Source organism: Maniola jurtina, chromosome 5 (assembly GCF_905333055.1).
Source record: "Maniola jurtina chromosome 5, ilManJurt1.1, whole genome shotgun sequence".
Classification (NCBI taxonomy): domain Eukaryota; kingdom Metazoa; phylum Arthropoda; class Insecta; order Lepidoptera; family Nymphalidae; genus Maniola; species Maniola jurtina.
The window spans coordinates 9431349-9492296 of record NC_060033.1 but is presented as its reverse complement, the minus strand read 5'-3'; the positions used below and the strand labels follow the sequence as shown (position 1 = coordinate 9492296).

The window sequence follows — 60948 nt, the reverse complement described above, 5'->3', positions numbered from 1 at the left end:
AGGCTTTAATGTTTCCACTTTCTACGTATCGGGATGAAAATTCGAGCTAGGTAGGTATAGTACCTATCCCTTCCTAGGATTGGGTGTGTTATGTTTGGGATCTGCATAAGTTGAGAATTCATTTACATAATAACACAGCGCCAGATGCCCATCAAGCTGTGATAGCCTTAAAGGTTAGGACGTCCGCCTCCTAATCGGAGGTCAGGGGTTCGATCTCGGGTACGCACCTCTAACTTTTCGGAGTTATGTGCGTTTTAAGTAAGTAATTAGGTAATTATCACTTGTTAAGTAAAATATTGTGAGGTAACTTGCATGCCTAAGAGTTCTCTATAATGTTCTCAAAGGTATGTGAAGTCTGCCAATCCACACTTGGTCAGCGTTGTAGCCTATGGCCAAACATCTTTGTCCTTGAGAGGAGAACCGTCCTCTGTAATGAGCCGGCGAAAGGTTGATCATGATGATGTAGGTACTTAATAAAGTTATTGTTGATGTTCAACAAACTCTGCATTGGAATATTTAATAGTAATTTTGAAAACAATCTGAGTATAAACTAACAAACTATTAAAGACAGACTTTGGAGTATTGCAACGGTATTAGATTTGCAGTATTGGATTTGCAGATACACAGATACACTCTATTGAAACATTCTAAAATACTTACGTACTCAGGTTTCATTTTCTTTTAAATCGAATAGTTTAAAAAAAATTATCACATAGGTAAAATGTCTAAAGATCCCGCCCTCTTTTCCTAAGTTCTTCTCCTCATCCTAAAATCTAAAAAATCTAGATCGCAAACAAAAGGGATTTGTTTTGAGACGTGACTACCGATCTAAGCTTTCTTTCAAGATACGGAACTTTCAGTGCGCGAGTCTGGCTCGCATTTGGCCTGTTTTTTATCCATGATATTCTTAATCTTACCTTTGAAACTTACTTATTGTTTCGTGTAACTTTATACTTGTTTTGAACTATTTTTGGCGAAGTATTTTAAAATTTTTTATATTCCTTAAAGAACAAACAAGTCATTCTTTGTTATACTGTCTCACTGCCTGCCTTTAGCTGGGGTAGAATTCCTGAAAATTCTTTAAAAGCTTAATAAGTTTATATGAAAAACTAGATGATCTAGCTCGTCTTAGACGTCATCATGACTTACCACCAGGTGAGATTGCAATCAAGGGCTAACCTGTAATGGAATTTAAAAAAAAGTTTGTCGACGCAATTTGAGCTGGGTCTAGAAACGCGTTGATAATAAATAATTAAGTAATTTTCCTTTAATTCTTTGGTAATTAGATTTACTCTTATTTTTATTTTCAAATACCCTGTTTAGCCTTAAGCTGTAGCAGGTGCCTGAACCAATGTTTGTTCATCGTCCACCCAATTTAAATTCCTTTATCTAACGAATTATCTATTTTGGTTTACTGAGTACGTACCTAGATTGATAAGGGTGAAAGTTAAAAGTAGCAAGTGGCCAGAAACTTTAAAACATTTTTGAATTTTGGTAGACATGGTTTACCTAAGTACACTACCTACAAATATGAACCTTCTTAATAGTTTCCTACTCAGTGCCTACTTAACTTGATGGTGATAGGTACCTACCAATATAAATATAGTAATTATATTTTGATCTTTCATAATATGATAATCATCATCATCATCATCAACAGCAAGCACGCAGGTTCACTGCTGTGCTATTTGCTAAGCACTGGTCTCCTTTCTGATGTACCTATCTCTAACACATTATGATAAAAATCTCTTTGAAATAAGATACGGACCTATTCACTTGAAGCAAAGTTTTATTGACTCGTGGACGACACGTTTTCCCGTAGGCGCCGCGATCTAGTCCTCCAAATACCCTCGTATTTGGAGGACTAGATCGAGGAAACCTGCATGTCTGAAAGTTCTCCATAATGTTCTCAAAGGTGTGTGAAGTCTGCCAATCGGCACTGGGCTGTCGTGGCATACTTACTATGGCCTAAATCCGTCTCATTTTTAGAGGAGCCTCAGTATTACATACAGCCCGTGGCCCAGCCACCAGACGATGCGTGGAACACCGTGGGGTTTAAGTCGGTAAGAGTCCGATATAACCTCCGTGCCTACCCGGGCGCGAAGAAAATCCATGAGGATTTCCCCATGGCAAAAAAAAAACAAAAAAAAAAAGGTACGATACAGTACCTAGATGCCTATTTACGGTGATTCTGTCAGTGTGCACGATCTTAAGTTGTTAAGTTAAACAAGTCGCATTAAACAAAGCAGTATTACACATTAAGGTAGTAAGTAAGTGTAGGTAAGAACTAATTCTATATATTCTATGGTTATTGGTTACATTGTGTAATATCACAATATTGAGCACCATTATAAACTATCTGTATCTTTTCAGAGCTTTGGCATCCCCTTGTAGAGCTCCTTATCTACATACCATAAAATATCTACTAAGTACTACAACAGTTCGTCACCCCAATTTCATTTTTTATACATATTGGGTATATTAGGCATATTTTTATTTTTAGTTCCAGACAAACATTGGATTCCTAATCGTCTAATGTTCTAATTTTATTTTGAAATCTGTTAAGACTAAAAAAGCTTAATTTATTTGGGTGTACGAATTTGCGCTCTTTACTTTAGGCAGATTGTATGAAAATTCGCAGTTCGTTCGACATCCTTCGCCGTGTGGTCGTGTACGACGATCGACATATTGGCACAGTGCCGGCATAGTTTGAAAAGTTTAAGAAAATCTGTTGGCGTTGAAAAGTAATATTTTATATGTAATAAAACTAAAGCTGTTATGATTCGTTAATCTCTTTTTAAAAATTAATTTGATGTTTTACTGTTGATTTCTGGACTTTAACATTTTCATCAGTATTTCGGTAAGTTATTGGCAATATCATAATTGATTTGTACCTAGTTCAATTATATAATATTATATTGTTGTAATTCTATAAAGACGAAAGGTTTGTTGGTTTGTTTGTTTGTTGTAATCAATAAAGTCTGAAACTACTGAACCGCTTTTAATAATTCTTTCACCATTGGAAAGTTACTTTATTTAGAAGTGACATAGGCTATGAATTTAATTACAATATACCACGGATTAGGTCGCGGGCATATGCTAGTTAGATAAGTATACATACGTATAATGATTTGGTGTTTAATGTTTTCAATGAAAGAGGAAGAAATTTAGAATGTAGGTCGTTAAGTTGATTTGACGAACTGATGAAGCTATGTGTGCCTTTGATATAGACCTTAGTTAATAATTAAGTAATATGAAATTGTTAAAAAAGAAAACAAATTATTATATTCTACAGAGAGCACGCTTAACTGAATTATTATAATCCACACTAATATTACATATGCGAAAGTGTGTCTGTCTGTCTGCTAGTTTTTCACGGCCTAATAATTTAACCGATTTTGGTGAAATTACATCCCGGGGACGGACATAAGCTAAGCACTTTGTATCCCGTAAAATCAAAAGTTCCACCGGGATTCTTAGAGGCCCGTCCGTTCAACCGATTTAGATGAAATTTGGCACAGAGGTAGCTTGCGTCCCGTAGATTGACCTAGGCAATTCCCACGAGATTTTTAATCGACGAAGTCACGAGCATCACCTAGTTTATTTCAAATATAGTAAAGGACTTCCTTGGTGTACTTAGTGAGCGCGGGGATCTTATGAGTGAGAGGTTACATCTGTTTAGATTTCCAAATCTACAGCCCAAATGCAAGCAAGAGTGTTGGGACTTGTAATCTCTTTGTTGCCTTAGATCTGGTCTGGTGGAGACTTCAGACGAAGTCAGTTGCCGTCCTACCAACACTGATGTGTCTTCATCGCTTTCCCAATGGTAGAACCATTTATCTAAGTTTAGGTACTTACAATCTACTTGTGTTTGGCACAATAATGTGACGGGTTCCCAGATCCTTCTCCATACGACTCAACTAAGAGAAAGAGATTTCGACAAGCAAACAAATAGGTATGATAATTTCAAAACTAAAATAAACTATACATAAATTGTGTTAAATCGGTCTTTATCCAGTTTTACGCTCGTTACTTCCTGAGTAAATCGGTTCGGGATGAACTGTATCGCTTTGACGTCAAAAATAATAGGTATCTATGAGATTTATTAATATCAGTTATAGGAAATACTTATCACCAAACTCTAATAACAAAATATTGTTTGGATTGTAGATAGGTATTAGGTAGATATTACCTATATATTATAAAGAGAAAGAAAAAATAATGAGTTACTGTTTACATAGAGTTATAACATTATTATCGTCTATACCTTCTTCTAAATATATTTATAAAAAAGGAAAAGGTGACTGACTGACTGACTGACTGACTGACCGACCGACTCACTGACTGCTGGCTACGGCATACAGATACTCGGAGCTATTATGACATAGACATCTTAAGAAAGGATTTCTGAAAATTCATACCCTAAGTATTTGTTGTAGTCCACGCAGATGAAGTCGCGGGCATAAGTTAGTTATTTATATGTGGATAAAAGAAATTGAAGTGATCTGTGATTGGAATTACCGTTTATTAGGCTTTTAATCAATTTTTATACTTACGCCCCTTTATACCATTCGAAATGGATGAACCGATTTCGACGTGACTTTCGCATATTGTAGACCGTAGAGGATACTATACGTACTTATGTAAGGAAATATAGGGCTACCCCAGGATTTTGAGAGAACCAATCGTAGGCCAAACAACTCAACGAATTGAATTAATAAAATACTACGGAAACTTCAAGTTGAAACACTGCGTCGCGTGTAGCAGCTACGCCCAGCCGCTACAATCAGCTACGAATTATGATTCAGCTTCACAGGATTTTATTTAGTTAAACCGATTTAATGGCACAGCAGTTTCTAACATATAACACTTTGAAAAATTAAATCCTTGCCTTATTGCGTATCCCAAATTAGTTACTATCTGCCGAATCAAAATATGAACCTTCAAAGACTGTAGATTTTTTTTTAATCTGTATCTTAATTTAATATTCTCTTACGTATCTTAATTTTTATATGGGACTTTACCAACTTTACTAGACATACAAGTAGGTATGTTTCTGTGGGTGCGACTATGTGTCTACCTTGGTATATTGTTAGCATTCAAATTGACTCGAGTGATAATCATTTATTAGAGTTCCGTACCTCAAAAGGAAAAACGGAACCTTTATAGGATCACTTGTCTGTTTCTCTGTCCGTCTGTCGTGTCTGTCAAGAAAACCTATAGGGTAGGTTTTCCCGTTGAAATAGAATCATGAAATTTGACAGGTAGGTAGGTCTTATAGCACAAGTAAAGGAAAAAATTCAAAAACAGTGAACTTGTGGTTACATCAAAAAAAAAAAAAATAAATTGTTCATGAACAAACAATTAGTATTTTCATTGTAAGATAACTATACCAAGTGGGGTATTATTATATTAAAGGGCTTAACAGATTTTTATTTATTTTTATGCATGACAGTTTTTGATTTATCGTGCTAAATGTCGAAAAAATATCCGAGTACGGAACCCTCGGTGCGCGAGTCTGACTCGCACTTGGCCGGTTTTTATCATTCTTTTTCAAAATATAAAACGGCTCTACTCACGTCCATCGTGCTTTTTTTATGACATACCCACCTACTCGTATATCAGAGTTACCATACAATTGTACCAAACGTCTTTTCACCTGCCTAGGTACACTTTCAATAAAACTATTCTTCGGGTATCGGAAAGAACATCAATCATCATTAATCGATAGTCTAATTCAAACGATAGAGCGTAGGATCGGTACACAATCATACCTACCTATAATAATAACTATACAGATCACTATGCAGAATTAAAGCCTTTTCAAACAAATAAGTAAATTGATTTTGATTTTTTGTATTCACGAACCCTGAAAAAGAAAAACCAGGCAGTGAATAAAAAAAATAGAGGTCTGAATGGTTGTTACTGCTAAAATCTATCTAAAAATATCGACATTGGATATAAAATAAGGTAATATATGTACGTTATCATGGAAATGCATGTAATGAAGCGGTCTACTTTCGGCTTACTTTGAGTAAAATTAATGCGATAAGATTGTAGCCTGGCGGAACTAATTCTGTTTACAAAATAAAAGTTCTGAAGTATAATATGTTCCAATTATAGTCCTTTGCATTTTAGATTAATAGGTACGTCTATTTGCACCTAAATTATAATAAAGGCCTTCTTTGTGAAATAGGTACTTCAAATTATGGTGAACAAGCATTGAAATCATCTAAGAAGTTACAGATATGATACTCTTACATAATGATTACTAACTTGCGCAAAGAAAAATGTTTTTTCGTGGGATTATAATATTTTTTTTTTTTGTGGGAATTTCAGACAGACATTTTAATATAATTAATATTAGGTAGGTATAGCTCAGATAGTGGACGTCCACAGGCTGAAATTGTAACGATGATGATAATAAATAAAGAAAGCCCAAGCAATATATGTATTTGTAAAGTTTTTTATACCAATATTGTAGAGAGACGCGTTTTAATCACACTCGGAAGAATGTTTCATAAATCCAAAGAGACGGGATTTTGGCATTTTGTGTTTCTGGCATCCCTATTCCCTATTGCGATCGGATCTAATCTCTTGTATTATTTAACTGTCAGACCCTAGTTAAGGTCAACGCAGAAAACAAGAATATTGGGTATTTAAAGTATTTCTAACTGAACAATTATTTTCAAATTGAAAAAGCAAATCCATTGTATTGTATTGTAGAGTCTTGTGCGTCACAACTTAAGAGGCTGTAAGCTCGATTTTCGATTTTTTAGGAAAGACCGATTGGCTAAGGCCGATTTTAGAAATTTAAATTTCGAGAAAGATACCTCGTATATTTTGGATACTCTATAAGTTTTTACAAAGGATGGTTTTACGACAGAACATATCATAACTCAATCAAAATAATAGGGGATTAAATTAAAATCATAGAAATGGGGATTCTTACTGTACATATTGTTTACTTTATATCTAAAAGCCGAAGTGCAGCCGCTAACATTTGACTGCTACTTGGCAAATTGTAGATTGGACCCAGAAATAAAACTAATCACCTCGATTCCAGGCTGCCTTGTCTTGTTTTGTATATCGTGAAGCCAGAAGCTCGCGAAGGAGGTCCTGAATCAAGCGAGCATAAAGATGGGCATAAAGGGGAAGATGGCAAGCGAAGCGAGCCGTTGATTTTCGTAGTGAAATGAAGGTAAAATGAAGGTGAAATGAGTAGGTGCAACCACACTTTGGTTTTCAGCCGTAAGATAATATCTAGGTACAGAATTTAGAATGTATTGAAGTGAAAAAGAGTGTGAGCTTGTCGCCGCGCAGCTGTCTACTGAAACATTAATAATATAATACGCGTCATTAAAATAGTCGTTACAGTTTTATTTTTGTTGTACCTATAATTACTTTGGATACTAGAGATATTATTTGCTTCAAATTATTTCTGTATGAATGAATTGTAATCTGTTGCACTCTATCAGATCGGTATTATTAAAAACAGCAGATACCATTTCTATTAACTTGTTATGTTTCTGTGGTTAGGTATGTCTTTATTATAGAAACTTTTATTTAGCTCCAAATGTCTGGAGATCGAAGTGAAGTGAAAGAATAATTGAATGCTATAAATATATTGAAATAAGAATATTTTTATAATTCATATTCAATTAATTTTCCCATATTTTATGAAAAAGACTTGTAGGTATTATCTATTGTACTTAATATTTTTTCAGGACAATAATAAAATTTTGGTGGAGTGATAACTAAATTATATATTGTGCACTAATTGTGCATTTATCTATAATATTTTCTATTTCAAGAAATTAATAATTACAATCCTAAAAGGTTTACAAATACAGCCAAAGGACTGGTAAGGCGACTAGGGGATATTTTGCAAGTACATTTATGTAACTAAGTTATGTGCATATGATTATGTTCATCGATTCTCCCATATTTGCCAAACTATTCATGAGATATTGATATATGACATCATAGCGAATACAATATGGTTGAAATGACAAACAAAAGTAGGTACAACAAGAAAAAAACCGGTCAAGCGCGAGTCGGTTTCGCACACCATGGGTTCCGTATTACAATGTATACCTAACACTTTTATGTAGAAAAATACTGCAAGATAATGACGGACTGCGGTATGACGTATATATTATGTGGTTTAGTAAATTATTTTTTCGAGAACACGTTTTAATTTTTTTTAATGATGTAACCACAAATTCACGGTTTAAGGATTTTGTCCTTTATTTGTGTTATAAGACTTACCTACTTGCCATATTTCATGGTCAACGAGAAGTACCCTACAGATTAATTCTTGACAGACAGAGACCGACAGACGGACAGACAACAAAGTTGAAATTTGTTTTGTTGCTGTTTTATTGTCTAAAAATTTGTCTAAAAACGACATCATGGTAACGTCTATCTCTAAAACATTCATCTTGAACTAACCTTTCACAATATAACATCCGTATTGTGTAAAGTATTTATTTTGTATGCAAATGTAAACAATATTCCTGTGAGGGTCCGCACACATTTTTCACGCCGCTTTTTTATTTGCTAGCGGAATTGAATACTTTAAAATATAATATCTTCCCGGCATTTTATGTTCTTGCAACCATTAGTTATTTTTGCACGCATTACTTATTGTTAAAAAATGTTTATTGTAACACATTCGTTATTCTAGCAAATATTTATTGTAGTGCGAACAAAATAATATATTTGGAGACTTTGGAGATTGATTTACAAAAGATCATGCAATTTTGGTCTGGGTTTTTAAAATATCCTTGTAGAGAGTCAGAGTTAGGGAGAGAATCAGCATTATTGTAATAAATATTGTACTATCCTCAGTTTTCAGGAAATACAAATTACTAAATAATTTTGTTATTGTAACCACAGATTATCGGAATAAAAAATCCTACGTTAAAAAGTATTTCATTTACTCAAAAATTAGATCATCCAAGAGGCACTCGTCGCTAAATATCTACTGCAACCGACGAGTGTAAATTAAGGTCAAGGGTATGGTCCCGTCAAGTGAAAGTTACAGTAACTAGAGCTGATAACTTTCAAACGGCTGTACCAATTTTCTTGAATTATAGCTAAGAACACTCTTCGCTCAAACCACCTTTCAAACAAAAGAAACTAAATTAAAATCGGACAGATACACAGATACATACGCCTAACTTATAACACCCCTCTTTGTGGGTCGGGGGTTAAAAAATAATGTCATTTTTACTAATTAGATGTATTATCTACGATAAAATCTAGCTACTAGAATATAAATAGCTATAAGATAGACATAGATAGCATCATCAGTTGCCATGCATGTTTGTAGTTAAAAAAATTGGAGACTAGTTTACTCTATTCATAGAAAAGGGTAATGAACCCCGAAACTGTATAATTTCAAAAACTACAAAATAAGTAAACTAGGCTGGCGGCAACATAAAACATGATCTTATATTAATTAGGTAGGTACAAAAGAGCGGCTTAAATGCGTTTAATGGTAACGGTGGAAGTTTATTTGTTTAAGCTACGAAATGGTATGAGCATGGTCTGTTTTAAACATTTAACATTCCGCCGTGATCACACAAGACGAATCCCATGCGACCAAAGAGATGACCCATCACTATCTTTTATGTCGATACAATCGAATCGATGTAACATGCATTTTGTACCCAATGAAAAATGCAACTCTTCCTTGCAGCTCTGAAAAAAATTAAGTACTTATAAAAAGTTTTTTAAATAACTATCTATTTTATCTGCTTGAACCCATGTGCTAAAATATTTACTTACCTAATAGTAATAATGTAAAAAATCTAGGAGCCTTAAGTGCAGTCAAATTATATACTTGATTTTTGGGTTTCAAGATAAACTATTTAATTTTTTGGTGTACTAGATGTTGATTGTTTCCTGTAAGAAGCCTGGCCATGGCAATATTTATCAACGTTAGTCTTGTTAGTGTTCACAAATCATAGTAAGTATTATTAACAATTTTCATGGCTAATAAATTAATTTTCCTCTTAGAACTGTTGACATTTCCGCTTAAATTCTGTTGTTTTTATTAGCACTTAAAGAGCAACACTATTGTAGAGATTTGATATTTTCTAATTTCGAATCTGAATTACAAAAAATTAATCACCCTGCTGAGCTGAGTGAGGTACCTAGTACCTACTATTTGTATTTAGGTATTATTTTTAACCCCTGACCCAAAAAGAGGGGTGTTATAAGTTTCACATGTGTGTCTGTGGCATCGTAGCTCCTAAACTAATGAACCGATTTTTATTTAGTTTTTTTTTTTTATTTGAAAGGTGGCTTGATCGAGAGTGTTTGTAGCTATAATCCAAGAAAATCGGTTCTGCCGTTTGAAAGTTATCAGCTCTATTCTAGTTACTGTAACCTTCACTTATCGGGGGTGCTATAAATTTTTAATTTACACTAATTGTATAGTTAAAAATATGATAAAGAAAACCCACGAAAGAAAAATAAAACGTAACAAAACACATTTTCTTTCACCAGCTTCGCATTTTTGATTGAACGGTATAAACATTGTAGGTATACATTAGAGGAATTTTGTAATATCGTTTGAAATATCTCATTGTAAAACGATTTTTGTTAATATCCATGATCAAAGAGATGAGATGATTGGAATCCAATACAGTGTAAATTTTTTATGTTTTTTTTAGCTGTTTTGATCTTTACTATATTATAATGTTCGTCTACCTAAAATAAATGTTTGTATAAAAATAATTATGAGATTCAATTCAACAATCAGATAAAGTTGCAGTTAATTATTTCAGCAAGTGGTCTTTTGATTTTGAAATCAATATTTTTTACTTTTAATTCGCTATATAAAATAACATATTTTATTGTAGTAAGTACCTAGGTATCCGTAGCTATTTTACGTAGCAGGTGTTACTTACTTTTAAGAATCTTGTTTGAACATTTTTTTGGAAATGCTTTTGTGCTCTTGTAGGTATGCAGTAAGGATGTGAAATATAAATTCCTAGATAGGTTTTAAAAATTACAAGTTGTTAATTTTCAAATGAAAAGCCGCCTTCTCTACGGAAAATACCGTGTTGCTATGCTGTAGGTAATAGAGGCATGCAAATACCGTGAGTCATAAAGAATTATATTCGTTATTGATTTGTTGAATTTCGGCTAATAAATTCCTACCGACACCAAAAGCAATTCATAATTTCTGAACAAATACTGCCAACCAAACCTGAAAGAAACACGTATTTCTGTCAAACAAGACTGATTTAAAACGCCCTGAGTCATGATGGGATTGTAAATAGGATTTGGTTATTTTTAAAATAACAGCATGGGCTGAGACGTATACGTAGGGTGTTTTGTACTGAGTAAATTTTTACTGTTACATTTCCTACAGAAATTATGAGACAAGTGATCCATTGAGCAGAGTATCTCTTGTAGTATATAATACGTCTTGAATTTAGACCCCGTATAAAAACTTTTCCTTATTTATTTTCTACTAGCGACACGCCCAAAGTTTGCATGGGTACAAAATTATTTCCTAAGAATTTTCCAAAAAATCTTTTATATAAACCTTGTCCTGACAACGAACACAACAAAAATGTACTAACCGTGCGATGCTTGATGTTAAAAACGAGTAGATAGGTACCTACAAAGGTGTTGAAAACGGGTATAGAAAACGCAGAAAACGGTGGATTTAAAATAGGTTTTAATGAATAATTGTAATTGATATACATAAATTACTCTACGAATCATGTACATCAAACATTTCATTACGAAATTCAAAATATAAACAAATCTCAAAGAAAAAATACGCACCAAAGAATCCACCGTATAATGTAAACACGTTTGTATGCTCAAATTAGTTTGACTTTTATCTTGAATTTGGTAATTCGTCTTTTGCGGTTGAGTTCGGTAAATACCAGAATTAGGTAGAATTTCTTTGCATATAATATTTTTAAATCTAGACGTAGGGTTTTCTACGTAGGTAAGTACTCATCAGAATTCCGGTGTCCATGAACAATGTCAGGATTTCCATTCAGTGCAAAATAGAATGGTTATACGTTATTTATATATTATATTTGAAAATATCGTATTTACATCACATTTTTTAAATATAACAAAACTTCAAGCCAAGTCAACGGACTGAATTCTGAAAGCCTATCCGTTGCACTATAATTGTATAATTATTGTCGTACCTGCTTATACATAGTAGGTAGGTACAAGCTGTACGCTTAGTTGGAGGTATAGGAGAATATTATATTAGTCATGATCACAGAAATCCAAATAAATACAATATCTATGGTCATGATTAACATGGCTAATATTCTTCAAAAAAAATCCGTTTATGCTTTTCGCTCGCAGATGTTGAAATAGGAATTTTCAGCCGGAAAAATCATTCTTTATGTCAGGACTTTTCAATTTCACTTCTGGTTAATCAAAACGGAGTGTTATGTTCTATTGTATTTGTATTTTTTTTTTGTATTCAATTTACGATTTAATTGAACCTAATTTATTTTTTTCTTAGCAAGTTAAAGCATAGTTAGACATATCTACCTACTTTAATCCGTGAAGTGGTGATAATTCGCAACAGGAACATTAAAGCGGCGACCTTTTTCAGGCAATGACAAATACATTATTTCATAAAGCCATTACGTTTTATGGGATACTTTCGCAATTTACGCTATGATTATATTTCGCTGAGACGTGTTCATACTGAACTATAGATAAATAACTGAAGATTTTTATTTGATAGATTATCTGCACACAAATATTTTGCGCTACTCATCTTTCGCCCTCCTTACAGTACCTATAAGCAAATATCGAATCACAACACAATACAATTCTGTATCGAAGCACAATATCTGAGATTCGGGGTTTGTGTAATTTTGCATTATTTTTCTTTAGGGACGGAAGATACTTTCTTCTCTGGTGTTAAAAAGTCATAGGGTCTGCGTTTTTACACGATTTCGCCAAACTAACAATTAAAAAAAAAACAATATGGCAGGGCATTGGTGTTTTTAACTTTTTAATTATTCTTCGTAGGTACCACTAAACTTCTTAGTGGGTTTCAATGTGGTTTTCAGCATAATCATTGCTTGAAACATTTCACGATAAATGTAAAGTAAAAGTAAAATATTCTTTATTTCTCTGTGGTAGAGATACAATTATAACAAAATAAATGTTTGCACAATTATAGGCGGCCTATCGCTAAAATAGCGATCTCTTCCAATGATATAATAAAAAGGTTTATTTATATTATGTTAAAGGCGTTAAAGGTTAGAATACATTCAACACATAAAATTGGTAAAAGTTTAAAAGTCATGCCTTACGAATATGTAGATATAGGTAGATATCATACGAAAGCCTTCAACGAAGTTGATAATGTGTTCGTATTACTTAGGAATGCGGTGTGAGCAAAAATGTTTTATGCAATCACATCCCATTGTTTTCGAAACGAATTTCCATCACGAATAACCCTCGTCCTCGTCATACGCAAATATCTACAGAGTTTGTACTTTGTAGGTATTTGGGTATGAGTAGAGATCAGAAACAGTTAAGTATACTTTTTGTGACTTTTTGACACCTATAAATAAGTACAATGTAAATAATAAGTAAATAGTTAGCACGTTTCTTGTCTCTCATTAAAGCTCAAGTGTAACAGCGTGCGATGAAGAGAAGCTATGCTTGGAGTTTCTCTACGTGATCAAATCAGAAATGAGGAGATCCGTAGGAGAACCAGAGTAACTGACATAGCTCATCGAGTTGAAAGCTGAACTGGCAATGGGCAGGGTATATAATTCGAAAACACGATATACATTGGAGTCCCTGGAATGGTGACGTCGCGTGGGAATTTGAAGATCTCCACTAAGGTGGACAGACGAACTAAAAGAGTCGTAGGAAAGAGCCGCTGGATTCAGGCAGCGCAAGGCCGTGGCGTGTGGAAGACTCTACAAGAGACCTATGTCCAGCGGGTTTCTTGTAAAGACGTCTTCCAGTTGACGATGATTAATTACGGCCGTATTCACAATCTACGAGTATCTATCTAATTACACTATGAGTATGAGTTCTATGAGTAGTGTAGGAGGTTCCACCAATCAGATCATTGTAAATTGACGTGACACAGTAATCTGATCGGTGGAACCTCATAGTAATGATTGTGAATACGGCCGTAAGATATTGATGATGTTTCTTGTCCGTTTTTTACGTAGACCGGTGAGATTGTTCTTATATTTATTTATATTTAAAGATCTAGTTTTTCATCGTTGTAAGTCAGAGTCTCAAGAACCAGTGATGTCTAATAATGTCTACCTTTATCTACTCAAGGATCTCTATTTATTAATAACATCTAGACGGTCAAAAAAATTTTGCAGGCTGCTCATTTTCGCTTACAACTTGATGTCCAGTGTTAAGTATACTAATTTTGTCAAAAAACACGATTTTTAAAATATCCCTTCTATACGAATTTAGTTCAATGGCTTTTGTTTTTCAAGTCAAAGAAAACCTCTACTTTTTCAATTTATTTTAGAAGTTTGGGTTTGATTCAATTTATTTCAAAAGTTACTTTGAAACAACTTGAATCGCTTGTGACTCAAGCTTTAGGTAGTAAATCTCGCTATCTTTACAAACCAGATTGGATTTAGCAATAGGAAGCAAGGTCTGTCACTGTAGTTAACGATAATTTTATAATAACATCTTCACTTTGAAGTAGGTAGGTATTAAACATTAAAATGTAACCCACAGCAATTCAACTAACAATAATAACATCAACTATTTCTAATAATGATAACACCTAATTACTTTCGCTTGATATTACGCCAGAGGAATTTGTGCTGATCTTTGATGAAGAACTCAGGTAAATTATCTTTAGTATTGGAATTTACTTAGAAGTAGCTGTTTGTTTAATAATGCTCTGTTAGTATTAATTTTATAAAACCATGTTAATTTAGTTGAGACTAGATTTGCCTACGAATTCAATTGCTTGAATTTAAGTTATTTTTTTAGGATAGTTAAAATATAGCCTAGATCTTTGCATAATCTTCTATAGCTGCCTCCAGAAATCCCGTGCAAATCAGTTCAAAGATTAGTCTGGACGAAAAATATGTTTGGGCTAGGTATAGTAAATAACATAACGGTAATTATCCATGTGAGCTTTATAAAAGGCAGTTACTTCACTGTAACAGTTTTTGTTGGTTTTACTGTGGCAATCCATTTTATTGTAAAAACTAAACAGTATTGTATACTTACCTAATAAAATGTTCTTCAAATTCACAAAAGCAACGTTGCTGTCATGTCGTACGTAACATAAAATGCTGCATCAAAAAGTACTCATGTAAGCTTTCAAAAGAATGCTGAACGAAGAATATGATCATTTCATTCTCACGCTTTTAATGTGCGATACTAACTTTCACGCAAAGGCCAGTAGTTTACTTTCAGAGTATAATAAATCGACATCGTTGCGTCATTTTTTGTCACGAACACGCTCAAAGTGCTCTTCGTAATCCTACAATCTTGAAATTGATTACAGCATTTTGGTTTTATTGCTCCTGTTCTACGGGAAATTCTACCGCAATATACTTGAGGTCCTATGAATAATGGGCAATTGGAGAATTTATGTAATTTATCGGAGGAATCGTAGCTAGATTCACCTCCTTGGAAGCAAATCACTTCGTAATTTTTTGCTGAATTTATTACCTTATATAATTGGTTGGGAATTGAGATTTGTGTATTTTCTCTGGAGGATTTGGCAATAATTCATATGAGATTTTGTTGATTGCGCATCTGTAGGAGAATCGGCTATAATGTGGCTTGTTACTACTTCCTAGTTCAGATAAAACACAATATTTTTTTTCAAAAAAAAAAAATATAAACTGACTTCAATAACCACAAACACTAAACTATACATAATATAGTAGTAAATAAATTATTTTTACTTTTTGTGGTTATTGAAATCGGTTTAAATAAAAAAAAAATTTCACAATTTTTCAAATATGCCATACCTGGTTAAAAACCTACTATTTACTTTACACCGATCGCGAGTAATTTACCATAATTTAGTCCGATCTATTTCCGAAGATATTCATCAGATCTTTACCAAACTAAAAAGGGACCACCTCGGAAGTATGAATTACCAAATTAAAAAAAATCAAAGTCGGTTCATATTTGGCGGAGTGATCGCGTAACAAACATACAAAAAAAAAAAAAACAAAAATATAGTCGAATAGGGAACCTCCTCCTTTTTTTGAAGTCGGTTAAAAAATAAAAGATTATTATCTAACCCAAGCCAATTCATAATCCCGAGCGATCTAGTGTCACGTGGAAGTTAATTAACAGGACTCTCTCCGTCACACGTTTCATACAATCGTAGTTCCAATTTCATTTGAATATTAAGCAACCAAAGTCCATGAAATTTTGCAGACATATTCTAGAAACTAATATCTGTGTCTGTGGTGTTTTAGATTTTTCTAAAAATATGTAGTTTAAAAATTACAGGGGCTCAAAGATTTGTAAGAAAATTTTTAAGACCGCGTAACTTTGAAACCGAATATTTTAACAGAAATCTGGAAAACCACAGACATAGATATTAGTTTCTAGAATATGTCTGCAAAATTTCATGGACTTTGGTTGCTTAATATTCAAATGAAATTGGAACTACGATTGTATGAAACGACTGACGGAGAGAGCCCTCTTAAATATATTAGTTTTAGTTAATGGCGTTATGATGATTCTTTCACATTTTATTCCCGTGGGGGCAGGGCTCAACAACTGACTTCTATCGTTTTCTGTGAGTGGATTTTTCTTCTGTACTTTTCCATGTCAGAAAAATTCCGATAAAAAGAGCCTCTCCAATTTCGAAAGGGATAATCGTAACGAAGAAAATCCCTTCATAATTTTTTGCTGAATTTATGAGGTATCTTAATTGGTTGAGAATTGAGGTCTGTAGTTTTTCTCTGGAGGTTTTAGGCTATGAATCGGATACAAGTTTACACTCTATAGGATTTACTTAATTGGCTATCTGCAGGAGAATCGATTTGTTACTACTCCATCGTGTAGAAAAAGCAAAAGAATAATTTTATTTTTTCTTTATTATCCAACTTTTTATTTTTATTATTATCTTACCCAAGCCGATTCTTGGTCCCAAGTGATCCAGTGTCACGTGGAGGTAAATTTAAAAGAACGTGTTTTAGTTATTGCGGTCTCATATTTCACACACTTTTATGAGGACACCTTAGCTCAAGAACTGACTTCTATCGTTTTTTACATAGATATGTATTTTTGTGACTGGATTTTTCTTCTGTACTTTTCCATGTCAAAAAAGTTCCGATAGATCGAGTCTATCCAATTTAAAAAAGGCTAATCTTAAAAAATATGCTTGGGAGCTTTCTTCGTCATTCTTTGCTGAATTTATTATCTTAAATTATTATTGCTGGAGCATTGAGATCTGTCTATTTTTTTAAAGTATTTGGCAATAATTTGGATGTCTATAGGGTTTAGCTCATCTACAATCTACAGGAGATATAATCTTGATAGTCCAGATATAACGTGCCTTTGTGAGTACCCCTCGCTGGACCACAAAGAGTAATTAATGGGTAACTTACATCCTTTTAACAAATCGATTGTTACGTTAGTAGTCAGTTCAATGTCTCCTCGTTCGCCATTAGGGTGGAATCTTTTGTAATCCTATCCTCCAATTAGCGGGATTGCTTGGATTTTGTTTAAATAGTAGGTAGATACCTATAATGTGTTACGCAGGAACCGCTTATGAGATCGGTATTTGTGGCCTTTTCAGGAATTATTCGTTTCGAGTGTAGGGAACCGTGAACTCACGAATTTCATTCAAATAGAGAAACTGTGAGCTCCCTCCCGAGTTTATTTTTCAATCGCTCCGACAGGATCACGTAGGTACTTACAAAAGATGAGGGACTTTTGTTTTCGGCGGACAGTTTCATATAAGGTTCTGGGCAGGACCTTAAATATTATCTCTGTAAACTACCTAAAATCTCTTTAAAGGCCGGCAGCGCATCGGCGGCGGTTCCTCTGGTGCTACAAATGTTCATGGGCCATCATGTAATCAACCTGCTCGTTTGCTCGCTACTTTTATTGAAAAAAAAAAAACTGTAAAAAAGATTCCGACGAATTAAGAACCTCCTTTTTTTTCGAAGTCGGTTAAAAATGCAATGTGTGAAGGCAATGCGACACCATGCAACTATAATAAAGGTGCCCATGCACTCGAAGCCGCGACGCGCGTACCGCTTAGCGCGTCACTGCCACGCGTCGCGGCTGGAGAGAATATCGTGCGGGGCGCTGCCGCGACGCGCAGTTCCGCTGCAGTTCAGTTCGAGTATGTGGGCACCTTAACGCTGTCAGCGCTTGAAAATCACAGTGTGAACGTTTTCTTTCAGTTTTCTTTTAACTTAATACTTCCTTGCCATTATTCCAATATTGCCATCAAACTCAAATTCAAAATCATTTATGTATCTACTCCTTTTGATGGTCAGAATTTTTAGATTTGTAAGATGATATTATAGTGGTGATAACTAATTACGTAAACTTAAAATTAAAGCTATGAGGGTTCCAAATGCGCCCAGGTCTGAGATACGGGATTGATCTGAGATGATAAGGTCTTCTCTCAAAATGAGAAGGGTTTGGCCATAGTTGACCAGACCATGCTAGCCAAGTGCGTATAAGCAGAGTTCACACAACTTTGAGAGGAACTCTCAGGCATGCAGGTTTTATCACATTTTCCTTCACTGTTCTAATATAAATAAAATTTCGAACATAAATCGGTAAAAAAATATGTGAATGATTGGAAGCCGGGAGGAAAAATATAATACTCGTAATGATAATTTGATCAATCGAATAGGTACTCGGGATTATTACCGTCTCTTTGGAATTGGCACAAGATTATTATTAAAGATAATGATATTATCTAATCGTAATCACCGAGATGATTGAAGTGGTGTAACAACCGATACTGGATTACCTGTAATAAAAGAAATCTTTTGCATCGATACACAAATTGAACGCGGGACGAGGAAATTAGAGTTTGTATTATACACAACTCGCAACTTCGTCCCCAATTTCTGTTTTTTAAAAATATCGTGGGATTCGTCTTTGATTTTACGGGATAAAAAGTATCCCCTCTATCCGCTTCTGGGATACAAGATATCTCTGTAGAAACAGCAATAAAGCTAGGATTGCCTCCGTCCATAGTCGCTTACACTGGCAGATGCAAACCTTTAACCTAACGTGGCTTTTTAACCCCCGACCCAAAAAGAGGGGTGTTATAAGTTTGACATAATATGTATCTGTGTATCTGTCTGTGGCATTGTAGCTCCTAAACGAATGAACCAATTTAAATTTAGTTTTTTTTTGTTTGAAAGGTGGCTTGATCGAGAGTGTTCTTAGCTATAATCCAAAAAAATCGGTTCGGCCGTTTTAAAGTTATCAGCTCTTTTCCTAGTTTTCTTATAAATGTTTTTTTATCGGGGGTTTTTAAATTTTGAGTTATTCGGTAAGGATATAGTTTTTTTAATCCCATGAGTAGGTACTCTTTAATTTTCCGTCTCTAAAAAGTCCGGCAAAATACCACGGACATAGTCGCGAGCATAAGTTAGTGTAATATAAAATTAGAGAAGTAATGTTCAACAGTGCATACCTAGGTCCATTTTGACTTATTAGTGGAAACCATATTTTACGCCTTTACACTTGTTTGTAAAGGGTTTCGCGGAAATGGATAGGCTTAATGAGATTTCAGAATGAATGATGATCATTTACTCAGATCAACGCTTTCAAGATTCAAGGTCCCACAAATAGCTTTGTATTTGTGTAAATATTTAGACATGTACACTCACGAAGACCAGTAATTATTTATTTATCAGTATTATTAGTTGAGACAAAACAATAGTTTTTGTTGTCGGCCTGGTTTATAGTCGCCAATAAATTATTTTGGTGCCGTGATACCTTTTAGCAAATAATTTTAGTATCAACTAGATGATGTCCGCAACTCCGTCCGCGAGGAATTTAGGTTTTCGAAAAATACCGTTAGAACTCTTTGATTTTCCGGGATAAAAGTAGCCCATGTGCGTCCCCAGAATGTAAGCTAACTCTGTACTAAATTTTATTAAAATCGATTAAACATTGGGACGTGAAAAGCTAATAGACAGACAGACAGCCATATAGACAGATAGGCAGACAGACACACTTTTGCATTTATAATGTTATAGTATGGATTTTTATTTTGTACTAGCTGACGTAGCGCAATTGAATATATTTTTAGGAGGTCTTCTTTAATGAGAAATCCACCCTATCCCTATGAAAAATCTCGTATTTCTAGACCCAGGGGGCAGCGGTTTAAAGTGATAGGTAGATATATTTGTTCAGTTAGTGATTTTTGTTAATATTTGACAACGCCCTTTCGTAAGTGGTATGAACAGACGGTTTCATATTTTCTTATCGTATTAATAAAACAGAATACACGTGTAGAATAATAAATTAGGAGAAACAAGGTCGATCTCTTAAGTTTTCCTAAATTATTTATCTAATGTTATAGGTAGATAACTTGATGATGCTCGCATCTTCTTCCATCCGGTTACTGACTATGATCAACATTGCTTAACGAGCACATTCAACAGATAATAGAAAGAAGATATAGAAATTCAAAATATCTATTTCGACTAAGGAGGAATTATTTACTTTATGACAAAAGCTTCAAGAAGTTATCAATTTATATGTTAAAATCATAATAAATGTAGGAAATCATTTAGTTGGAGACAGGTCATATCAGTGACAAAAGCCATGAAAACCAATATTCGGCATTAAAATGTTTAGCCCTCTGAGTCTAACCCTCTGGGGAAAACTCGCATAGCGCCTTTGAAGCCATCAATGTTCTTTAGATATTTTGTTAATAAAATTTTACGTTATTAATTTTTATTATTATTAAAGTTTTACCACACATTTTCGGAAGAAGGGAATTTTTGGGAAACACATAGGTACTAAAAAAGATCTTTTGTTGTTTCTCTTTATCGGGAAGTTCGAAGTGTTTTTTTTAATGTACCTGCTATTCCTATGTTATTGAGTGCGTGCCTAATATCTCAATTTGTTTTATTCTTTTGCTCTGAATTATTAAATGTGGCCTTCGATCTTAAAGAAGTCTTCTTTTGTCACTGCTACGTTTTATCTATATTTTATCAGAGGACGTTGTTAACAGGGCTCTCTCCGTCACTCGTTTCATACAATTGTAGTTCCAATTTCATTTGAATATTAAGCAACCAAAGTCCATGAAATTTTGCACACATATTCTAGAAACTAATATCTGTGTCTGTGGTGTTTTAGATTTTTCTAAAAAAATGTAGTTTTAAAATTACAGGGGCTCAAAGATTTGTATTAAATTTTTTAAGACCGCGTAACTTTGAAACCGAATATTTTAACAGAAATCTGGAAAACCACAGACATAGATATTAGTTTCTAGAATATGTCTGCAAAATTTCATGGACTTTGGTTGCTTAATATTCAAATGAAATTGGAACTACGATTGTATGAAGCGAGTAGAAACGAGTGACGGAGTGAGCCCTCTTAAGCTTCGATGTTTTGTTACAAGTTCCTCACTAAATTGTCTGTCGTAAAGTTACTCTTGTAAACTGAGTCTGCACTTTCCATACATATTTTTGCTTACTTAGCATAAACCATGCATCGGTCGCGATAGTTCTGTACCTTGGAAGGATACTTGTAATAAAGGTGTAATAAAGTGTAAACGTGTTTCAAAAGGGCCTTGACAGACAGACAGACCTACTACGAAGTGATCCTACACGCGATCTGTTTTTTTTTTGTGGTAAAAATCAAAATAAGTATTAAAATAAAAAAGTTTCTTGTTCAGTTTATTTGAGCGATTGTATCGGATTGTGGAAAAATGTGTGGGATGTAATGTACGCTACAGTATGCTTATTTAATAAATTGAATGATGATTTTACCTGGATTGTTTCTGTTTGCTCCAATGCGTCAGTTCTAAATCACTCCACTTATGTATGGGGGTGTATTGGATATATTCGTTTCGACTAAAATAATATTACAAAGACTGCTGTTTACAAGTTTTCTGGAAAAACAAATAGTTCCCACGGGATTTTTTAAAAATCTAAAGCCACGCGGACGAAGTCACGGGCATCATCTAGTAATACCTACTACCTATATCAGGGTAGTGTGGTCTAGTCGCGGTAAAGCTTTAGTTGATTATGCTGTTTAACTAGCGTTGAATCAAGTCGATATCAGGATGGATAACCGATTCAGAAGATCAGAATTTAGCATAGCTTTTTTCTTGCCTCGGTGCAAGTAGTCATTTTTTGGCCTCAACAGAGAGATTTGATTGACTTTGAGCCTTGAGATTGGAAAATTGTAAATATTTTTTGTAGACTTGCAAACGGGAGGATTTGGGAGCCCACCGCATCGTTATAGAAAACCCCCACGGTATTCTTGGAACCCCTAGATTGATTGATCATGATGGGGTCACGACCGATACTGATAATAATACTCTTAACCAAAATATATTCATATTGATCGTCTCAATTTCTATATACTCCCAAAATGGTCTTTGATCTACTTATAATATTTTTCTTTTGAAGAGTCGATCACCTTTGGTAACACATTCCATTCTTCTAACAGGAAATATTTACCTGGCGTGTTATGAAAGGTTAACGTGTCGTAAAAGTACATTAACATTAAGGCTGGCGTTCCATTGAGAGTAGCAATACGATCTGATGCTATACATTTAGCATGATAGCGCATTCCAAGTTCGTAACTACATTAGTTCTGTAAATAAAGAAAAAAAATCGGAAAGAGCGACTTGGGCTCGCGTGGAAAGGGTTTCTCATGATCAATATGTAAGTTTGTATGCACAATGTTCACAGATTACCATGTTATTTTAAGACCATAGACTTCTTACAGGGTTTACCATCGAATTGACACAGTTTTAATAATAAATATCGATTTATTTATATTGCCAGATTACACAATTTTCAACAATAAAACAAAGGGGACAATTATCCAGAAAAATGTGTTCAAAACAAACAAAACCTTTAAGCATTTTTAACCCCCGACCCAAAAAGAGGGGTGTTATAAGTTTGACGTGTGTATCTGTGTATCTGTGTATCTGTCTGTGGCCTCGTAGCGCCTAAACGAATGAACCGATTTTAATTTAGTTTTTTTTGTTTGAAAGGTGGCTTGATCGAGAGTGTTCTTAGCTATAATCCAAAAAAATTGGTTCAGCCGTTTGGAAGTTATCAGCTCTTTTCTGGTTTTCTTATTACTTTTATCCCAGGACCACCAGAGGTTACGTATTTTCTGACACAGGAAATATGTACGATTGAGTAGTGTTAGTAAGTACTAAGAAAGCATGCCTAGCCTACGTGCTAGCTTGCTTAGACGGCCAATTTTCAGGTATCTGATAATCAAGGTACATAAAAACATTACTTACCTCACGTAAATTCTCCAATTTTTTTAATTTTTAGCAGATTTTTTTTAATATTAATAATTAATTGACATAAGTAAACTATAAGAGAGTGAGAGAGAAGTCAATATATCCTAATACATGTCTTACTCAGTCTCATGCGCGTAGATAATGATGCCCTCGCGCTCAAACCCACAGAGGCATTAAAATTGAATTTAGGGGATGATTGGCCCTCTGGATCGGTCTGTCTTCTTGTAAAAGGTTTTAAAATAGTTGTCTGATGGACATATATAAAAATGGAGCATCAGAATTTACGTGCAGTTAAGTAATTACTTATTTTGGGAGCTTTAAAGCGTCTGCAAAGCAATACAGCCGACGCGGGAAGTGTCTGGGAGTATTGGCGACATATTTTTAAGGATATTGCCTAAAATATACGTAAAAATCAGTTTGGCGAATTTACGTGAGGTAAGTAATGTTTTTATGTACCTTGATTATCAGATACCTGAAAATTGGCCGTCTAAGCAAGCTAGCACGTAGGCTAGGCATGCTTTCTTAGTACTTACTAACACTACTCAATCGTACATATTTCCTGTGTCAGAAAATACGTAACCTCTGGTGGTCCTGGGATAAAAGTAATAAGAAAACCAGAAAAGAGCTGATAACTTCCAAACGGCTGAACCAATTTTTTTGGATTATAGCTAAGAACACTCTCGATCAAGCCACCTTTCAAACAAAAAAAACTAAATTAAAATCGGTTCATTCGTTTAGGCGCTACGAGGCCACAGACAGATACACAGATACACAGATACACACGTCAAACTTATAACACCCCTCTTTTTGGGTCGGGGGTTAAAATGCTTAAAGGTTTTGTTTGTTTTGAACACATTTTTCTGGATAATTGTCCCCTTTGTTTTATTGTTGAAAATTGTGTAATCTGGCAATATAAATAAATCGATATTTATTATTAAAACTGTGTCAATTCGATGGTAAACCCTGTAAGAAGTCTATGGTCTTAAAATAACATGGTAATCTGTGAACATTGTGCATACAAACTTACATATTGATCATGAGAAACCCTTTCCACGCGAGCCCAAGTCGCTCTTTCCGATTTTTTTTCTTTATTTACAGAACTAATGTAGTTACGAACTTGGAATGCGCTATCATGCTAAATGTATAGCATCAGATCGTATTGCTACTCTCAATGGAACGCCAGCCTTAATGTTAATGTACTTTTACGACACGTTAACCTTTCATAACACGCCAGGTAAATATTTCCTGTTAGAAGAATGGAATGTGTTACCAAAGGTGATCGACTCTTCAAAAGAAAAATATTATAAGTAGATCAAAGACCATTTTGGGAGTATATAGAAATTGAGACGATCAATATGAATATATTTTGGTTAAGAGTATTATTATCAGTATCGGTCGTGACCCCATCATGATCAATCAATCTAGGGGTTCCAAGAATACCGTGGGGGTTTTCTATAACGATGCGGTGGGCTCCCAAATCCTCCCGTTTGCAAGTCTACAAAAAATAAGGTAAGAGGTAAGTAATGTTTTTATGTACCTTGATTACCTGATACCTGAAAATTGGCCGTCTAAGCAAGCTAGCAGGTCTGTAGGCATGCGTTCTTAGTACATACTAACACTACTCAATCGTCCACATTTCGTTCGTCAGAAAATACGTGACCTCTGGTGGCCCTGGGATCTTTCACTATTGTAACAGAGGTTCATAATATTATGTCAATTTACAAATGTCAAGCTATCAAGATGGACGTTGCCTAGATACATAATTATTTATTTGAAAATGATGTTTTGGAAAACTCAGATACTTAGGATCGTAGGCGCGGAATTTCTAATTTATAAAATATTATAATCACAGTTAAACGAGAAAACATTAATTCAATTATAATATCCAACAGTCAACCAAAGGCCACGAACAATCAACCCAAACCCAAACCATAGTCAAACTATTTTTAGGGTTCAGTAGGTATCTGTAGAAAAAAAAGATGTTGTAGGTAGCCTCGACTGTTGTAGTCGCGTAGGTGTGCATGGCACCATTAAATATCGTAGGAGGCGATGACCCTCCGCGCGGCTGAGGTTCCCGCATCGTAGTCGCTTTGTCGCGCAGGTTTGGATGATGCATTAGGCGCACCTTCTTTTTATTTTATCTGCTTGAACTCAGCTTATTTACTTTGACAAAATACGTTTAAAATTCATCATCATCAGGATCGACCCATCGCCGGCTCACTACTGAGCACAAGTCTCCTCTCAGAATGAGAAGCTACCACACTGGCCAAGCACGTATTGGCACACCTCACGCACCATTGAGGGAGCATTATGGCCAACTCTCAAGCATGCAGGTTTCCTGACGATGTTTTCCTTCACCACTTCGTTGTCTGTCTGTGTGTCATCTTTCAAGAGAATCAAAACTTATAAATTGAGTACTTCCCGTTTACGTAGAATCATGAAAGGCAGGTAGCAATATCTTATAGCCCAAGCACTCTACTCCTGTGGCCCAAGTAAAGAGAAAAATCCGACAACTGAATTGTCATTACATAAAAAAAAACTTGTACGGAACTCTTCATGTGTGAGGCAGACTCGCACTTGACCGGTTTTTGAAAGTTATGTCAAATAAAAATTTGACATGCAATAACAAACAAAATGAAATACAAGCCACTTTATTCCTTATTTCATCGGGTGAAAGTCGATTTCAATTTAATCGTAGGTATATCTTGAAAAGCGAACTATTATACGACTACGTAAAATGGGTACATTTTTAAAGCAACGACATGTTAGAAACAGATATTTCGTTTTGGTCGTTTTAAACTATGTGAGTCATTCAGATAATTCTTGATTTAGTGATGTTCGGTCAAAAATATTTCATGGAACGTATAATTAACATAACATTGATGTTACTATTGAAGAGATATTAGCTGCCTTATTGGATTTATATTATTATAGAAATTGGGTTTTAGAATGGCACAAATAAACGGTAATTTATGAATAAAGTTTAAAAAGCGTGAAATAAAAATTAAATTAAAAATTTAAAAAACCCCCGACACATAAACCTCTAAAAAGTAAAAAAATAATAGGTAAATATGTATGGGCCCTTTAAGAATAGTATAAATAGTAAAGTTTTATCCAAGCGCTCGTTGCGTCGGGGGACCGCTAAAGACTCTTTCTACAACAGATGACTTTCATAGTTTATCATAGGTAGCGGTCCCCTGGCGCAACGAGCGCTTGGATAAAACTTTACTATTTATACTATTCTTAAAGGGCCCATACATATTTACCTATTATTTTTTTACTTTTTAGAGGTTTATGTGTCGGGGGTTTTTAAAATTTTTAATTTAATTTTTATTAAAGATAATAACACGGTATCATTCCGCATAAGTGCAATTCCGATTCGACACATCATATCGCAGTGTTGCCAGGTCACGCGTTTACAATCCGGGCTTGTAAGAAATGACGCAAACAGGTAGATATTTTTCATATAAGAATACAGGTATATTCTAGGCAATCGAATCCCACCTACCCTACATCATGCTTGATTATGGTCAAGCGTGATGTATCGCATAGTGTTCCAAGTGTGTTACAGCACTTACCTTATAACCGATAAGATTTTTCGCTCATATCAGTTCACATCTATGAACAAGATTTGGCACACTACATAGAAATCACAATAGCCATAGCTACGATTTTCAGCGTGATTGGGTAATCTCATTGTCTTATCTAGGAGTCTACCGCCTTATTGTACCAAGAACTTCTACCACTGTGATTGAAAGAAAAGAGTCAGAACCTATAAGCACCGGGGTTTACGATGCAGCGATGTATTTGGATTACTCCAAAATCTTGTTCCTCCTTCACCGTTCTACCACAGAACAGCGAGAAATCGTGAGGGCTGGCATCCTTATGTGGTCGACATCCAATTTACTCGCACGAAACATTTTTGATCAATGTTTCTGATACGAGCCGCTAAAGTTTGGAACACCCTACCAGCATCCGTCTCCTGCTACGTATAACTTTTAAGTACCTTCAAAACAAGAGAGAATAGACATATCCTAAGCAAGCGTGTTCCAAATTTGACCTTATTTCTTTCCTACAGGCATGATTATCGCCCAGCGCAAGCCTATCCAGCAAAAAAAAAGCTCTGGCTTGGCTCTGGGCATAAGCTCTTAATATATTTTTTTAATGTACCAAAATTAGTAAAAGTAAAAAGAAAAAAGATGAGAAGTGGACAGGGAAGCACTTTTCTCTACAAGAGATCTCTATCAGTGACTTTACACTTGACAGCGGAGGAGATTGTAAAGGAAGTATTTTCACAGTGAAATTAATAAATGGCTGTTTTTAGGGTTCCGTACCTCAAAAGGAAAAATGGAACTCTTATTGGATCACTTTGTTGTGTCTGTCTGTCTGTCTGTCAAGAAACCTATAGGGTACTTTCCGTTGACCTAGAATCATGAAATTTGGCAGGTAGGTAGGTCTGATAGCACAAGTACAGGAATAAATCTGAAAACCCCGAATTTGTGGTTACATCATTTAAAAAAATTAAAATATATTTTAATTTTCAAAGTAAGATAACTATACCAAGTGGGGTTTCATCTAAAAGGGCTTTACCTGTAAATTCTAAAACAGATTTTTTATTTATTTTTATGTATAATAAGTAGTTATTGATTTATGGTGCAAAACATTGGAAAAAATACCCGAGTACGGAACCCTCAGTGCGCGAGTCTGACTCGCATTTGGCCGGTTTTTTCCATAGACTTGAATATGTTATAATTAGGTATTTTTTCTTTTTACAAAATATTCATAAATTGTTTCTAGCCGAATATAGATAATGTTATTCCAGACAGTTTCTGGTAAATTATAAAACATTATGGTGTTTACGGCTCAATCTAAACAGAGTGTCACTCATCTATTATCGCATGAAATAAACAATCATTTTTCGAAAACAAATGTTCACGACCTCGTTCTCTGATTCATTGCTGAGAAAGAAACTACTTACATCTTTTTCTCTGATTTTGATCTCGTCTTGTTGTTATCTTTTTTTGACGTGACAACGTCTTATAATTCGATAGAGCCGGCTGCACGCACGAAAAAACATGACTCATGCGGCGTTACCTCGCTCTGAGGCGTTCCATGTAAGGCTTGAAGTGCAAGCGAGAGCGCGGAACGAGCGACAAAGAAGCACAATCGGCCTTTGTTGTCACGTTCAACTATCGTCAGTAAACCGACTTTACAGACAACCAATTTTTTATTTTTTTTCCGCCCTTTAAAATGTTCATAAACTAAGTCAATTTGGACTCTATATTAAACTTAGTTTTTTTAAATAATGCCCACTTTCTGCGCGTAATATACTAAGCTCTCTTAACTGCTTAGTTTGTCTAGTGGTTAGCATGTTCAACTAGGGATGATGAGGTCCTGGGTTCAATTCCCGGGTCAGGCCAAAAAGTATTTGGGTATTGGGTTTTTCGTCCTGCGTCTGATCTCTCTCAGGTCGTGTCGGATTTCCGTCCCTTCGATCTTTGAGAATAAGAGACTAGCGAGTGAAACTGTGTTTGCGCATACACTTATAACAGCTCTCGCGAAGATGGCTAATCTCTGAAATTCAGCCGGAAGGAATTTATAAGATTATTTATTATAACTCGTATTTACCGTAGTTCCATAAATATGAGTTTTTTAGGCTGAAACTGAAATAAGTTACTACTCTACTATTTACTCTAAGAACACTAAGTTTTACAACGCGAAAGTTCCAAAATGTTTTCTAAAGTCAGTGCCAATAAAGCAAATTCTATAGCACGTTTATTTTCAAAACCCCCTTGAAATATTTACTAAACGTTTACGCTTTAAAAACTTGTTATTGTTTTTGCAGATGATGATTTGAGTATCAATGAAGACATACTTGAAATAATATAAAAAATGTATAAAACATTATCATTATGTACTTTTATAGTTTTCATTGTGAATATAATTGAAGCTGCCAATTATGGAGAAACTAATGTTATAAAGAATTATGTGGTTATAAATAGTATTCAAGATGAAATATTCATAAGATACAGGAGAGATTTAAAACAGGGTACTGAAGGAATAGATAATATTATTGAAATACATAATCATAGCAAAGAAGTAGACACCATGGTCAAATATAATAGCACAGAAGATTGTGTAGGAGACAAACAATTCTGTAATTTGACAAAAGAAGACTACGTAGCCATGCTGAATGAGTATATCTATCCTCAAACTTATGAATGGGTACTTATAGGTGTTCATACAGCAGTATTCACTATCGGGTTGGTTGGAAACACTTTAGTATGTGTAGCTGTCTATAAGAATCACACCATGAGAACTGTGACGAACTACTTCTTAGTTAATTTGGCGGTCGCTGACTTTATGGTGCTGCTGTTTTGTCTACCTGCTACGGTTTTATGGGATGTAACAGAAACGTGGTTTTTAGGAGATGCTCTGTGCAAAATACTACTCTACTTTCAGGTACGTGTAAATTTTATTTATATTTATAGATACCTGATGTCAAAAGCAAACAGTGGAAGGGTAAAGGAATGGTTTTAAAAATATCTAACGAAAAAGCTTTTCGTTGGAGTAAACAGTGATTTATTAAATCCACAAATTATCCTACCTTAAAATTAATTGACTAGCAACGAAATTAGAATATAAAGTTTTATCGAAGATAAAATTTATTCTGCTTAGAAGATAAAACTGGTAATATCAATATTTTGTATTTTAATGTTTTGGCCTAATGTCTGTTCAGTTGTGATGATGTGTTTGATTATAGTAGAAAGGGAAAATAAACGCAATTTTCCGTTACGTCAAGCTAAATCAATTTTCTCATTCTACGATGAAACAATTCATGACTTAATATAGAAGTATATATGTACTATAATGTTTCGTATAGCTCATCGAAAATACCTCGACGCCTCGAAAGAATACGCTTCTTGCGTCTCGCGTCGCACTTTACCCCGTTTGTTTTACTACCTCAACCACTGAAGCGAAACAGGGTGAAGTGTGACGCAGGGTAGAAATAAGAGCGTTCTTTCGAGATGCCGCTTATGGTGTATCTAATAGCACCATCGCTTCCTAGACGGTCCGGTATATATCTAATAGCACCTTTTTCTTGCAGTCAGTATCAGTGACGGTGTCAGTGCTGACACTGACCTTCATCTCCGTGGACCGCTGGTACGCCATCTGCTTCCCGCTCAAGTTCAAGTCCACGATCAGCCGGGCTAAGACCGCTATTTTTGTCATATGGGCTTTTTCACTGCTGTTCAGTGAGTAATCACCTTTATTTAGCACTAAAAGTGCTGGTTGCTGGTTTAATAATTAATCTATTTATTTTTTACTCTTCATAGGGTGTAATGTCTCTCCAGAAAAAAACATTCCCCGAGGGACATTACACTTACCCCATTCGTCTCCCCTGACTATAGTAACGCAATCCGTACTAATCGATACTATCCATATCATTATTATAAATTAGGTTTAGATTTTAAGACGTTTAATTCTCATAAAGACAAAGAAAAGTCATTTACATGAGAACTTAATTCTAAGAATAAAGTTTACAATCCTGACAACCGATGTCAACCGAGATGACATTTTTTTCTAACAACAAATAAATTATTTCACAAAATATTATTAAACATCCAAATATGAAGCCAAAAAGAACTAAAAGTTGTATATATAAACAGTAAACATGAAGAACAATAATAAAATAATAACATGGACTCCATAGTAATTTGTTAAATGGAAACTCGACGACATGCGCCGTCGTGTGCTGGATGAATCTACACTTGATCGGTTGCGCTTAAATTTACCACAAGTTATTACTACCGGTAACTCAACTCATAAATCTCCACAAATTCTGAGTGTTATAGAGATTTTAAACACCCAAGAGGAGTTACAAGGTGGTTTAGATTTGGCGGTAAGTAACCAGAATGATGAGCAAATGAGGAGGACTTTGGAGGATGCGATTTTAGAGTTTAGATCTGTGCCTAACAACCTTAGACCGAAACTACCTCGTTTGCCTGTCCATAGACGAAATATGGCGTTGATGGCAGTTCTAGACAAAATATTAGGTACATATTTAGAAAGTTCATATGACCTAAATGATACGCATTCGATCCTATACTGTGGAGCTGTTGCAGCATGTCGGATAGCTTCTATCAAATTTCCAGAGCTGCATAGAGCTGTAAAAAGACCAAATACAGCTCCAGCTTGGCAGGCTGGGATCGAAAGGCGTATCTCTTTGACTAGAACTCTCATTGCAAAGCTGATCTGTTTTAGGGCGGGCAATAGTCGCCCGAGGATAATGCGATTTGTACACCAAGCATTTGCTGGGACTAATATTAGTCCCTCTCAGTATTTGTCTTTGGTTACGGATCGTATTGACTTCTTGAAACAGAAAGTCTATGCATGGGCACAACGCATTAGGCGCTTTAGAAAACGCATTGATCGAGCTTCTCAGAATCGTATGTTCCAAAGTGACCAACGGAAGATGTACAGGAATTGGGAACGACCTAGAGGTTGTATGGTCGATGGAGAGCTTCCTACACCTGATTCTACGTCAGATTTCTGGCGTAGCATTTGGTCGGCTCCCATAGATCATACCGAAGGTGAGTGGATGAATGTTGTGAGGGATCAGTGCGCTACGGTGGTAGAGATGAATCCTGTAACCATTAGTGCTGAGGATGTAGGATGTGCAATTCGTTCGGCATCGAACTGGAAATGCCCGGGGCCGGATGGACTGCACAACTTCTGGCTAAAATGGTTCCGTAGTGCACATCCTGTCTTAGCAACACAATTCCAGAACTCCATTGACTCTGGATCGTTACCGACACTCATGACAACTGGTGTCACGTTCTTGGTACATAAGTCCGGAAGTACCGCAGACCCAAAAAACTATCGCCCTATAACCTGCTTACCGACCATCTATAAGCTACTTACATCTATTCTAACCACAAAAATAACTATGCATATTAATGCAAATAATATTTTGGCCCAGGTTCAGAATGGATGTAAGGCTAGGGCACGCGGTACAAAGGAACTACTCCTCATTGACACTGCTATTTGCCAACAGGTTCGGCGAAATAGAAAAAATCTAGTGGCTGCTTGGATTGACTACAAGAAGGCCTATGATTCAGTGCCTCACACGTGGCTCATGGAGATCATGAGGTTGTATAAGGTCGATGCAACTCTATGTTCTTTCCTTGACTCATGTATGAGTCAGTGGATGACAGTCCTTCGTCAACCAGGTGGTGATGAGTTTTTTGAATCAGCTGAACCGATAAGGATTAAGCGGGGAATTTTCCAGGGGGACAGTTTGAGTCCTTTATGGTTTTGCTTGGCACTGAATCCTCTCAGTACACTACTGAAGGACTCAGGGTTAGGCTATCGTCTTCGCAAGGGGGGTGAGGTCATATCTCACTTACTTTATATGGATGATCTCAAACTGTATGCATCTAAACGAACAGACCTTGTGAAATTGCTAAAGATTACTCAGAACTTTAGCAATAACATAGGGATGGAATTTGGTGTTGACAAGTGTGCGATTATCAATATAGAGCGAAGTAGGGTTGTGAACTCTGAGAATTTAGTTCTTTCAGAAACTTTGATTCTTAGATCTCTCTGTGAAGGTGAAACATATAAATATCTTGGAATGTCAGAAGCACTTGGTATAGAAGTGAGGACTATGAAACAGGCAGTGGAGGAGCGTTTCTTTGGCCGCCTAAAAAAAGTTCTTAATAGTCTTTTATCTGGTGGCAACAAAGTACGTGCCTTTAATGGCTGGGTTATGCCTTTACTTATATACACTTTTGGCATTCTAAAATGGACTCAAACCGAACTGGATGCCTTGGATCGAAGGATCCGAAAATTGTTGACTACATATCGTATGCATCATCCACGTTCATCTGTTATGAGATTGTATATCCCACGCAAGTGTGGAGGGCGTGGTTTTTTAAATGCCAAGAACCTTCATAATCGTGAGGTATGCAATCTCAGAGATTATTTTCTCAAAGTAAATGTGGGAATACATAGGGATGTAGTTGCAGTTGATAAAGGTCTTACTCCGCTTTCCTTAGGCAAAAATAACTGGCGTAAGCCCATAGTGCTTAGCACTTCGGATCGCATAGCTGTATGGAGGAGTAAGGAGTTGCATGGAAGATTCTACAAGGCCTTAACTAGGCCGGATGTAGATTCCATAGCCTCTGTATCCTGGCTACAGTTTGGGGACCTCTTTGGGGAAACCGAAGGTTTTATCTGTGCAATTATGGACGAAGTTATTAAGACTAATAATTACCGGAAACATATAATGAAAGATGGAACGCTTGACATTTGTCGTGCGTGCCATCTTCCTGGGGAATCCCTCAGACATATTGTTTCCGGTTGTTCTTATCTTGCTAACGGCGAATACTTGCACAGACATAATCAAGTAGCCAAGATAATCCATCAACAACTTGCTCTTCAGTATGGCCTTGTAGATACTGAGGTGCCGTACTATAGGTACGACCCAATGTCAGTTCTTGAAAATAGCAGTGCCCTGCTTTACTGGGATCGGTCGGTTATCACTGACAGGTATATTGTAGCCAATAGACCTGATATAGTGCTAGTTGACCGATCAGCGCGTCGAGCAATGATTGTTGATGTCACTATTCCACATGATGATAATCTAGTGAAAGCAGAAAAGGAAAAAGTATCGAAATACTTGGACCTGGCCCACGAGATTACCGCCATGTGGAGTGTTGACTCAGCGATTATTGTACCGATAGTTGTATCAGTCCACGGTCTTATTGCGAACAGTTTCGACCAACATCTTAAGAAACTGTCGCTTAACTGTTGGATCAAGGGTAAGATACAGAAGGCAGTGGTTCTTGAGACGGCACGCATTGTGAGGAGGTTCCTCACTCTGGAGCCCTGACCACTGACGGCTTGGGTCCAACCCACCCTGTTGCCAGTGGGGTACATTTTATCATATTTTTATTCAATGTTTTTTTTTTTTTTTTCCGTTACTTTAGGTTTTTGTTGTTTATGTTATTTTATTTCTCTTTTGTTTCTGTTATTTATTGATTTTGTTGTTGATGTTATTTTATTTTTTGTTCTTTCTGTGTTTCTGTTATTTTTTCTGTTGTTTTTGTTATTTTATTGTTTAAAAATAGGATAAAATGTAAAAAATAAATAAATGAGAGTATAAAAAGTTTACAATATTCGCCATTTCATTAAGCACCTACTCATTCAATGCATTTGTCGAAGTAATTAGTAATTCGAAAGTGTGTCTGTTTGTTGCTACCATTAAGTACATTGCCCATCCATTTAGCCGACTTTGATATTTAGTAGATATAGACTTCAGAAATATATAGCTTGCAAGCCCGGGAACTAGGCTACTTTTTATCCCGTATAAATCGTCAATTTCCCACGGGATTAAAAAATACCTACCTATCCACGTGGTTGCAGTCGCGGGTATCATCTATCTAGTTTTCAATAAAAAGGTAGGTATAATATTTTGTTTTGGCCTGTTTGTTAATTTATCCGGAAATGTGATAGGTTCCTAAATGCGTATGTTTACACAAGAAATGAATAGAAAATGTTGTAAAAGAATGCAACCCTATGTCTGTATTTTATTATCTGTATGAAATGTCAAACGTCAATGTCTATTATAGCATCTATGTTTCCGCCCTCTTGGTTAAAAAATTACGTGTCCAATTAATTTGTCTCCGAAACAATCTTTGTACTAAATTAGTAAAATTAGTCTCAATAATATAGTTCAGTTTGTGAAGTTAATGTGTTTTATTACTACAACCACGACCACGTTAAAATCTTTCATGGTAGCAGAGCGTGGTTGGTTGAGTTACGGAAAAGTAATAGACACATCGGAACTTTGAGGTTACATGTACTTACAACGTGGCCGGCACGACACCAAAAATGAATAGTTACAGCAATAATAATATGTTCAACATACAGAAATTGACGGGGCGCGACAATTTTGCCACGTGGAAGTTTAGTGTCCGCACATATCTCGAGCACGAAGACTTATGGCACTGTATTGACGCGACGAAACCGTTCGATGCCGACAAAGATATCAAAGCCAGAGCAAAATTGATATTGCTACTAGATCCTCAGAACTATATACATGTGCAAGATTGTAAGACAGCGAGGGAAGTGTGGCTAAGCTTAGAAAAGGCCTTTGATGACAATGGTTTGACACGAAGAGTGGGCCTCTTAAGGGATTTAATTAATACAAATCTGGAATCAAGCAGTAGTGTAGAAGATTATGTAAGTAAAATAATGACTACAGCGCATAAGCTCAGAAACATTGGATTTGAAGTCAACGATGAATGGCTGGGTACCTTAATGTTAGCCGGCCTGCCTGAAATGTATAAACCAATGATTATGGGACTGGAAAATTCAGGTGCTATCATTAGTGCTGACCTTGTTAAAACCAAGCTTATGCAAGAGATAAAGTCATCCGAGCCCAACGGCAACACTAATGCTTTTTATTCAAATTCAAAGACTTACAAGCCTCCGTTGAAGACAAAGGGACCGAGGTGCTATAATTGTAATAAACAGGGCCATCTAGCCAGATTTTGTACAGCCCCTAAGAAGCAGCATAAACAGCAGAAGAAAGAAGATAATTCAGGTTTTATTGCAGCCTTTTCAGCAACCATCGGTGAGAATAGCAGCAAGTGGTACATAGACTCTGGTGCATCCATGCATATGACGAACAGGAAGGATTGGTTGTACAACGTCACCGAACCACCTATGGACAGCATAACAGCAGCCAACAAGAAGCCGATGGCAGTCAAAGCTATGGGAGATGTAAACATTAGTTTACCCGGTAATAAAAACATTCAGGTGAGAAATGTTCTGTATGTACCTGGTCTGGCAGCTAATTTACTCTCAGTGAGCACTATTGTTAACAATGGGTTTAAAATAACCTTTAATAAAAAAGGCTGTGAAATATATGACTGCAGCGGGAAGTATATATGTTCAGCGACACTTTCAAACAATTTATACAGTCTAAATGTAGAAGAACTCTCTGTCCACCTAACCTCCACAGATGAAGCCGCTAATAATAATTGTATTCTATGGCATACTCGAATGGGTCATCTTAATTTTCCAGATGTAAATAAGTTGCCCGATTGCACCGAAGGTGTGACTCTGGCTCAGAAGAAAAGCAATGTCACCACCATCTGCCCCAGTTGCCTGGAAGGAAAACAGACAAGACAGCCCTTTAGCAATGTTGGTACTAGAGCATCGAAGCCATTAGAACTGATACATTCTGATCTGTGCGGCCCAATGGAGAATCTCTCTTATGGAGGTATGAAATACTTTATAACTTTTATTGATGACTTCACACGAAAGGTGTATGTATACTTCATGAAGGATAAGATGAGTGTGCTTGAGATTTTTAAAGATTTTAAAATGAAGGTGGAAAATGAGATAAACTATAAGATAAAAATAATTCGGACCGATAATGGCAAAGAATACTGTAACAGTTCATTACAAAAGTATTTGTCCAACTGTGGGATAACTCATCAAACGAGTACTCCTTACACTCCTCAGCAAAACGGCCTGGCTGAAAGGATGAACCGTACATTGGTAGAAAGAGCGAGAAGTATGCTCTTCTATGCAAATTTGAATAAACGGTATTGGGCCGAGAGTGTTGCCACAGCTGCATATATTGTGAACCGTTCACCAACACGGTCATTGGGTGATAAAACACCATATGAAATGTGGAGTGGTAAAAAGCTGAACCTGTCTCATGTAAGAATATTTGGTTGTGAGGCCATGGTCCATGTCCCTAAGGAAAGGCGCCTCAAGTGGGACAGTAAGTCACATAAAATGATATTTGTAGGCTATTGTGAGAATTCGAAGGGTTACCGCTTAATGGACCCTAAGACACATAAAGTAATTAAAAGTAGAGATGTTGTATTTTTAGAAAAATTAAATGGATGTCACACTATGCCTCTGTGTGAAAGGGTTAAGTCTGGGAATAATGAGAATAAAGGATGGTCCAGACTCGAGTGAGTATGAAACAGATACAGGTGACCACGATGAAACGTTTTACCCTTCATCTTCTGTTGGATCAGAGTCCTACAGAAATATCACTTTAAGGCCAAGAAATAGGCCTAACAATGAAAAAGATAAAACTAGCCTTTTGTGTCTTATGACAAACCTGACTGATCCGCAGACTGTCGAAGAGGCCTTATCTTCAGTGAATGCGTCCAAGTGGAAAAAGGCTATGGATGAAGAGTATTAATCGTTGATAGAGAATAATACATGGAGCTTGGCAGATCTTCCAGACAATAAGAAAGCCTTACCATGTAAGTGGGTGTTTAAATCAAAAACTGATCAACAAGGCAATATTATAAAATTTAAAGCTAGACTTGTAATTAAAGGCTATGCTCAAAAATCAGGAATAGATTATGGAGAAATATATTCTCCAGTTGTGAAATATTCTTCAGTACGTTACCTATTCGCTTTAGCAGTTAAACTCAATCTTCATATTGATCAAATGGATGCCGTCTCAGCATTTTTGCAGGGAGAGATTGATGCTGAGATCTACATGACACAGCCACAGCTGTATGAAGAGGGCTCACAGGTATGCCTCTTACATAAGTCGCTATATGGGCTCAAACAGGCCAGCAGGCTGTGGAACATTAAATTGGATAAATCTCTAAAGGATATAGGATTGCAACGTTCACAGACTGATCCCTGCATTTACTATGATTGTGTTAAAAGGATATACATTGCTGTTTATGTGGACGATTTGATTTTGTTCACATCTCAAAAAGAAGACAAAGACATGATAAAGGAAAAATTAAAATTACATTTCAAAATGAAAGATCTCGGTGAAGTGAGTCAATGTATTGGGCTTAATGTTACTAGAGCTGATGGCAAAATAATGTTAGACCAACAAAAATATATAAAAGAAACATTAAATAAGTTTGGGATGTTAGAGTGTAAACCTGTCAGAACACCTATAGAAGTGTCTGCAAAATTTGAAACAATTTCTGAAGGTGAAACCGAAACAGATTTTCCCTATCAGCAAGCTATTGGCTGTCTACTTTACATTGCTCAAGGAACTCGTCCAGATATATCATATGCAGTGAATACACTGAGTAGATTTAATAAAAATCCCAAATTAGAGCACTGGGTGGCAGTAAAAAGGGTGCTAAGATACTTACAAGGTACCAAGGATTTAAAGCTGACATATTCTAGAGATTGCGAAAACAGAATCTCCGGCTACTGTGATGCTGACTGGGCCAGCGACATCCATGACAGGAAGTCGTGCACTGGCTATGTGTTTATGTTACAGGGAGGTGCTATTTCATGGTGCTCACGGAAACAGCAAACTGTAGCCTTGTCCACTGCCGAGGCTGAATATATGGCCATGGCTTCGGCTGCACAGGAGGCCCTATGGCTGAGGCAGCTACAGAAAGAACTGGGCCAGGCGCAAGAAGGTGCTCTACCAATCTACAGTGATAACCAGAGTGCTATAAGACTAACTACCAGTGATTGTTATTTGCCTCGGACAAAACATATAGATATAAGATTTCATTTTTTGAAGAACCATGTTAATGATAATGCTATAACGTTTTGCTATGTTAAAGGAACCCTAATGATTGCTGATATACTAACAAAAGGGACTTTATGTAATAAACATTTGTTTTGTACTGAAGGTATGGGCTTGCATTCAGGGCGGGTGTTGTAAAAGAATGCAACCCTATGTCTGTATTTTATTATCTGTATGATATGTCAAACGTCAATGTCTATTATAGCATCTATGTTTCCGCCCTCTTGGTTAAAAAATTACGTGTCCAATTAATTTGTCTCCGAAACAATCTTTGTACTAAATTAGTAAAATTAGTCTCAATAATATAGTTCAGTTTGTGAAGTTAATGTGTTTTATTACTACAACCACGACCACGTTAAAATCTTTCAGAAAAGAGGCAAACGATTCTTTCTCACGCTACGTCCTTGACACAAAATTAAAGCTTGTCTTTGAAATGAAATACACTTCAATAATCCGTACGTAAACATTGGACAGATCCAAGGTTAAACAAATTTTATTTTTCATTCCCGCTCTAAGTGATTGAACAATTTCCTAAAATTGTTTTTTTTTTTGCAAGTATTATGATTTTCAATCTTTGAATGTTTAGCGACTCCATTTACTAATTTAAAAAAAATATCAAATCTTTTTATTTCCCAAGATTTGCTTTAATTTAGCTTCCATTTTAATACAGAAACAATACTTTATTGACTTTCAATATTGATGGATATTAAACAAGAAATTGTTAACAGATGTTCGAAGTTATCTAAACAAATATTAGATATTATTGTTTGTTCAAGAAGTCACCTCTATGGTAAAGATCAATATTACCAAACAATAGTACCAAACAAGTATCGTATCTTAAATACAATTACAATTAATACTTTACTTTTATCTATCTTCTATATATGTATCCATACTATAGTATGCCTGTCACCTTTTTATGGCCCATCCTTTAAACTGATTTTAACAAAAGTGTAAATTTAAAATTTATAACACCCCCGACGTGAAGTGAAGGTTACAGTAACTAAAAAAGGGCTGATAACTTTCAAACGGCTGAACCGATTTTCTTGGATTATAGCTAAGACCACTTTCGATCAAGCCACCTTTCAAACGAAAAAAACTAAATTAAAATCGATTCATTACTTTAGGAACTACGATGCCATAGACAGATACACAGATACACACGTCAAACTTATAATACCTCTCTTTTTGGGTCCGGGTTTGTTTGCTTCCCGGAGACATACATAGGCTACTTTTTACTCCGGAATACATAAGTACAAGAGTTCTCGCGGGATTTTCGCAAAACCTAAATCGACGCGGACAAAGTCGCGGGCATCATCTAGTCTGTAGAAATAAAAATCAATTGTTGCATGCATGAAAGATCATCACTTGGGAACTGCTCGACGGAATTGGCTGTTTCTTTGTTGTGATCGTTAATTTATAAGTACCGAATTTGTTATACCTAGATTTAAGTATTATAACTAAATTAAATTATTGTGTTATGTGTATCAGGTGTGCGGAAAAACTCGTGAATGAGTTTATGAATACACCTGCTTTTTAAACTCTGTGAAAATTTCTTCTTAAATAAAAAAAATATTAAATATTTAATATGTGATAATCCAGGGTATAATCTATCTCCCTATCAGTTAAATCGATCCAGTAGTTTTTGCGTGAAATAGTATCAAACATACACACAAACTTTCACCTTTATAATATTAGTTTGATTTTATTTATAGGTACACTTGTTAGAATTTAGCAAAAGGGAAAGGATTTTAGAAATCGCACTTCTAAGCGGGTGAAATCAGTGTTAAAAATCACATGAAAATCTATATCTTACTTTTGAACCACGCGAAAAACCGAAGTCCTACAGGTGGGCGACATCATCGCTACTCGATTAAATAAGTTTAATGATTTGAAATTTTTCAGATGCTCCAGAATTAGTAGTCTTAACCACAGTGAAATTGGTACCTCTGCGCTTCGACTTAGAATATTTGGTGCAATGTACTGCGATTTGGTCATCAACCAGCGATCTAGTGTGGCATATAATCAAAGTAGTGTTTATTTATACGTAAGTAATAGCATTTTCTTCTTTCTTATACTCTCAATTTATTATATTCAAGATATCTTACGACTTTTGAAGCAATTACTACGAGTAGATCTAGGTGGTTCCAATATTTGTTTGTGTGTTGTGTTTTCGTGAAAATTTATTTTTCGGCTGCTTTCAAGTTCCTATTGCCAATTGCTTGCTCCTTTATAGCGAAATAAACCTAAATATCTACTCAAAAATATAAAATAGGTAAATTAAATGTAATAAAATAAAATAATTACCTGCTAAAAAGGAATAGGCACACAAATAAAATATAATAAGTAATAAGAAGTTCCTCAAATAAAAATTGTTTTTGTTTGGTTTCAGGATACCCCTCCTCTTAATGACGGTAGCATACCACCAGATCGTGAGAGTGCTGTGGAGCTCAGAGAAGATACCTGGGCAAGCGGAAACTACTAAGCTAGCATCAGCTGAACAAAGTAAGAACAAAAAAACCGCCAAGTGCGAGTCAGACTCGCGCACTGAGTGTTCCGTACTCGGATATTTTTTCCAATATTTTGCACGATAAATCAAAAACTATTATACATAAAAATAAATAAAAACCTGTTTTAGGATGTACAGGTAAAGCCCTTTCATAATATGATACTCCACTTGGTATAGTTATTTTATTTTGAAAATTAAAAAAAACATTTTTTTTTTTAAATGATGTAACCACAAATTCGCGGTTTTCAGATTTATGTATTCCTGTACTTGTGCTATAATAAGACCTACCTACCTACCATGATTCTAGGTAAACGGGAACTCAGGGAAGTATCCTATAGTTTTCTTGACAGACAGACAACAAAGTAAGGGTTCCGTTTTTCCTTTTGAGGTACCGAACCCTAAAAACTATAACAATATTATCTGTATAGTGCAGGTATGTCCGCATCCACGCTCCGAGCTACGAAGTTTACGGAAATAAATATTTTAGTCGATATTAGAAGTTTATTGCAAACATCTCATTTTAGCGCTTGACAGTGAAAAATAGCGGTTTTCGCTTCCTAGTCTAAATTTTTACCTACTTTTCAACATGTAGCTTGGAAACGGAGGAATTATTTAATACGTTAGTACTAATATAGTAATTCAATGTATTTAGAAAGTTATTGCGCAAAAATGAAATGAAATTCTTTTGTAATTTAACGCTTGAATATAAAGTTTTTGTCTTCATTGTTAAGTAGGACTGACTGAACCTTTGTTGTTCCGTATTGATTTCGGATATTCTTAACCACCGTTGTTGTAACTCGGCTGATGTGAATATTAATTTAAAGTCAGCTAACTTTATAAATAAATAAGATCAAAGGGCATTCCGCTGATTTTGAAATACGAGTACATACTTAACATCTTTTTCCCATACCTACTCAGTCAACATTGAAATTCAAATAACTCTTATTTATTCTGAAATTCTCGGGCTTTCGCAGATAGGTTTTTAGAAGCAAGGCAACCTAAGCTGATTTTTGACCCAGAATCTTGCTAATATTATGAATAATGTACCTAAGTCTTTGGGGCAAGTGGAAGTAATTTTGTTTGCAAAGTCCAATATGCCTTTAACAAAAATGTTTTACTGAACCTTTTAGTAACTACAACTACAAAAAATGTGACGTCACTCAGTCGATACGCAACTTTATTTTTTAAATTCTGATACAAGTTAGTCCTTGACTGCAATCATACTAGGTGGTAAGTGATGATGGAGCCTAAGATGGAAGCGGACTAACCTGAAGGGGAACTATCATTGAATATATTAATAATAACTAGCCGATGCCCGCGACTTCGCCCGCGTGGATTTAGGTTTTTCGAAATCCCGTGGGAACGCTAGCCTATGTGCTAATCCAGGATATTATCTATCTCCATTCCAAATTTCAGCCAAATCCGTCCAGTGGTTTTTGCGTGAAGGAGTAACAAACATACGCACACACACACACACACACACACACACACACACACACACACACACACACACACACACACACACACACACACACACACACACACACACACACACACACACACACACACACACACACACACACACACACACATACAAACTTTCGCCTTTATAATATTAGTGTGATTATCGACCTTTTTAGCTCAGCTGCGATCACGTAGAAAGGCGGCGAAGATGCTAGTGGCGGTGGTGGTCATGTTCGCAGTGTGCTACTTTCCAGTTCATCTCTTATCCGTGCTTAGGTAAGTTCGTCAACCCTTAATAATTTTATTCTGTATCTAAGTGCCGAGATGAATTTCCATGACATATAACTTACTCGTAAAATTATAATAAAAAGCAATTTTCCTTAAGCTGGGCGCACACTCGTTATTATTGCCCGAGCGATCGCAACTTTATTAGATCAGGTAATAATAAGAAAAATATCTATCCAGCTGAGCTTATTGTGGGTTTCTTTTTAGACCAGAGTGCGCTTGGAACCCTCATAGGTTTAGTTTTAAGTTTTCGTAACTAATAGGCACCGTTACATCTATTTATTTTACAAATTGAACAATTATTGACAATCAAAAAGTGCACAATGGTGCATATTCGTCGGCGAATCCGACAATGATCAAAGGGTACAACGACGCTTAAGAGGGGTCTCTCCGTCACTCGCTCCATACAAACGTAGTTCGTCTCTCATTTGAATACTACCAATCAAACTTTATGGAAATTTGTAGAAACGTTCCGGGAACTAATATCTATGCCTGCGGTTTTCCAGATTTCCATTAAAATATTCAGTTTCAAAGTCACGCGGTCTTAAAAATTCACATACAACTCTTTGAGCCCCTGTAATTTTAAAACTAGATAATATTTTTAGAAAAATGTAAAACACCACAGGCACAGATATTAGGTTCTAGAATATGTCCGCAAAATTTCATGGACTTTGGTTGCTTAATATTGTAAGTGACGGAGAGAGCCCTGTTAAGTAGGAAACACAGCGGTTATCGCTCTATCGATAAACAAATAAGACGTTAAGATAATTTTTATCGTTCATTGACTTTTGACCATGACTTTGAATTATTATTTGTAGGGTTTAGATGAGATTTACAGGTTCACGCACTAAGCAAAAGCCAAAGCACATCTTTGGCATCTACTCGGGTAAAAGAAAATGAGGAATAGGTATGGCAGTTCAGCGCAAACTATGGGTTGTGGTTCTAGTTTATCGCAGGCGGATGTTTGGTTGCTATAACTTTATCCCCAAAAGGCCAGTCTTGTCAAACATGACTCAAGGGAAAACCGAGGATTGTAGTTCACACATCGTTGTTAATCGAATCAGTGTTGACTGAGCATAATATTAGCGGTCATAATATAGGTAGGTACTTAGTTCTCGTAACTTGAGTGTTCGACGGATTATCTTATTGGTCTTCTCTAAGGCTCCATCTCCACGGACAAGAAAATCGCAACGAGTCCATCCTACTATCGTCGGATAAACTCCACGGTACAGCGGTACACGGTGTCGTCGCGATTCGCAATGAAGCGCCACGAGACCGCAACGGATCGCCGCGAGACGTGACCGCAACGCCTCGTTGCGCCTCTCAACTGTGGCGCAACATAGTGGTATCGCCGGGAGACTCGACGATATCGTCCCAAGACTCAATGGTATCGAGACGCGACGAGTCCGCGACGATATACTCGTCAGAGGCATTCGTATCGCCGTGGTAGTATCGCTCTTTGGAGATTAGAGTATCGAATTTTGTCACACGGCGAAACTATCGCCGCGATTCTCTCGCCTGTGGAGAAGGCGCCTTATGGTCACGACTAGCGAAATAAGTCATTAATTAATATGTTACTTTGCTTTTTTCTGAACTTATTTTCCAGGCATGTTTATTTCTTCTGGAGGTGTCAATTCGTCGAGTCTGTTTTTTTTTATCTCGGGAAAATTTCCATTGAATTTTAAAAACAAATCCACGCGGACAAAGTCGCGGGTATCAGCTAGTTGGTACATTATAACGCATACTCTTAGAAATAGATTGTTTTTCTCTGTTTATAATACGTATAAGTATACCTACCACGACATAGGCGGGTTTGGCGGTCGTAATAAAACACTTTGTTATGTCGGTTGTAAGAAGTGCCTAATTAAAAGCAACAATCAGTGGTTTTATGAATTCCGTGGCCTCTGTAAAAACCGTGAAACTAAAAATAGCGAATTTTGTTCGGCTACTTTTGTAAGAAACTGAAAATAAATGATAGACTATGGCCTACCTAGATTCCTTAAAATAAGGTTCGATACATTATAATCCATGCTAATATTATAAATGCGAAAGTGTCTGTCTGTCAGCTAGTTTTTCACGACCGATTTTGATGAAAAGTTGGTACAGAAATAGCTTGTTCCCCGGCGAAGAATATAGGCTAGTTTAATTCCGGAAAATCAAGGAGTTAACGACTTTAAGAGAGTTATTTACTTGGTGCATAAATAGCTTGTATCCTGGAGACGGGCATATTATACAACTTTTTATTCCGGAAAATCAAACAATTCCACAGGATTTAAAAAAACTAAATCAAAGCGGACGAATTCGCGGACCTCTTGCAATTATGTATCTACAGATATACCTATATATTTTGCAATAAAATGATTCAATAGGAAGTAGGTAATCACTTACTACATTTAAAACTTTAAATGTGCAATTTCATTTTTATAGAAGACTAGCTGACGCCCGCGACTTCGTCCGCGTGGATTTAGGTTTTTCGAAATCCCGTGGGAACTCTTTGGTTTTCCGGGATAAAAAGAAGCCTATGTGCTAATCCAGGGTATAATCTATCTCCATTCTTTTCAGCCCAATCCGTCCGGTCGTTTATGCGTGAAGGAGTAACAAACATACACAGACACACACACACGTACAAACTTTCTCCTTTATAATATTAGTGTGATATTCGATGTGTAACACGTAGATAATTCCGTAGTCCGTACACATATATTTTGGTTCCTCGATTCAGACGTAGAAGAAGATAAATAGACCGTGGATGGTTAATTCGTGATGAAATAGGGAACTATCGTGAAATTAGATGCCTCGTTGTCACCTCAGAGTGATTAAGTGTTCGTCCCTTTGTTATTCAGATTGGTGGGATTCGTAATACCGAAGCCTTGTTTGTATAGAAGTTTCCAAGTTAGAAAAAATCTATCCACTTCAACATTAAATTAGGTATTACCTATGGAAATTCCAGCGTGGTGTACCTACTTATGTAAAAGTTTTAAAGTATACTTAACAACAGCATAAGATATTTAAGAAAAAGTTTATTTTGTGCCACAATACGTAAGGCCTACGTAACTCTCTATCAATCTACTTGTGGTTAGCCCCGAACTAAGATCGAAATCCTATTAAGTTCGGACATACTACAGACTTTGGTTTAATTTTCTGCTTTGGGCCATCGATTTACATATTATTATTTGTGAATTTGAATACCTATTATTATTATTATTTATTATTATTGAAGTAGAGTCCGACTGAAAAGCTGATTAATCAGTTAAGTATCGCCACAATCTTCGGCCGAAGCCGAAGCTTAGTTCAAGATTGACTAAAAGTAGTTTTTATTTAAGTTTTTGTTGACTGTTGTTTTGTTGTAATTAATAGCACTTCGAAATAATGTCAGTTATAGTATTTATTTACTTAAAATATATTTTGGCGCTTGCTAGAAAGCTTCGGCTTCATCCAAAACTTCGGCTTATTTTCGGCCGAAGCAGATGGCTTAGCCGAAGGTGGTCTTTTGGTCGAAAGTGGCCAAAGCTGAGACCTAAATCAAAGGTTCATTATTTAGGACAAAATAGGAATGCAAATTAATCCAAATATACTCGGAAAAGTAGGTATGTAGGTAGGTTGTATATATTTTTTGAGACACCAATTATAGTACCTATGTGGCAACATGTTTATTTGCAAGCTTAGTTGAGAATTTCTAAATGATAACGATTTGCGTGGGTAGAAGAAATTGATGTGGTTTCATGTTTTCCCTAAAGTGTCATTAATTTTCTCCGAGTGAAATAAATGCTAAGTGGTGGTATCAAATAAATGCGATTAGGAACGCCTGTTTGACGCAATTCATCTTTCAAAATCTGTACTAAAACGTTGGTTAATGATAATATCCATATTCCATACTATTCATACTAACATTATAAGCGAAACTGTGTCTGTCTATCTTTTAGGTTTTCACAGCCTATCCATTTTACCAATTTAAGAGGATAGAAAGATAGCTTGAATCCCGGAAATATAGGTAGGTACAAGCTGTTTTTGTCACAGAAAATCAAAGAGTTTCCACGGGATTTTTAAAAATAGGTTTTTTAAACTCTTTGATATTCTGGGACAAATCCACGTGGGTGAACTCATGAGTATAATCTAGTACCTATATATTACATTAATTTTCTATGTAGGCATATTATTTGTAAGTACCTAATAAAACAATCTCAACTCTATAACCTCAACCACCTCAACTGTGAACAATAAAATATCTTGGACGAATAAATACTCGTTTGACAAGAATATTTCATTTGTATTTGTAACCAATTTCGCACCTATTCGTACAATCAAAGTGTAGGTAGGTACCTACTGGGTGTCAATAACAGCGTTTTCTGTGTATTTGATAGGTGTCTATACTTTTTTCTCGTTATTTATTTTACCTTCAAACATTAATAAGGCTGCCTTTTCACCATGATAGATAACAAAGGATGTGTGTATTATGTTCAAAAAGATAAGTTTCATCAAAAGGATAGAAATATTTTTTATACACAAGCAAGCTATTAAAAAGTAAAAAAAATTGCAACGTCCAATTTACCTACAAAAACATTAATAATTTATCCAAAGTCTAATAAATTCGACTATTCTGCCACATGCCATTAGAAAGTTTCCGTCCCCACCGTCCATTGTCCGTCATGAAAGTATTCATGAAAAAAAGCACATGAGTCAAAATTCGACTGTCATGTATGAATGTAGGTATGTATTTATATCATGGATCAATGATTTATATATACTTTAATGCATCGCAAAACACGAATGACAGGTTACAAAAAGAAAACTTAAGATGTAGGTACTCGTACAAAAAGGCAGCTTTGTCGCTAAATAGCGATCTCTTCCAGACAAGACAGACAGAGTTCCGATGTCAATCTCACACCTCCATCATCATAGACGTATAATAGTAGGTACCATGGTTATCCAAACCACAAGTATCTACCTATGTACCTAGTCAAAAATCTGTTACCAATTTCGAAGAAACGACAACTAAGTACAAGTCAAGTATGTTCATTTAAACTGTGGCAATAAGCTATCTCTCTATCATTTCAGATATGTTCTGGATATGGAACAAAACGACGTAATCACCTGCCTAGCTCTCTTGTCCCATGTCCTGTGCTACGCCAACTCAGCTGTCAACCCGTTAATTTACAATTTCATGAGTGGTAAGTGTCTCTTTCTGCGTTGTTATTCTCATAGCTAAGGTCTATCTATGACCATTAAAATTAATTCTTAATGATGGAGGTTTCCAAGATCATTTTGCATACAACTCTACTAATTGCTAAATTTTATAAGGAAAAATCAGGAAATAATGTGTGGAATGAATCACTCATGAATTTTATCTCTGTCTTAGCCTTAGCATAAGCTCAGCAAAATCTTAGTGCGATACAACTATAAACGAATCAAAGATTAAGCTTAGCATACACTCAGCCAAGTTTTTCGTAATTAAAGTCTGAGCAAAATTAAAGTACGCTCTATACCTACTTAGAATGCTCTGTAGATCTCACCCTAAGAGTTCGATTTAAGGATCTCAAGGCCGAATACTGAAACAGACAGGGAGCATTCCAACCAAACCGTAATTGAATGTTTTCTTTTTTTTTTTTTGTTCAAAGCCAAAACTTCAACTTTTGCTTAACGAGTTTTCTACATATTTCAGGTAAATATCGCCGGGAATTTCGTCGAGCCTTCTGCTGTTCAACGGGCTTAAAACACGAGACATCAACCACTTTAACCCGTCTCACCACATCCAAGAGAAAGTTCGACCAATCCTTCGAAAAAGGCCAAACGTGCTCACTCAATACTTCATTAAGATCACATAATTGTAATCAAATACCTCTATCAAGAGGTCACAATTGCGATAGAATGTCATTTATAGGCCACAGATGTGAACGAATGCCGTTAGACGGCCAAAAGTGTGATCATACGCCCTTCAACGGCCAAAACTGTGATCGCAGGCCTTTTAAAGGTTTTGGCCGTGCTGAATCGCAGAGTTTGAAATATGATGCCACTGCAAATAATGGACAGAGATATTATGAAAAATTTTCTCCGTACAATCAAATGGAGTATAGAAAAGGTTACTTGTCATAAACATAGTTCATAAATAATAATCAACGTTACGAAATATTAAATGTTTAAACAGTAACTTTTCCTGATATACCTACGGGTCAAAATAGTGTATTGAAATCATCGATGATTGAAATCACATTAAGTTGAGTTTGAACTGTTATCAAAAAACTGGACAAGTGCGAGAGGAAAGATATCCGTACAATGACTGAATTGAGTTGGTTGCACACAATATCTAAAAAAAGATTTACCATATTATTTTATCACAATAAATTTCTTTCCTGATCTTTATAGATTATTCTTATTTATATAAGAAACGATTTTCTGTATTTTTTCAAGAAAAAAATTACACAAATAAGTGACCCCACAATTCAAAATTCATTTATTTACTTAGATCACAGAAATCCATACTAATATTATTAATGCGAAAGTGTGTCTGTCTGTCTGCCGTATTATGTGTACTAAATTTCAACTAAATGGGTTCTGAAGATTCAGAGCAAATGACTGTGACAGACGGACAGACAGACACACGAGTGCTGTAAAAGACTGCGCCTAGGCTCCACTCTGTAGGTGTGCATTATACTTACGTTGTGTTATGGGTACTGGATCTAAATATGCCATTATTTGTTTTTACATTGGCACCGATTCTACTTGTCGTTAAAGTACATACAATATTTTTTACTTAGTGTTTACTTAATTGTTAAAATAAGTCGAATTTTTAAATTAGAAGATTCTCTCTTAATTAGAAATAATTTTAGAAGTAAGAAAAATTAGACGTTCAATTAACTAATAAAGTAGATTACCTAACTCTTAAGCTTAAGACGAATAAAATTCTTTGATCTCTCTTTGTTTACATAGAAAAGTTTTATTGTAAGATACTTTCAGTAAGTAAAAGCATCCGTTGAAACTTGCAAGTTAAGTATCTATTAATTAAATAAGTTCTACTCAGCAGTTTCGACATTCTTTGTCAAGTTTGCGTTTATAGTACCCGACAGGTTGAGATGGCAATCGGGCTATGAGGCGGGGGGACGCCCCGCTCACCCGCGCGTCACCCACGCTCACCGGCAGCACATTAGCGCGGTGGTTGTGCGGGTGTCCCCACTCCGGTTGCCATCTCAACCTGTCGTGCACTATAGGGTATACCTAGTATATGTATTGTAAGTCAAACTCTCAACATGTAGATATCTAAACTATTGATGTATGAAAATAGGAAATAAATTATTTAAGTACCTTCATTTTATTTATTGTTTTCTATAAATATACCTGCTAAGTTTCTATTTATTTGAATATTTTTAAAAGTACATAATTGTATATATTGCTGTTTTTTGTAAAAATAAAGTTTACACTGAAAATTGTTTGTTTTCTTTCACTCTCTGCCTTTTGGATGTGTCAATGAACTAATCATTGACACATCCAAATGCGGCAGCGAAAAGCCAAAAAACTACATTTTATAAGGGATCGCATAATATGCTGTCTCAGAATACATTATCTGCTTAATAGTATAAATACGAAAGTGTGTCTATCTATCTGTCTGTCTGCTAACTTTTCACGCGCCAACCGTTTAACCGATTTTGACGAAATTAATTACAGAAGCTTATATTCCAGGGAAGGACATACGAGTAACTCTTATAAAGTTCGGCAACCCTGTACTTAGTCAACATACTAACCATAGTTAGTGCAATATAGCCTTACGAAATATTTGAATGTTACAAAAACGATAACGTAGTCATTACAAATACTCTTTGGATCCTATGATAGGTACCTACGTAGTAGTTCTCTTTAATTTTTTTGTGGACCTTCATTTCAAAATTAGCTCTGTTTTACTGACCCCAATAATTGTGGATTTCATAAAAAGGCTTATCAACGTTTGGAGGTCCCTTAGCACAACCCCTAGACCCGATGCCCTAAACGGACCGCCACCCCACCTGGCTGAAAAGTGTTTCATGTCATGCTCACGTTTGTTGTTCCTATCCTGAAACCAAACAGAGATGCAATACCCAGAGCTGTATTTTCCAGCAACTAACGACATCTATCGAGAGTGACGAATACTAGATTTTCTCTTTAGAATCACGACTAGCTAACCGAGATAAACCCTCGCAAATCACCAGAGTAAGACTAGATGTGGGTGAGCAAGAATTTTTCTATAAGTATTTTTCAAAAAGATTTCAGAGAGGGCGTTAGATTTTTCCTTTAGCATTGGCGTACCTCCATTATATTGAGACTTGTACGCGCATACCGTTAGGTAGGAGTCAGGACTGATCCCAGGTCCTAACTCCTACCTAACGGCAGGACAGGTAATGCACGGATTATGCGTTATTATGAATATTATCAAGTTTTTTTCCGGCTCTTTTTTCATGTTGGCTGCCTTCTTGAAAAAATATGTAATTCAATTTTTAATTCAATATTGGGGTTTGGGTCAACATTCTACATCGAAAACCAAAATTTCAGGTTTGAAACTCATTTCGTCTACGAGCTAGAGACCCGTGATATGCGGAGAGAGACACATCACGCGCTGCGCTTGACTGCACGTGAGATTAACAGGGCTCTCTCCGTCACTTGCTTCATACAATCGTAGTTCCAATTTCATTTGAATATTAAGCAACCAAAGTCCATAAAATTTTGCAGACATATTCTAGAAACTAATATCTGTACTCTGTGGTGTTTTAGATTTTTCTAAAAATATGTAGTTTTAAAATTACAGGGGCTAAAAGATTTGTATGTAAATTTTTAAGACCGCGTAACTTTGAAACCGAATATCTTAACAGAAATTTAGAAAACCACAGACATAGATATTAGTTTCTAGAATATGTCTGCAAAATTTCATGGACTTTGGTTGCTTAATATTCAAATGAAATTGGAACTACGTTTGTATGACGCGAGTGACGGAGAGACCCCTCTTAAAAGAAGAAAACTCTTATTTCTATTCGTTTATTTTTAATTTTTCCAAGTCGGTGAACGGCACAGCTTATATCTTATCTAATAGGTAAGAAAAGATTTTTCAACGAATTTGACATTACATTTATTAAACATGATAAATTAATAAATTATGCACTGAAGTGTACCCAATTGGGGTGAATCGAAGTGAAGAAAGTATACCAATGGAAATGATTTTTTATAAAAATATATTTCTAAGAATCCAGATGCAATTAGAAATTATGCCCAGTTTGGTGTTCATCTTTTTCTGGATTCTAAAAATGAATTTGAAAATGGAGAGATTTATGAATAACAAGCGTATGCCCGCGACATCGTCCGCGTGGAGAACACAAATTTCGAATCCCTGAACTTAAAAAATCCTTTGTATCCTTGTAATCCTTAGCGGATGTCTACGTCATAATAGCTATCTGCATGCCCAGCTTGATCCGTTTAGTAGTTTGAACTGTGCGTTAATAGATCAATAGTCAGTCAGTCATCCTTTTATATCTATAAGTATTTAGATTATTGACTAGCCAATTTCCTGGCATGCGTTGCAATTGTCTATTTTGTTGGAACATATTGTACTTCCAGCCATCCATTGAACGTTGACGGTAAGTATGTCAGGTACCTTCACACAAGTGCCGAGAACAACTGTACAAAGTTTGAATCCAACCGGATGACTGATACGAGAAAGCGGTCAGGCAGACAAAAATTTCAATATTATCTCAAAATGGGTTCATTTTAATTTTCTAACCAGCCACATACAGTGAAAGAACGTAAAATGTATACAGTATTCGACGACAAGATTGCAAGCTTCGCATAATAACGGATGAAATAAAGCTTGAGGTACACTTAGACTTATGTAAACAAATACTTAAAGTAACGTCAAATCAGACTTTATTACCTAACTAGCTAATGCCCGCGACTTCGTTGTTATAATTTGAAAATACTCAAAGTCTAATGAAGCTCGCGTCTTTTGGCCGATTTTACTTTGGTCAAAAGACTAACCTTACTTTTTTTTGTTCCTTATGCTTTCTCCGATAATCGAATTAGTTTACTATTGTTCACAAAATTATTTTTATCCTAATTAGTATTGAAATAAGCAGACAGTGACCTTATTTTATATTTATAGATAACTAGATGATGCCGCGACTTCATCCGCGTGGAATCAGTTTTTTTAAATCCCGTGGGAACTCTTTGATTTTTGGGATAAAAAGTTGTCTATATCAATTTTGGAAAGGCAAGCTACCTATGAACCTAATTTCATATACTTAAATCTGTTAAACGGATGGATCTTTAAGAATCCCATGGGAACTTTTTGATTTTCCGGGATAAAAAATAGCCTATGTCCGACCCCGGGATGTAAGCTAACTCTGTACCAAATTTCATCAAAATAGGTTAAACTGTTGGGCCGTGAAAAGCTAGCAAACAGACAGATAGACACACTTTCGCATTTATAATATTAGCATGGTTTCATTTTAATTCATGTTCGCTTGTGATTGCTAAATAATACTTTGTATTTGATTAACAGATGGGTGATGCTGATCCGGTAGTTCTTACACCAAAAACTTTACACAAACGTACGCACTTAGTGTCCCAATATCTTAAAGTATTGGTAGAGCAATATTTTTACGAGCCAAAGCACCAAACATCTGAGTACATAGTAGTCCCCGGCGAGCAACCGTGTACCAATAACTTGATTGCCGTCCGGTCGTGCGGAAAGTCTATATGCGCTGAAGGCTATATTTACATGGAACCGTGAAGGTAACATGTTTGTACGGCTTGTTGTAGTGCAGCTGAGTGCCACTAAGTAAAGATAGTTCCTAGCTGCTAACTACAGCTAGGTATATATCGATAAAAGTGAGTTAATTTTGACTACCACGTTGCTGGTCGAGTGCCCAGTTGGGCCATGAAAGCTTTTCTGGTAAGAAAGTTAGTTAGGATTCAAATCTACGCACAATTTTCGTTGCGCTACTAAGGTACTACTTAGTTCAGTTTAAATGTCAACTAAAACTAAACTAAAGGAACTAGAGACGTGTGCAATTTTTCTCAAAAAGATTTTTACTAAATAATTTTAAAGTTGAACGTCACTAGGTAAGTATGTAGTTACGAAAGTAAAATATGATGTGCTCTGGTACTCTCCGTCTAAAATCTTTTGAAAGTTAATACATGTTTTAACTTTTATGATACACTCAATCATCGTAAGAACTGGGTATTTATTTAAAAATGTTATTCTTTATTTTACGGTGCAAAGCTTCCGGAGCTTAATGCAAGTTTGTATCTACATGTAAAAAAGTTACGATAGGTATTTTATCGCGAGGGCGAGGGAGATGTTGAGGATAGGGAACGTGGAAAGGGAATTGCCCTTCCCGCGAACCCTAGCCCTCAGGAGCACCTGTGGGTGATGGACACGGGGTGGCCTGTCGCTCACAGTGTGGTCCTCGGGTTGGTTGGCGTGCTGTGGTTCCGGCATGCCTCTAACGGTGTTCGGGTGCACGTAAGTAGTAAGGGATTCGCCGGTTCTGCCCCAGGCCCTGGCCCCCTCCCATGCCTCGCTGCCTCAGCCCCCCTCCGTGCCTCGGTCAAGATCGAAACCTAAAAAAAAAAAAAAAAAAAAAAAAAAAAAAAAAAAAAAAAAAAAAAGGTTTTGGGGTACGCTGAATCGATTGCGCTCACTCCCGACGTCGTATCTCTAACGGTTGCAAAGTTAGCTTTTCGAAAAACTAATCCCTAGTTCGTTATCTAATTGCTTAATCACCTACTAATGACGCTCTATTGTTCGCTGGCTCGTTGCTTCATTCTATGGGTTTTAAAGGAAACGCATGAATCATAACTACTCTTTATTAGCCTTCAAATATTGCTTTAAATAACTCACATAAAAATATATCATTCTCTACTGTATTTTCATTGAATAAATCTAAAAAATCTGAACTTGTATAGTAACCTGAAAACATGAAATACAAATACATTATACAATATTCTCCACAAACTGATGTGTAATCATTCTGTATCCGCCTTGTATTGAATTGCCATATTCTTGTATTTCTTTCCAAGAACTGCTTATGATATTTTGGTGGTGCTCGTCCAAATCAATCAAAATATTGTCCAACACCATTTGCATCTATATATATGGCTATCCAATGCGATCCTGGTTTATAATCGGGGTCTAGATTGCTTATTAAATAGGCTGGTGTTTCAACATAAATCGGTAACCGGTTTGCGGCATACACATTGTCTTGCAGACTTGGGTGTATTCTTCTTAAATATGTCTTTATCCCTATTGTATTCATATTACTTCAATACTACTGATCTTATCGCTGCCGAGGATCATACATGAATGGGACGTAAGACCATGTTATTTCAGATATATTATAAATCATCAACCCATCGCCGGCTCACTACAGAGCACGGGTCTCCTCTCAGAATGAGAAGGGTTTTTTGGCCATAGTCTACCACGCTGGCTGAGTGTGGATTGGCAGACTTCGCACACCTTTAAGAACACTATGGAGAACTCTCAAGCATGCAGGTTCCCTCATGATGTTTTCCTTCACCATTAAAACAGTGTTATTTAATTAAGTACTTGAAACGCACAAGACTTCGAAAAGTTAGAGGTGCGTGCCTGGAATTGAACCCCGACCTCCGATTAGAAGGTGGACGTCTTAACCACTAGGCTATCACAGCATAGTCTTATTAAAAATAATGGTCCATAACTTAAATAAAAACAAAAAATATTTCTTGTATCAGTGTTTTATTACAAACCTTAATAATAATGTAGGTACAAATTATAACTTAATCTATTTACAGAAATTAGGTTTCTTAGCTGCTATAGTCCACGCTTACATTACGATTTTTATCAATTTCAATAACATTGTCAAACTCTGCATATACGATGCAGTTTATCGTTTCAGGAATAGCTGAATCAAAGCGAACTTCTAGCCTCACACTACCGTGCTTTATAAGATTCCAATGACTAGAGTGAGCTGATAAATCAGGAGTTAAATCGAATGCTAAGAGACAATAGCCTTTTGCATATTGTTCCCTAGATATTCCGTTCCCTTCATTTAAAAAATGGATTCCCGTGCCTGAGAATAACGTATGATAGGCTGAACTGAAAGTATTATCATCGAATGATGGTTGCAAAGCTTTTGAAGGTATTTGTTGGCCATCAATATATAAACTAAATGTATTCATATGATAATTTTCAAAGTTGAATGGATTTTTCGTAAGAGTTCCATTAAATGCTGCGTTGTTAACAAATCCGACAATACATCTTTTAGGAACTTGACCAAGAAAAATATTATCGAGTGTTTTACCCTGAACCCCTGAAGGAATTGTTAAAACTTTAACTTCCGCTCGAGTTATTGGATATTTTGCAGTAGTAGATGCTAAAACTTTTTGATGTGCAAGTAATACAGTCGGATTGATCCGCGCGCGTCGAACTATAAGGGTTGCATCCGTGATACACACTTTAAGTTTTAAATCATTAGAAGAAGCCATAAGACTGAAAGTTTCCCTTGAGCGAATTAATTTAACACACATCTCAACACCATTAATCAAAAATTTTTCCTGGTTGAATATATCACCATGTAAGTGTCCAATCATTTCTATTTCTTTACTTTCGGCTGCAAGACTCTGTCTTTTAGTAAAACCTGTATTTTTTTCATCTACTGAATCCATATTCCCCGCAGTATCTTCATACCAAAGACCGCAAGTCAGGTGAGATTCTTTTGCTGCTGGCGCATAGTTTAATAATGTCTCAATGTAAGCACGGTAAGCGTATGTATTGTTTGGAGGTGAAATGAGTTTTTGATTCAAGTATACATCCAGCTGACTGAAGACTGAATGTAACCAATTGTTAATTGGAGCTACAACTGCAGATGAACTAAGTTTTGATAAGTCTTGATTCACTATCTTAGCTTTTAAATGGATCAACGTATGAGATAAATCTATGTAGTCTTCACTCGTTCCAGGTATTTGAAATTCTATCGGTCCATCATCAGCAAGGGATGAAATGGGTTTGTAATGAATCCATAATCCATTTTCTATACTTGTTTGCGTTGATGGCAAAGCAAACAAATCTAACTCTGATTTAATACACTCACATGAATGATTATGTAAAAAAGACATAATTAATTAGAAAATATATCTTTTATTTTATTTTGACTGAGCCTTGATTTTTTAATAGCTTTCACTTTAGCTGTCAGCGGTTGAATGAATGAAGATTGGCGTTTTCTTTTAGTTATATATCCTGAGCCAGACATATTAATTCTGTCTATCTTGTCATGAACTTTCCTTTTTAAGTTTGAACTAGCTTCCTTAAGACGAGTTTTGATAGAATCTTCCAAAGGTCGTGCGCTAACCATATCCGATAGAAGACCAACACCTGCATTTAATGCTTCTTTTCCTACAGCTCGAGCACCACTAGAGAGTAGTGGTAAAATAGACCTAAACAATCCTCCAAGAAAACTCCCAATACCATGACCACGTTGATATGGTACACCTTTATAAATTACTCCAATACCTGACCCAGCCTGATGTGAATAATATTGCTCGTAAGGACAAGTTATCTTTTGATAAGGATCCATTATAATTTTCTAAAGTGAAGTTTAATACACACAGTTCCAAACTGGAATGGGATTTTATTGCCTGTGCTTGACCTTATATCTATTTCAATAGTATCAAACTCCCGCCGCATAACAGGTAAATAGTGAGGTGGTGAGAAAATATGCATTTTATTTGCTCCATATACATATGTTGCCGTATCTAAAGGTACAATTCTGAGAAGAGGAGCCATTACATCCCCCACAATTTGCGGTTCTATTATATCACAATAAACAAACAATTGAGATGGCAACCCTAATTTTAAATTAGAAGGATAGCTCCCAATTTTATTTACTGCAAGATTTTTGTTTGGTTCAAATCCAAGTTGTAAACATAATTTGGTTGACAACTTAAGTGTGTCAATTGAGTTATCCAAAATTGATACTGATACGTGTTTGGTTATTTCATCATAATGAAATACTATTTCTTCAAAAGTATATCTATTTAAAGTTTCTATAACATGTTGAATGCTGTCATAGTTCATGGCCGGAATCCGTCCTTTATAGTGCACTAATGAATGTGTGTCATCATCAGGCATCAAAACCCATTTAGATGTGTTAATAACATTTTCATGTTCTTGAACAGTAAATACCGTACAAGGATATTGAATTTCTACAACTCCAACAAACCATTCACCTTCTAATATAAGGGATTTTGGTAACTTCGTTGAAAACATAGTTGTTTTGTTTTCCGGGAAGTATTCCATTGAACTATTACTAAGTAAAGTCAAATAAAAGTTTTCCTTTATCATATTTGATTTAAATTAGACTCTAAAACCCAACTGTTAAATTTATCAGGATAACCTTTCCACTTCACTAACACTTCTTTTCTGTTGCCGGAGTATCGAGAACTAATGATTTTATCTATTTTATAATTTGAGGAGGGGTCATAAAATACTTTTTGTAATTCTTTTTCATAAAAAGTTCCAACTATAGGTTCGTTTTGTAAATCTTTCAATGTGTAAACTACATGTGGGGATCTATCTATTATTGAAGATATAACAAATATTTCATCACTCCAGTTAGATTCATAACCTTTTTGAAAAATGTGTTTATATTTTGAAATTCTAACATTATCACCAACATGAAATGTAGGTAGTGAATTTTGTGATGATGGTTTGTTAGTTGCTTTCCTATCATATAAATTTCTCCAAACAGTCATTATATTGTTAGAACTAACATCACAAGGACACATCTTAATACTAGAATGAAAACTATGGTTATACGAATATACCAAGTCTTGTAAAATATCTATGTATTTATATGTATTTTTGTATGTAAAATAGCGCCACATTTTAGATTTCAGAGTTCTTTGAAACCTTTCTACAATACTTGCTTTTATATCAGGATTATTTGTAGTGTAATAATTTATATTTTTGCTTTTAAAATACTTTTTAACATCTTTAGAAACAAACTCAGTTCCTTTATCCGATTGTATGTGTGTAGGAGTCGCATTAGATTCATTAAATATACTTTCAAAACATTCGATTATTGTTTTAGAGTTTTTATTTTTCATCGACCTAGCATAAGCATATTTACTAAAGACATCAATAACACACAATATATAGTTAAAACCATCATTATATTTCGAATAAGTTCTCATATCACTAAGATCAGCCTGCCATAATTCATTGAGATTTGATAATATGTATTTGTTTCGAGAAAACTTTCTGTGAACAGGTTTATGAAGAGTATAGGTTTCTTGTGATTGTAACCATTTCTTTACATCCATTTTACTCATTTTACCTTTCATGGTCTTTGATAATTTATCAATGCTACTAAACCCAGATGGGTGTTTTGGATTATAATATATATTATTAATTTCTAATAAGGGGTCCATTTTTCCCAATCAATTTTCTTCCTAATTTTTTTAATATATTTATCACCACTGCCTTGTGGGGTATTTAAAGTTCTTTCATCAGATGTAGAGTTCCCTTCGAGTGATTTCATCTGAAGTTGATGAATAAAATCCGACCTCTTAGAATTTCCGATGTAAGTCAATGGTATTTTGATTGCATGTAATGCCTTGGCAAACTTTTCCCAACCTATTGGATCACTTTTTTTTAGTGGTCTCAACGAATCATTAATTAGATCAACAATATTACTTCCAGGGACTTTTTCATTATTAATTATCACTGTACCATCATCATCATCCCAATAAATTGTATTTTTACTCAAAGAAATCAAGTTTAATAACAGCTCACCTTTTTTCAAATATGATTTTGGTATAAGACTTAGTATTTGAGTTGTTGTGTAACGTGGTTGACTATGTTTATTCGAATTTTTATTTTCCTTCACTTCAGCTGTCGGTGACTCGAACGATACTAAGTCTTTATTTTCCATGTCGTTATTTTTATAACTCTTAGTTTCATTTATATTGTCAGTAATGATTGGCAATTGGATAGGTTGTCGTTCTTCTTCAGTAAAATGTAGGTATCTTTGTAGAATTTGTAGATATAAAATACATTTTTTCCGATCTTCGATATTACTATTTAAAATCTTTTGCATTTCTGCATCTAATCGGGACATAGGATTTTCAGTATTGGTATGCTGTTTTAGTTTTTCTATAAAACTAGGCTCAACAAGCAACATTTTTTTAGCATTTTCCATTTTAAACTATAGATGATACTAATCCACTCAAAATAGAACCCAAAATTAAAGGTAAAAATGCTCCTCCTTTTTGAATCAATATCATTTTTCTTAGTTTATTTTTTCCCTTGCAAACCAAAGTGCGAAGTATACTTTTAAATTTTTTTAACTTTTTCTTTCGTCTATCTTCCAGTGGAACTTTACCTTGTAATACGTTGTGAATGCATTCACAAATGCAATTTATCTCTTCTTCTTCACAGGATTTTAATAATGCTTTTTGATATTTAGGTTTAAGTGTATGCAACGCTTGTAGCAGCTCTTTATGTGTCTTTAGGCGTCGGTGCATTATTTGTAAATGATAGGAATTTGATGATTCTTTAAATATTTATAATCTTTTGTTGGGATATATACGACGCAATATTCATCAGAGGGAAATATTTTTGACTTAATTCGACACATGTCATTTGTATCTTGTTTCAGATCAATCATCAAATATCCATGTGCTTCT

At 35.5% G+C, this 60948-nt stretch overlaps 1 protein-coding gene across 1 annotated transcript; it reads left to right on the top strand.

Annotated features, from left to right (window-relative positions):
* Positions 1-2653: 2653 nt before the first annotated feature.
* Positions 2654-50598, top strand: LOC123865217 (orexin/Hypocretin receptor type 1-like). The gene is made up of 8 exons (XM_045906097.1): positions 2654-2860; positions 29307-29923; positions 30570-30717; positions 40920-41061; positions 41407-41519; positions 43164-43263; positions 48328-48440; positions 48932-50598. The coding sequence occupies exons 2-8, from the start codon at positions 29354-29356 to the stop codon at positions 49360-49362; spliced, it is 1617 nt and encodes a 538-aa protein (XP_045762053.1). The 5' UTR covers positions 2654-2860; positions 29307-29353; the 3' UTR covers positions 49363-50598.
* The last annotated feature ends 10350 nt before the right edge of the window (positions 50599-60948 follow it).

Bases quoted from the DNA above. Each gene is read 5' to 3' on its own strand.
- LOC123865217 (XM_045906097.1), top strand. From the start codon at position 29,354: ATGTATAAAACATTATCATTATGTACTTTTATAGTTTTCATTGTGAAT. The intron at 30,718-40,919 runs GTGAGTAATCAC...GAAATTTTTCAG, and splicing joins GGCTTTTTCACTGCTGTTCA to ATGCTCCAGAATTAGTAGTC. The intron at 41,062-41,406 runs GTAAGTAATAGC...GTTTGGTTTCAG, and splicing joins AAAGTAGTGTTTATTTATAC to GATACCCCTCCTCTTAATGA.